At 43.8% G+C, this 72,089-nt stretch overlaps 2 protein-coding genes across 2 annotated transcripts; both read right to left on the minus strand.

Moving 5' to 3' along the window:
• Positions 1 to 23,809: 23,809 nt before the first annotated feature.
• LOC138681386 (thrombomodulin-like) lies at positions 23,810 to 28,207 on the minus strand. Its single transcript, XM_069768852.1, has one exon. The coding sequence runs from the start codon at positions 27,889 to 27,891 to the stop codon at positions 26,191 to 26,193; it is 1,701 nt and encodes a 566-aa protein (XP_069624953.1). The 5' UTR covers positions 27,892 to 28,207; the 3' UTR covers positions 23,810 to 26,190.
• Positions 28,208 to 58,028: 29,821 nt separating this feature from the next.
• Positions 58,029 to 60,262, minus strand: LOC138681387 (thrombomodulin-like). Its single transcript, XM_069768853.1, has one exon. The coding sequence runs from the start codon at positions 60,122 to 60,124 to the stop codon at positions 58,484 to 58,486; it is 1,641 nt and encodes a 546-aa protein (XP_069624954.1). The 5' UTR covers positions 60,125 to 60,262; the 3' UTR covers positions 58,029 to 58,483.
• Between the last annotated feature and the right edge of the window lie 11,827 nt (positions 60,263 to 72,089).

Raw genomic sequence — 72,089 nt, forward strand, 5'->3', positions numbered from 1 at the left:
CATCCTTGATATTGACAATTATAGAGAGAAGCACAATGTGATCATTAGGGACATCTAGGCACTGACTATACAATATATACAGAAATATTTGGCACATGAGACTAATTTTTCACTCTTCATCTAATGAGACAGCCCCCGGAGAGCAATGTAGTGATTTTTTGGTTCCTAGACAGGCTATAATATTGCCTGCAAAACATAACGCATGACAGTTATTCTTCTCATTCTTTACATAGAGTTGTGCTCAGTACAGGGGAAGCTAAATACTTCTATACTCTATGAACAAGGAATAACAAGTTGTGGGGAAAATGCACTAATTGGCCCCACTAAGTAAAATGTAAACAGTCAACCATATAAGAACATACAGTAAAACATGACAAGTTTACCTAGCTTAAAATTTACAAATCTTTTTAAACTTATTTTCATTTGATTTAGAGATTATTTTTTTTGCACCAGGTCTGTTTATTCAAAACTAAAAAGCCAGTATCAGACTTCATATTTTATGGGTTTCTAAATGTCTTATAAGTGAGAGTTATTACATTAGAAGGTTTGACATAAACACATTTGAAAACTCCCTATTAGAGATGAGGGAATTTGCTCGGGTTCCCACTTATTCGGCAAGCTTGAGCGCTTGCCGAGTAAGCCGCAGAGGGATCCCAGCTTCCTAGATCGCACCGGCCGATCAGTTGATCGGCGCCGCAGCTGCATGTGTTGCAGCTGTGTGACAGGCACGACACATACATGCAGAGCCCAACAAACAGGCTATCCATACATGTGTCATGCCTGTCACACAGCCGCAACACATGCAGCTGCGGCGCCGATCAACTGATCGGCCGGTGCGATCCAGGAAGCCGGGTTCCCTCTGTATCTTACTCGGCAAGCGCTATAGCTTGCTAAATAAGAGCGAATCCAAGCAAATTCACTCATCTCTACTCCCTATGCCACCTAACGTAGAGGTACTTGATTCATTGGGTCAACTGTGCAGCTGCCTTAAAACAATGTTTCTGCCACAAAAACACATCCTTCCAATTCTGGTCTTTCATGTACAGTAATACTTTTACCATTTTAATCCTGTTGTAAGTACTCAGGAGGAACTGTGGTTCAATGCTGGGCAGCATCTCAGGCTGAATCGTTGTGCGAAGAGCTCTTTCTAATGTTACTGTTGTATATTGCAAAATTGGTCCCTTTTTATTGCAGATAGGCAGGCGGCATGGCTCCTGTGAGACTAAGCTCTTACACCATGTTTCTAGAGGGCATTGCCAAAGGCGCATGTTTTGGGAAAGACCTGATGGACAATATACTGGGTACTGTACAGTCACGGTTAGTCATGTACATTTACCAGGCTAGTTTCATGTTCTTTTGTAGATAAATAAAGCTCACATTGCTCTGCACGCTCATGATATGGAGAAATTATATGAGTACCAGCAGCTTCATGAACATGCGCAGCAGAGTTAAAATGAAGTTTGGGATGTACAACCAGCCTCAGACACATTAGGGACGCACATTACATGAGCTCTATGGAATAGTACTAAATGATTTTGACAGGTTCCCTTTAAATCAATTCCATAAGTAGCCACATGTCCAAGCTATACTAAATCACTGTACCTGACAATAGATTCATAACCAACATATAACTACAAGTTTTTTTGTTTTGTAAAAAAAAAAAAAGGATAATTTGTACAATTGTTCTTAAAACAACTTCCCCACCCAAATGTAAAATAATACCATTGCAACCTTTGTAACCCTGTATCTTGTGGTTAGGTGGGGTCATTTCCTGAGGTGAATGCAGCGAGCATCCTTCCCACCCAGAGGCATGCTGTAATATAACAATATACTGTATACACACAGCAGTTGCACCACCCATACATTGGATGAGGACCAAATGTAAACTTCCAAGCTTCTGTCTTGTACTGGCGGCAGCTTCCCTGTGTGAACAATTCCTGCTGTTGAGGTTGTAAATGAAGTCTTACTGTGAGTAGTTGGTCCCAATACTTTCTCTGTAGAAGTGCAATTTTCAATATTTCAAGGAAAAAGGGAGAAGAAACAAGTGCACAAAAGGTGACACATTAAAATAAAATGGTAGCGGAGGGTGAGATGTTGCTCACCTGGTTGTAACTTGGCAAGGGGTTGTAGCCGTGGGTGAGGAAATCATCTCTCATGCCGCGACACACTACAGAAAGACAGGGTCCCGACTCGGTGGGTGTGTGCAGCTGTGTTCCTGTTGTGGGCACCTCCCAGTTCAGCTCTGCCAAGCTTTGCCCGGATTTTATCCCTTTTGACTCAGCGATAAGGAAACCACACCAGCACGTGAAAGGAAAGTCCTTTTTACTGACAGCCTAACTTATATGCAGAGAGTAGCAGGTGTAGGGGTTTTACTCACTTGGGTGCGACGGGAGGAAAATAGTAGGCTTGTTCCTTTAAAGTTCATGTGGGTTTATTCCTTCCTAAACCCCAGAAGCAAAAACAGAAAACAGACAGCCTTTAGATCAGGCAAAGAAAATACAAATGTCCATAGCAGGGCCTGTGGGCACACAGGCTGGGTAGTGTTCAGTACTCTGGCTCAGACTGGAGCCAAACACAAAGGACGCCTTCTCCCTCCCAACACACAGACCATATGTCAAACAGCAGCATCCATTATATAGGCTGTTAGCCACACCCAGAGGTGAGGTATGTGGGTAGCCAGACCCACCCATCTCTCATAGCTACCCACAACCCAGTTCCAGGTGCCCCAAATGAACCTCCTAGTGCTTAAGTGCACTAGAGAAAATACTCCGGGTTACATCACAGAGAGCAGCCATCTCTGTGACACATACCTCCCATCAACTATGCGGCCATTAGCCTCCTTACACAGGGAATGAGCTTGCCATATTATTCTGTATAATACAGAGGTACATTCCCCTTAGTTATGGACAGCATCACAGTTGGCTAAATAAAGATTACTTTAGAATTGCAGGTGAAGTTGAGGACCTCCATTCTGTCCCAATGTGCACCTCTTAAAACAGTGCTTTTCGCTGTGACCACTTCACTTTAGCTACCCTTCTTGAGAACCACATAAGGATGCACCTCCAGTTATCACCTTACTAAATGTGCCCCAGCCTTGCTGTCTCTGTCTTTCTGACCACTGCTTCAAAAGTCTGGCCAACACTAAGACGTTCCCAAAATGCTCTTGCTGTAGGTAACCGACTTGCCTGCGCAAAGAAGAACACTGCCATCACTGGAATGCTCTTGCTCCCGCATCTCTTTACACACACACACACACACGCACGGTGATGATCACCTTTCCTTCATGGTGTCCTTTTTTGTCGCTCTCCTACTCACAACTCTTCCTCCAAAAACATGAAATGCTAAACTCGTCCTTAGTACGTATTAAAACTTAATACATATTAATATTTAATATAAAAATACATATATATACACGAGTTATACAGTGGGTATGAAAAGTATTCAGACCCCTTTAATTTTTTGCCTCTTTGTTTCATTGCAGAAATTTGGTAAATTGAAAAAAGTTTATTTTTTTCACATTAATGTACACTCTGCACCCCATCTTGAGTGAAAAAAAAACAGAAATAGAAATTTTTGCAAATTTATTAAAAAGAAAAACTGAAATATCACATGATCATAAGTATTCAGACCTTTTTCTCAGACACTCATATTTAAGTCACATGCTGTCCATTTCCTTGTGATCCTCCTTGAGATGCTTCTACTCCTTCACTGGAGTCCAGCTGTGTTTAATTAAACTGATAGGACTTGATTTGTAAAGGCAGACACCTGTCTATATAAGACCTCACAGCTCACAGTGCATGTCAGACCAAATGAGAATCATGAGGCCAAAGGAACTGGCCAAGGACTTCAGAGACAGAATTGTGGTAAGGCACAGAACTGGCCAAGGTTACAAAAGAATTTCTGCAGTATCCATGGTTCCTAAGAGCACAGTGACCTCCATAATCCTTAAATGAGAAAAGTTTGGGACCACCAGAAGTCTTCCTATACCTGGCCATCCAGCCAAACTGAGCAATCATGGGAGAGGAGCCTTGGTGAGAGGTAAAGAAGAACCCCAAGATCACTGTGGCTTAGCTCCAGAGATGCCATAGGGAGATGGGAGAAAGTTCCATAAAGTCAACTATCACTGCAGCCCTCCACCAGTTGGGCCTTTATGGCAGAGTGACCTGAAGTGTTGTGAATTCTGCTCTTGGGTTCCCTCCAGTGGTTGTAGGTGGGAATGCAGTTGTCTCTGAGTCGCAGTCCTGGCCAGGTGTATCTGCTGATTGCAGTTCTGACTGGGATATTTAGGTGTGCAGGATTCATTAGTCCTTGCCAGTTGTCAATGTTTCTTGTGAAGTGTTGGATCACTTTCTGGCTTCTCCTGCTTAGCTGCCAATTCAGCAAAGATAAGTGTCTGTTTCTTTTTCTGTGGCACACATGCAGTGTGCTTATATTCTGTGCTATTCATTTGTTTTTCTCTTGTCCAGCTTAGACTGTGTCAGTGTTTTCTCAGTCTTGTTGGATTCTCTGGAGTTGCAGATATACGCTCCACATCTTTAGTTAGATGGTGGAGTTTTTGTATTTTCTGCTGTAGATATTTTTGGAAGGATTTTTAATCCTGACCGCTTAGTATCCTGTCCTATCCTTTCCTATTTAGCTAGTGTGTGCCTCATTTGCTAAATCCTGTTTCCTGCCTGCGTGTGTCTTTTCCTCTACTACTCACAGTCAATATTTGTGGGGGGCTGCCTATCCTTTGGGGTTCTGCTCTGAGGCAAGGTAGAAATTCCTATTTCCATCTATAGGGGTATTTAGTCCTCCGGCTGTGTCAAGGTGTCTAGGTTTTGTTAGGCACACCCCACGGCTACTTCTAGTTGCGGTGTTAAGATCAGGGTTTGCGGTCAGTATAGTTACCACCTACTCCAGTGAAAGTTTTCATGCTGCTCCAAGGTCACCTGATCATAACAGTACAACTGGCCCATAATGAATTAAATGCATCTCAGAAGAAGGGAAGAAAGGTCTTGAGCCATTTTTTTTTCTTCAGTCTACTTTGCCTTCTCCTCCCTCTTTATCTCTGGGTGGCTGAAGAGCCTTGTGCTAGCATGAATGTTCAGGAATTAGCTTCTCATGTAGACCAGCTTGCTGCCAGGGTACAGGGTATTTCTGATTATATTGTTCAGACTCCTGTTTTAGAACCGAAGATTCCTACTCCTGATTTGTTTTTTGGTGACAGGTCCAAATTTTTGAGTTTTAAAAAAACTGTAAACTGTTTTTTGCTTTGAGACCTCGATCCTCCGGTGATTCCATTCAGCAGGTTAAAATTGTCATCTCCCTGCTGCATGGCGGCCCGCAGGATTGGGCATTTTCCCTGGAATCTGGGAATCCGGCTTTGCTTGATGTAGACTCCTTTTTTCAGGCTTTGGGATTGTTATATGATGAACATAACATACATAGTAACATAGTTAGCAAGGCCGAAAAAAGACATTTGTCCATCCAGTTCAGCCTATATTCCATCATAATAAATACCCAGATCTACGTCCTTCTACAGAACCTAATAATTGTATGATACAATATTGTTCTGCTCCAGGAAGACATCCAGGCCTCTCTTGAACCCCTCGACTGAGTTCGCCATCACCACCTCCTCAGGCAAGCAATTCCAGATTCTCACTGCCCTAACAGTAAAGAATCCTCTTCTATGTTGGTGGAAAAACCTTCTCTTCTCCAGACGCAAAGAATGCCCCCTTGTGCCCGTCACCTTCCTTGGTATAAACAGATCCTCAGCGAGATATTTGTATTGTCCCCTTATATACTTATACATGGTTATTAGATCGCCCCTCAGTCGTCTTTTTTCTAGACTAAATAATCCTAATTTCGCTAATCTATCTGGGTATTGTAGTTCTCCCATCCCCTTTATTAATTTTGTTGCCCTCCTTTGTACTCTCTCTAGTTCCATTATATCCTTCCTGAGCACCGGTGCCCAAAACTGGACACAGTACTCCATGTGCGGTCTAACTAGGGATTTGTACAGAGGCAGTATAATGCTCTCATCATGTGTATCCAGACCTCTTTTAATGCACCCCATGATCCTGTTTGCCTTGGCAGCTGCTGCCTGGCACTGGCTGCTCCAGGTAAGTTTATCATTAACTAGGATCCCCAAGTCCTTCTCCCTGTCAGATTTACCCAGTGGTTTCCCGCTCAGTGTGTAATGGTGATATTGATTCCCTCTTCCCATGTGTATAACCTTACATTTATCATTGTTAAACCTCATCTGCCACCTTTCAGCCCAAGTTTCCAACTTATCCAGATCCATCTGTAGCAGAATACTATCTTCTCTTGTATTAACTGCTTTACATAGTTTTGTATCATCTGCAAATATCGATATTTTACTGTGTAAACCTTCTACCAGATCATTAATGAATATGTTGAAGAGAACAGGTCCCAATACTGACCCCTGTGGTACCCCACTGGTCACAGCGACCCAGTTAGAGACTATACCATTTATAACCACCCTCTGCTTTCTATCACTAAGCCAGTTACTAACCCATTTACACACATTTTCCCCCAGACCAAGCATTCTCATTTTGTGTACCAACCTCTTGTGCGGCACGGTATCAAACGCTTTGGAAAAATCGAGATATACCACGTCCAATGACTCACCGTGGTCCAGCCTATAGCTTACCTCTTCATAAAAACTGATTAGATTGGTTTGACAGGAGCGATTTCTCATAAACCCATGCTGATATGGAGTTAAACAGTTATTCTCATTGAGATAATCCAGAATAACATCCCTCAGAAACCCTTCAAATATTTTACCAACAATAGAGGTTAGACTTACTGGCCTATAATTTCCAGGTTCACTTTTAGAGCCCTTTTTGAATATTGGCACCACATTTGCTATGCGCCAGTCCTGCGGAACAGACCCTGTCGCTATAGAGTCAATAAAAATAAGAAATAATGGTTTATCTATTACATTACTTAGTTCTCTTAGTACTCGTGGGTGTATGCCATCCGGACCCGGAGATTTATCTATTTTAATCTTATTTAGCCGGTTTCGCACCTCTTCTTGGGTTAGATTGGTGACCCTTAGTATAGGGTTTTCATTGTTTCTTGGGATTTCACCTAGCATTTCATTTTCCACCGTGAATACCGTGGAGAAGAAGGTGTTTAATATGTTAGCTTTTTCCTCGTCATCTACAACCATTCTTTCCTCACTATTTTTTAAGGGGCCTACATTTTCAGTTTTTATTCTTTTACTATTGATATAGTTGAAGAACAGTTTGGGATTAGTTTTACTCTCCTTAGCAATGTGCTTCTCTGTTTCCTTTTTGGCAGCTTTAATTAGTTTTTTAGATAAAGTATTTTTCTCCCTATAGTTTTTTAGAGCTTCAATGGTGCCATCCTGCTTTAGTAGTGCAAATGCTTTCTTTTTACTGTTAATTGCCTGTCTTACTTCTTTGTTTAGCCACATTGGGTTTTTCCTATTTCTAGTCCTTTTATTCCCACAAGGTATAAACCGCTTACACTGCCTATTTAGGATGTTCTTAAACATTTCCCATTTATTATCTGTATTCTCATTTCTGAGGATATTGTCCCAGTCTACCAGATTAAGGGCATCTCTAAGCTGTTCAAACTTTGCCTTCCTAAAGTTCAATGTTTTTGTGACTCCCTGACAAGTCCCCCTAGTGAAAGACAGGTGAAACTGCACAATATTGTGGTCGCTATTTCCTAAATGCCCAACCACCTGCAGATTTGTTATTCTGTCAGGTCTATTAGATAGTATTAGGTCTAAAAGTGCTGCTCCTCTGGTTGGATTCTGCACCAATTGTGAAAGATAATTTTTCTTGGTTATTAGCAGAAACCTGTTGCCTTTATGGGTTTCACAGGTTTCTGTTTCCCAGTTAATATCCGGGTAGTTAAAGTCCCCCATAACCAGGACCTCATTATGGGTTGCAGCTTCATCTATCTGCTTTAGAAGTAGACTTTCCATGCTTTCTGTTATATTTGGGGGTTTGTAACAGACCCCAATGAGAATTTTGTTACCATTTTTCCCTCCATGAATTTCAACCCATATGGACTCGACATCCTCATTCCCTTCGCTAATATCCTCCCTTAAAGTGGACTTTAGACAAGACTTTACATAGAGACAAACCCCTCCTCCTCTCCGATTTTTACGATCCTTTCTAAACAGACTGTAACCCTGTAAGTTAACTGCCCAGTCATAGCTTTCATCTAACCATGTCTCGGTTATTCCCACTATGTCAAAGTTACCTGTAGATATTTCTGCTTCTAGTTCTTCCATCTTGTTTGTCAGGCTTCTGGCGTTTGCGAGCATGCAGTTTAGAGGATTTTGTTTTGTTCCAATCTCCTCACTGTGGATTGTTTTAGAAATGTTCTTACCTCCCTTCTGAGTATGTTTTCCTGGGTCGTCTTTGTTCGAGTCTAATGTTTTTCTTCCCGTCCCCTCTTCTTCTAGTTTAACGCCCTCCTGATGAGTGTAGCGAGTCTTCTGGCGAATGTGTGTTTCCCAGGTTTGTTGTGGATCAAGCTGAGAAGACCTTGTTGGCCCTGTCTCAGGGTCAAGAGGCGGCAGAATTGTATTGTCAGAAATTCAGAAAATGGTAGGTGTTGACTAAATGGAATAATGATGCTTTGGCGGCAATTTTCAGAAAGGGTCTTTCTGAATCCGTTAAAGATGTTATGGTGGGGTTTCCCATGCCTTCCGGTCTGAGTGATTCTATGTCTCTGGCCATTCAGAACTGTGCACGCTGTGGCGTTATCCTCAGAGCAAATTCCTGAGCCTATGCAGTGTGATAGGATTCTGTCTAGAACGGAACGACAAGGTTTCAGAGGTCAGAATAGGTTGTGTTATTATTGTGGCGACGCTTCTCATGTCATTTCTGTCTGCCCTAAGCGGACAAAGAGGATCGCCAGTTCAATTACCATCAGTACTGTACAACCAAAATTTTTGTTATCTGTGTCCTTGATCTGCTCATTGTCATCATTTTCTGTCATGGCGTTTGTGGATTCAGGCGCCGCCTTGAACTTAATGGACTTTGAGTTTGCCAAGCGTTGTGGTTTTCCCTTGCAGCCTTTGCAGAACCCTATTCCTTTAAGAGGCATTGATGCTACACCCTTGGTTAAAAATAAGCCCCAGTTTTGGACACAGATGACCATGCGCATGGCACCAGTCCATCAGGAAGAGTGTCGATTTCTGGTGTTGCATAATTTGCATGATGCTATCGTGCTGGGTTTTCCGTGGTTACAGGTACATAATCCTGTGTTGGATTGGAAGTCCATGTCTGTGACTAGTTGGGGTTGTCAGGGGGTTCATAATGATGTTCCTTTGATGTCAATCTCCTCTTCTTCCTCTTCTGAAATTCCAGAGTTTTTGTCTGATTTTCAGGATGTATTCGATGAGCCCAAGTCCAGTTTCCTTCCACCGCACAGGAACTGCGATTGTGCTATTGACTTAATTCCAGGCGGTAAGTTTCCTAAGGATCAACTTTTCAAACTGTCTGTGCCTGAACATACCGCCATGCGGAGCTATATTAAGGAGTCTTTGGAGAAAGGGCATATTCGACCATCTTCTTCACCGTTGGGAGCGGGGGTTCTTTTTTGTTGCTAAAAAAGATGGTTCCTTGAGACCCTGTATTGATTATCGCCTCTTGAATAAGAACACGGTCAAGTTTCAATACCCTTTACCTTTGCTTTCCGATTTGTTTGCTAGGATTAAGGGAGCTAGTTGGTTTACGAAGATTGACCTTCGGGGGGCATATAATCTTGTTCGTATTAAGCAGGGTGATGAATAGAAAACTGCGTTTAACACGCCCGAAGGCCATTTTGAATACCTTGTGATGCCATTCGGACTCTCTAATGCGCCATCTGTTTTTCAATCCTTCATGTATGATATCTTCCGAACTTATCTTGATAAATTCTTGATTGTATATTTGGACGATATTTTGTTTTTTTCCGATGATTGGGAGTCTCATGTGCAACAGGTCAGGATGGTATTTCAGATCCTTCGTGACAATGCTTTGTTTGTGAAAGGGTCTAAGTGTCTCTTTGGGGTGCAGAAGGTTTCTTTTTTGGGCTTCATTTTTTTCTCCCTCGTCTATAGAGATGGATCCGGTTAAGGATCAGGCCATTCATGATTGGATTCAGCCCACATCCTTGAAGAGCCTTCAGAAATTTTTGGGTTTTGCAAATTTTTATTGCCGTTTCATTGCTAATTTTTCCAGCGTGGTTAAACCCTTGACCGATTTGACGAAGAAAGGTGCTGATGTGGCGAATTGGTCCTCTGCGGCTGTCTCTGCCTTTCAGGAGCTTAAACGTTGATTTACTTCTGCTCCGGTGTTGCGCCAACCGGATGTTTCTCTTCCGTTTCAGGTTGAGGTTGACGCTTCTGAGATTGGGGCAGGGGCCGTTTTGTCTGAGAGGGATCCTGTTGGTTCCTTGATGAAACCGTGTGCCTTCTTTTCCCGTTAGTTTTCGCCTGCTGAACGCAATTATGATGTCGGCAATCGGGAGTTGTTGGCTATGAAGTGGGCGTTTGAGGAGTGGCGACATTGGCTTGAGGGAGCTAAGCACCGTATTGTGGTCTTGACCGAACATAAGAATCTGATTTACCTCGAGTCTGCCAAACGGCTGAATCCTACACAGGCTCGATGGTCCTTGTTTTTTTCCCGTTTTGATTTCGTGGTCTCGTACCTTCCGGGTTCTAAGAATATTAAGGCTGATGCCCTCTCTAGGAGTTTTTTGCCTGATTCTCCTGAGGTCTTAGAACCGGTCGGTATTCTGAAAGAAGGGGTGGTCCTTTCTGCCATTTCCCCTGATTTACGACGGGTTCTTCAGGAATTTCAGGCTGACAAACCTGACCGCTGTCCTGTGGGGAAACTGTTTGTTCCTGACAGTTGGACTAGTAGAGTGATTTCTGAGGTTCACTGTTCCGTGTTGGCTGGTCATCCTGGCATTTTTGGTACCAGAGACTTGGTTGGTAGGTCCTTTTGGTGGCCTTCTTTGTCGCGTGATGTGCGTTTTTTTGTGCAGTCCTGTGGGACTTGTGCGCGGGCCAAGCCTTGTTGTTCCCGTGCTAGTGGGTTGCTTTTGCCATTGCCAGTCCCTGAGAGGCCCTGGACGCATATTTCGATGGATTTTATTTCTGTTCTTCCGGTCTCCCAGAAGATGTCTGTTATCTGGGTTGTTTGTGATTGTGACCGGTTCTCTAAGATGGTTCATTTGGTGCCTTTGCCTGAATTGCCTTCCTCTTCAGATTTGGTTCCGTTGTTTTTTCAGCATGTGGTTCGTTTGCATGGTATTCCGGAGAATATTGTGTCCAAAAGAGGTTCCCAGTTTGTTTCTAGGTTTTGGCGGGCCTTTTGTGCTAGACTGGGCATTGATTTATCTTTTTCTTCTGCATTTCATCCTCAGACAAATGGCCAGATCGAGCGAACTAATCAGACTTTGGAGACTTATTTGAGATGCTTTGTGTCTGCTGATCAAGATGATTGGGTGGCCTTCTTGCCATTTGCCGAGTTTGCCCTTAATAATCGGGCTAGTTCGGCTACTATGGTTTCGCCTTTCTTTTGTAATTTTGGTTTTCATCCTCGATTTTCTTCTGGGCAGGTTGAGCCTTCTGACTGTCCTGGTGTGGATTCTGTGGTTGACAGGTTGCAGCAGATTTGGGCTCATGTGGTGGACAATTTGGTGTTGTCTCAGGAGGAGGCTCAACGTTTTGCTAACCGTCGTTGGTGTGTTGGTTCCCGGCTTCGGGTTGGGGATCTGGTCTGGTTGTCTTCCCGTCATGTTCCTATGAAGGTTTCTTTCCCTAAGTTTAAGCCTCGGTTTATTGGTCCTTATAAGATTTCTGAGATTATTAATCCGGTGTCTTTTCGTTTGGCGCTTCCGGCCTCTTTTGCTATCCATAATGTCTTCCATAGATCTTTATTGCGGAAATATGTGGTGCCCGTTGTTCTCTCTGTTGATCCTCCGGCCCCTGTGTTGGTAGATGGAGAGTTGGAGTATGTGGTTGAGAAGATTTTGGATTCTCGTTTTTCGAGGCGGAGGCTTCAGTACCTTGTCAAATGGAAGGGTTATGGCCAGGAGGATAATTCTTAGGTTTTTTCCTCTGATGTCCATGCTGCTGATTTGGTCCGTGCCTTTCATCTGGCTCATCCTGATCGTCCTGGGGGCCCTGGTGAGGGTTCGGTGACTCCTCCTCAAGGGGGGTGTACTGTTGTGAATTCTGCTCTTGGGTTCCCTCCAGTGGTTGTAGGTGGGAATGCAGTTGTCTCTGAGTCGCAGTCCTGGCCAGGTGTATCTGCTGATTGCAGTTCTGACTGGGATATTTAGGTGTGCAGGATTCATTAGTCCTTTCCAGTTGTCAATGTTTCTTGTGAAGTGTTGGATCACTTTCTGGCTTCTCCTGCTTAGCTGCCAATTCAGCAAAGATACGTGTCTGTTTCTTTTTTAGTGGCACACATGCAGTGTGCTTATATTCTGTGCTATTCATTTGTTTTTCTCTTGTCCAGCTTAGACTGTGTCAGTGTTTTCTCAGTCTTGTTGGATTCTCTGGAGTTGCAGATATACACTCCACATCTTTAGTTAGATGGTGGAGTTTTTGTATTTTCTGCTGTGGATATTTTTGGAAGGATTTTTAATACTGACCGCTTAGTATCCTGTCCTATCCTTTCCTATTTAGCTAGTGTGTGCCTCATTTTCTAAATCCTGTTTCCTGCCTGCTTGTGTCTTTTCCTCTACTACTCACAGTCAATATTTGTGGGGGGCTGCCTATCCTTTGGGGTTCTGCTCTGAGGCAAGGTAGAAATTTCTATTTCCATCTATAGGGGTATTTAGTCCTCCGGCTGTGTCGAGGTGTCTAGGTTTTGTTAGGCACACCCCACGGCTACTTCTAGTTGCGATGTTAAGATCAGGGTTTGCGGTCAGTATAGTTACCACCTACTCCAGTGAAAGTTTTCATGCTGCTCCAAGGTCACCTGATCATAACACTGAAGTAAGCCTTTCCTCAGTGCAAGACATTGAAAGCACCCATAGAGTTTGTTAAAAAAAATGAAGGACTCCCAGACAATGAGAAATAAGATTCCCTGGTCTGATGAGACAAAGATAGACCTTTTTGGTGATAATTTTAAGTGGTATGTGTGGAGAAAACCAGGCACTGCTCATCACCTACCCAATACAATCCCAACAGTGAAACATGGTGGTGGCAGCATCATGCTATTGGGGTGTTTTTAAGCTGCAGGGACAGGACAACTGGTTGTCATTGAAGAAAACATGAATGTGGCCAAGTACAGAGATATCCTGGATGAAAACCTATTCCAGAGTGCTCTGGACCTCAGACTTGGCCGAAGGTTCACTTTCCAACAAGACAATGACCCTAAGCACACAGCTAAAATAACAAAGGAGTGGCTGCAGAACAACTCTGTGACCATTCTTGACTGTCCCAGCCAGAGCCCTGACCTAAACCCAATTGAGCATCTCTGAAGAGACCTGAAAATGGCTGTCCACCAACGTTCACCATCCAACTTGACGGAACTGGAGAGGATCTGCAAGGAAGAATGGCAGAGGATCCCCAAATCCAGGTGTGAAAAACTTGTTGCATGATTCCCAAGAAGACTCATGGCTGTACTAGCTCAAAAGGGTGCTTCTACTCAATACTGAGCAAAGAGTCTAAATACTTATGACCATGTGATATTTCAGTTTTTCTTTTTTAATAAATTTGCAAAAATTTCTACATTTCTGGTTTTTTTTCCAGTCAAGATGGGGTGCAGAGTGTACATTAATGAAAAAAATGAACTTTTTTGAATTTACCAAATGGCTGCAGTGAAACAAACCGTAAAAAATTTAAATGGGTCTGAATACTTTCCGTACCCACTGTATTTAAAAAAAAAAAAAAAAAAAAAAAAATGCAAACCTTTTTTTTACTTTTTGCATGCTTCAATGGTCTCCATGGGAAACTAGAAGCTGCAGTACTTCTACCATCTTTACTACATGTAGGTGATGATCAGATCGCTTGTGTGTAGCAGAAATTCTCACTTGCTATGAGCACCGACCACGAAGTGGCGCTCATAGCAATCTGGCAATGACAACCATAGAGATCTGCTGGAGACCTCTGGTTGTGATACCAACCCATCGATGACCTGTCATCATGTGACGGGGTCATCAATGGGCGGGATAAAGGACGCGCTTCTGGTAAGCACGAGCTAAATGCCGCTGTCAGATATTGACAGCGGCATTTAACTAGTTAAAAGCAACGGGTGGATCGCGATTCCACCCATGGCTGTTGGAGGCACACGTCAGCTGCGGAGCCCGCATCAAACAGGGGGAGTTCGACGTGGGCGTATTATTATGCCCAATGTCGGAAAGGGGTTATATATGACAAAAATTTTGAGGATAAAATGCAACTGTCCCTTATCCTAGGCCCCATGGTGGTATGTATGTCCCCCATTCTGCTGTTTTTTAATGCATAGAAAAAAACAATTATACTCACTATCCCTCTGCTTCCCTGCCTCACCGCATCCTATTCTGAAGCGTGCAGACTTCAGCATGCAAGCGACAGAAGCCAATGACATCACTGCCATGCACCCTCAGTCACGTGCACGCCGGCGTCAGCTGCTGGCCTCTGGCCAACAGCGTGTACTGTATCATTAAGACACATCCACCATTCATGAAGAAACTATATTTCTTGGTTTTGAGCTCCTGGGCTTAACATCTATTAATCTCAGTTAATGACATACCCCTGGGATGGTTAAACTACATATTTTTTTATATTATACCAATTATTAATGATATTAATGCATATTGTGATGATAATTGCAGGTGTAATTAATGTTGTGGATATCAGATTTTTGGGGGGGTATGATTAAGTGTATTTAAGAGTTGGTCGTCTGTGATTTGTATGGAAACAATGTAAAATAAATATTAAATGGAAAAAAGTACATTATTTTATTGTACCCATTGCTAATAGTATGGATGCATGTTATGCTGTCAGTCACAGATGCATTTAATGCTGTCAGATTTCGCTGTTTCTTCTGCATATTTTAGCACATTGTAAAGAAGGATATTTATTTTTGGTAACATATTTAAATATTTTATATCAAAGTGCCCCTGCATGGAATATCACTTTACCACAATCTCCATTTATTGATAAAGTTTGGCACTATGACAATTTTTGTATGACCTACAATACTGGGGAAAGTATTGGTGTCACCAAAGAGGTAGAAAATAAAATAATTTAAATGAATGTTCACAGGGTTAAAATAACTGTGTAACTTAAATGTACAGTAAATTTTCGTGAAAATTATTTGAATACCCTGCAGCTGCTATGTGCACCAGAGAAAATAGGAGTGTGAAGATTGCTAATAACCGATAAAAAATTATATTCATTAAATGGAAACTGTCATCTCCAAAAACTCTATTTACCTGCAAATATAGTTTTAAACTGTAGGTAGATATTGCTTAAATCATCTTTTGTGAGTTACTGGAAGCCAAGCTACAAGGAAAAAAAGAGGTTATATTCTCCATGTAGCTGCTCCCTTCCAGTCATTGGGCCAGTACACTCCCTTGTCATCAAATAAAGAGAATCTTACGGTAGGCCCCTGTGAAGTAGTGCTACCGAGTAATACTATTATATTTGATTAACGATTTGCAGAAAAAGGTATCATCTAAGCATTCATTAAACAAGCTAGTCAAATTAATATTAAATAGAAGCAAAAGTAAGGGGAAAAAAATCAGTCATGTGCACAGCCCCATATAATACCGTGGGGAGAAGTGCTATCCGTCAAAACGACTGATTATTATTATTTTTAATTATACATTTTTTATAGCGCCATTTATTCCATATTGCTTTACATTTCAAATAAGGGCAAATATAGACAAATACAATAAAAATTAGCAAAAACAAGGAACAAGGCACTAACAGGTACAGAAGGAGAGAGGACCCTGCTCACGAGGGCTCACAGTCTACAGGGGATGGGTGAGGATACACTAGGAGAGGGTAGAGCTGGTTTTGCGATGGTTCAGCAGGTTGAGGATCACTACAGGCTGTAGGCTTGTTGGAAGAGGTGGGTCTTCAGGTTCTTTTTGAAGGTTTCCACGGTAGGCTAGAGTCTGATGTGTTGGGGTAGAGAGTTCCAGAGTGTGGGGGAAGCATGGGAGAAGTCTTGGCTGCGGTTGTGGGAAGAAGAGATAAGACGGGAGTAGAGAAGAAGATCTTGTGAGGATCGAAGGTTGCATGTAGGTAAGTACTGGGGGACCATGTCACAGATGTATGGAGGAGACAGGTTGTGGATGGCTTTGTATGTCATAGTAAGGGTTTTGAACTAGAGTCTCTGGATGATAGGAAGCCAGTGAAGGGCTTGGCATAGGGGACAGGCTGGGGAATAGCGGGGAGACAGGTAGATTAGTCGGGCAGCAGAGTATAGGATGGATTGGAGTGGTGCCAGAGTGCTAGAGGGGAGGCCGATGTTGCAGTAGTAAAGGCGGGAGATGATAAGGGAGTGCACTAGTGTTTTTGAGGTTTCATAGTCAAGGAATGCGCGGATCCGGGAAATATTTTTGAGTTTGAGACGGCAGGAGGAGGCAAAGGCTTGGATATGTGGCTTGAAAGAGGGGGCAGAGTAGAGTATCACCCCGAGGCATCTGGTGTGTGGGACTGCGGAAAGTGATCAGTCATTGACATTGATGGATAGCTCTGGTGGAGGGGTAGAGTGAGATGGAGGAAATTCTGTGTTGTCCATGTTCAGTTTTAGAAAGCGAGCAGAAAAGAAGGCTGAGTTAGCAGACGTTGTGGAATTTGGGTGAGTAAGGAGGTGAGGTGAGGTCCGGAGAGGTAGAACTGCGTGTCATTGGTGTAGAGATGATACTGCAAACTGTGGGATTCTCTGAGCTGTCCCAGTTCGAAGGTGTATATGGAGAAGAGTAGGGGTCCTAGAACTGAGCCTTGAGAATCACCGACAGACAAATTCTTGAAAACATCACACCTCAGTGATGGTATTAAGGTGAAAAATAGATAATATTTTCCAGTACATCTTCATATAGCAGAGTTTTCCATGGATATGCAAATGTAAGAAATCGGGGCCAGGACTGTAATCCTGGCCGACAGTAATCCCTGTATGATCCCCTGGCCCCCTCCCAGCACAATATCATGTTTCCTTCCCTGAGTACCTCGGTGCTGCTTCTCGGTGTAAACTGGGATCTCCCGGTATGAGAGCATGTTCCCCACAGATGGTTAATAATAATAATAATAATAATCTTTATTTTTATATAGCGCTAACATATTCCGCAGCGCTTTACATACATTATCATCACTGCCCCCATTGGGGCTCACAATCTAAATTCCCTATCAGTATGTCTTTGGGATGTGGGAGGAAACCAGAGAACCCAGAGGAAACCCACGCAAACACGGAGAGAACATACAAACTCTTTGCAGATGTTGTCCTTGGTGGGGTTTGAACCCAGGACTTCAGCGCTGCAAGGCTGCTGTGCTAACCACTGCACCACCGTGCTGATGGTTCCGCAATTAAGGAGTCACAGTCTGGCTTCACTTTATCTTCAACTTCTTTAACACAGCATTATCCAGAGCACAGTCAATCATAACAATTGGCAACGCTTTCCCTTGCCTCTCGCTAAGCCTGTCTTTGGGACGGTCCGTACTATACGGTCCCTCAGTGTCCAGTATTTCTGCCTTTCATGGGGGTATTCTCTGCCGTTTTGCCCTGGTCTTTAGAATAGCGGCCCATGCAAAAATCTGCCACATTTTGTCTACCTTATTCCCGTGTTGCTTAGCACTGCAGTCCCACTTATACTGCACCGCTACCTTCTGATGTCGCTGTGCTTCATTCTGTACTATGGCCCCCTGGATACTGACTGCTGGGCCCACTTTCTTAGAAGAACACGGTGATGCCCTGGGCTAGCCAGCCCTGTGAGCTACACGGGCGCCCTGGCCCCAACTAAACTAAACCAGGAAGACCTCACTACTTATCCCACAGTGCCCCTCCTGCAGTTAACTATTTACTTTCCTAACTACCACTGTGCTACGTGACCAAACTTGAAATGCCCCCATCTAGTTGCCAACTTGGGGTACTACTCCCCTAACACTATACTGGCCCGGGGTGCTTGCTTTCCCTAACAAACAGTGTGCAAATATATATATAGTGAGAGCAATACACAAGATGTTGCAATACTCTAATACACAGTGGTAATATGTGTAACAGTACCACCGTGTATAAACACATTAAGGAAATACAATATATACAAAGAGGGGTTGGGGAAAAAGAGGAATAATATAAATACCACATCCCCTACACAAAAATCTATAAACAAAAATAGCAAATTCAGTTTTCCCTGGAATCTGTACTATTTCTTTTTAAATCCCATACTGGAAGGTAACTGATAGCTGACATAGTCAGCCAAGGTTAGCTTATTTCTCCAAGTCCACAGAGGATCTTACTCCTTGTTTTCTCATTCCCTACTGGCAGCCAATTGTAGATTTAAACCCTCCACCTTCCCATGTCCCTCTTCTGTGCAGACAAGCTTAGCTAAATCTGTCTATGGAGTATGTAATAGGATCTGGTATCAGAGACCAAATGTTTATTTGTCCATCAGGGAAGTCCTGGACAGGCAAAAGCCTTTATCCTAATTCATAAAACCTTATGCTGGTTTTGATGTGCGGGAGGATGTGGTTTGTACTTCAAAATGGCTTTAAATAGAAATCAGCATTCTAGCTGACAGTCGGAGATATACCAGTCTGAAAAAAAAATCAACAGTTTGGATGTATACTGAGACATATCTCCAGAAAAAGTATCAGAGACCCACCTAAATATGTAAAATATGAATTAAAGTCACATTCTCTTACACTAAATCAACTACCTTTACTAGTACTGAAAGTGGCACCTAAAGTTAATGAACTATTTCACATTGGTCAGAATAAAAGGGACCCTGTCTGCTGATTCATGCTGCCCGAACCATGGGTAGCATGAATGAGTCACTGGATGCGTGATTGCCGCTGTTCATGTTTTACTCTGAAATATTCTTGCGTTTCAGAGAAAACATACGTTTAAAAGCATCTCAGGGACTATGCATACTGAATGACTGGCCCAAAGCAGGTCTGTATGTATAGGGCTGGTGTCTGAATCAAGCTGCCTGTGGCACGGGAAACAAATCTCCAGTCAGGTTCCCTTTATGTTAAAGGCATTGTTCACTACTCAGACAATCCCTTCTCAATCCTGATGTTTTCACCCAGTAAAATAATAACAGGTATGCGCTCTTCCAGTGCTGGCGTCATTCCAGTGGTGTCAGCATTGGCTTTCCTCGGGTTTGTGTGGCATAGTTATGTCACGCAATCCCTGTGGTCAATCAGGGAAGACTTCACTCTCCCATCCTTAGGACACTTGGAGGAAGTCAGAGGTGCGGCTGTTTTCTCACTTCCTCCAGATGTCAGATTTGTCCAAAGGTGTTATTATTTTACTGAAGCATAATGATTGAAAAGGCGGTGTCCGAATAGTGGATAACCCCTTCAACCGTAAGTCGTGTCTCTCCCTTTATTGTGAGCTCTGGCACTGAGCCCACATCTATTCCAGCACAAGTCAGCTGTTTCACATAGCTGACATGTGCCCCTAACAGCCGCAGGTGGAATCACGATCCACCTGCTGCTGTTAACCCGTTAAATGCCACTGTCAATTTCTGACAGCGGCATTTAATGTGATTGCGCCAGAAACGCATCACTAATCCCACCCATTGGTGCCAGTGTCACATGACCGTGGGTTGGCACAACAACCCGGGGTCTGCTGCAGACCACTGTTGTTGCCATTGCTGGATTGCAATGAGCGCCACCCAGCGGTTGGTGCTTATAGCAGGTGAGCATTTCTGCCACACACAGGCTATCTGATCATTGCCTGTGTGTAGCAGAGGCGATCAGACAATCGCAGATTCTAGTCTCCCATAGAGACTGTTGAAGCAAATGAAAAGTAAACAAAAAAAGTTTTCAAAAATATTAAAAAAATATAAAAGTTCAAATCACCCCCATTCGCCCCATTCAAAATAAAACATTTTTTTTTTTAAATACACATATTTGATATCGCAGCATTCAGAATTGCCTGATCAATATAAAAAAAAGAATCCGATTGGTAAACGTTGTAGCAAAAAAAAAAAAGTCAAAATGCCAGAATTACGTTTTTTAGGTCGCCGCAGCATTCCATTAAAATGCAATATCAGACGATCAAAAGATTATATCCACATCAAAATGATATCAATAAAAATGTCAGCCCTCAACCAGCCAAAAGTCGCCAAAAATGGAGACGCTACAGGTCTCGGAAAACAAGGCAATTTTTTTTTAACAAACTTTGGATTTTTTTTCACCACCTAAATAAAAAAGGAACTATACATATTTGGTGTCTATGAACTCATAATGACCTGGAGAATCATAATAGCAAGTCAGTTTTAGCATTTGGGCAACATAGTCAAAGAAAATAAAAAAAACTGTTGTGGATTTGCTCTTTTTTTTGCAATTTCATTGCACTTGGATTTTTTTCCCGTTTTCCAGTACATGATATGGTAAAACCAAATGGTGTTGTTCAAAAATACAACTCGTCCCGCAAAAAAACAAGCCCTCACATGGCCATATTTATGGAAAAATAAAAAAAAAAGTTATGGCTCTGGGAAGAAGTGGAGCGAAAAACAGAAATGCAAAAATGAGAACGGACTGCGGGGTGAAGGAGTTAACAATAATGAGGTTTTTTTTTACCACTAGGGTGCAATATAGATTCTACTATGGCCGATATTAATTATTTGGGGTCAGGATTCTTAAATACTTGTTTATATATTGTTGCATTAAAGTATAATTTGTTTATATATTGTGGATGCATACGTTACCTGTCTAAAATATCAAGCTGGGCAAAGAGGTTGCCTTGCCGCAACAACGCTAAACAAATTTCCTATAAGTAAATATAGACATCATGAGTGGCATCTCGTGCTCTGGATCCCCCCTAGTACCCAGAGTGGAGAGCTGTTGATGACAAAGAGTGAATCCATAGATCACATAATCAGCCATTAAATTGAGAAAATATACAGTATGCCAGGGTGCAGCACATTTGTCATGATCTACCAATTCACCAGTCTTTTGGCTACATGGGCTCTAATGGGAGACAGTGAGCAGAGTGAGACTTTAGTCAAAACCAGGAGAGGGTGAAACACAGACGTGGCGACGCGTTTCTATTATACTTATCCTCTCATTGTTAGCTTCAGAGCTGTGTTTTCAACTTGAATAGCAAATAGCTTGTAAGTGCTGCTCTTTTTTGACTAGGAGACCTAGGCAATGAGCACTAATCAATAGAATTTAAAATCACTCAGTTCTTGAGAACAGAGGGGATTTTCACAATTTTAACCATTTATGGTTACTAAAACGTGTACCAGTCTACATAGGAAAAAATGATGCTCCAGCTCTGGGGTGTCTTTTTTCACATTATATACACAGCTTACTGAAAAAGTAACATACAGGTGGTAAAATAAGTATTTTATACTAGATGGTGGCCCGATTCTAACGCATCGGGTATTCTAGAATATGTATGTATATATGTACGTCGCGCTTAGCACAGCCACGTAGTATATAGCACAGCCACGTAGTATATAACACAGCCACATAGTATATAACACAGCCACATAGTATATAACACAGCCACATAGTGTATAGCAGCCACATAGTATATAGCAGCCTTTCTGAGAAAGAACAAGCTATTGTTCAAAACGCGTAACCTGTTACTCATTATCATGTGAATTCATCCTACTGGACTTCATGTATTATTCACAATAAATTTGGAACTTTTTTGGAAGCTGGATCTTCCTTTTCGTGCTACATTTGTTCCACGTGATGACTACACAACATCTGTGCTTCCCCACAACACATGCCTAACAGGTGAGCTGTTTTTTTTATTTCTAAAGGAATGGACATTAGACCAGTGGAAATCGGTGCTTTGGTCTGATGAGTCCAAATTTGAGATCTTTGGTTCCAACCGCCGTGTCTTTGTGTGACACAGAAAAGGTGAACGGATGGACTCTACATGCCTGGTTCCCACCATGAAGCATGGAGGAGGAGGTGTGATGGTGTGGGGGTGCTTTGCTAGTGACACTGTTGGGGATTTATTCAAAACTGAAGGCATACTGAACCAGCATGGCTACCACAGCATCTTGCAGCGGCATGCTATTCCATCCGGTTTGCGTTTAGTTGGACCATCATTTTCAAGAGGACAATGACCCCAAACACACCTCCAGGCTGTGTAAGGGCTATTTGACCAAGAAGGAGAGTGATGGGGTGCTACACCAGATGACCTGGCCTCCACAGTCACCAGACCTGAACCCAATCGAGATGGTTTGGGGTGAGCTAGACGGGCAGCACAGCAGCCTTGCAGCGCTGGAGTCCTGGGTTCAAACCCTACCAAGGACAACATCTGCAAAGAGTTTGTATGTTCTGTCCGTGTTTGCGTGGGTTTCCTCCCACATTCCAAAGACATACTGATAGGGAATTTAGATTGTGAGCCCCAACGGGGACAGCGATGATAATGTGTGCAAACTGTAAAGTGCTGCAGAATATGTTAGCGCTATCTAAAAATAAAGATTATTATTATTATACTGCAGAGTGAAGGCAAAAGGGCCAACAAGTGTTAAGCATCTCTGGGAACTCCTTCAAAATTGTTGGAAGACCATTCCCGGTGACTACCTCTTGAAGCTCATCAAGAGAATGCCAAGAGAGTGCAAAGCAGTCATCAAAGTAAAAGGTGGCTACTTTGAATAACCTAGAATATAAGACATATTTTTAGTTGTTTCACACTTTTTTGTAAAGTATATAATTCCACATGTGTTAATTCATAGTTTTGATGCCTTCAGTGTGAATGTACAATTTTCATAGTCATGAAAATACAGAAAAATCTTTAAATGAGAAGGTGTGTCCAAACTTTTGGTCTGTACGGTATATATATATATATATATGTATATATATATATATATATATATATATATATATATATTTATTTATTGAGATATACTGTAAATACACATATCCACTGTTGAAAAATGATAGATAGATAGATAGATAGATAGATAGATAGATAGATAGATAGATAGATAGATAGATAGATAGATTAGATAGATAGATAGATAAAAGAAAGTAGAGTAGCACCAGCAGGGCCGGACTGGCCATTTGGCAATTCTGACAAATGCCTGAAGGGCCTGTCTGGTCATGGGCTGCCTTGTCTGCTACCTTGTTAAAAGAATAGATGTTCTCAAGACAGCCATACTGTTAAGAGTTGTAACGGAGCACAAAGTCACTGACTCCATCACTTACCCCAGCAGCCTCGGGTATCATTAGAAATATTGGTCTTGTAGAAAATCTTGCTTTCCTCCATCCAGGGCAATATTAGTAATATATCCCCATCTGGTGCTCGGGGGCAGGGACAGCATGGGGCTTGTGTGATTTCAAATGCCCGGGCTGAATTTCACCCCGAGTCCGTACCTGAGCACCAGTGTTGCTAAATGTGGGTGCAATCCTCCAAATCCACTGGTAAAAGGGTAAATAGATAATAATAATAATAACATATAGGAGAAAAGGAGGTAGAAGTCGCACTCCATACATAGTAAAAGAGGAAAACAATCTATTCCATGCCAAAGCTACTCACTTGACAAAGGCTCACATCTTGAGTCGAAACGTTGTGTACCTTTGGCATTGAATACATTAAAAAAAAAATGTTTTGCTATGTTTGGAGAGTAACTTCTTTTTCTCCTATAGGTATAAAGACAGACAGATAGATGAGACATAACACTACAACACTGGTTATGTAACAATAATTCATAAACTATTTATTGAGTTGAATATTCACAATGTTTCAGAGCACACATACCTTTACACACCCACACATACTGTACAATGCTGTACAAGGTTTTCATAATAAATACTTATATACATGACCGTTGAAGTACATCGTAGTCCTTCATTCTGGTTTGCAGCACAGAGAGCTTCCTAAGAAGTAATCACTAAAATGTTCATGTTACTGTATCCAAATAACACGCTGGTTATTCGCTCTTGTACACATTAGTGGTCCGTGCTTTGTAAAGAGGGTGTATGATTAAATATTTCATTGAAATGCTAATATTAAACCATGCTGAACTGCAATCCAGCTCTTAGTGTCCCGGCATCTATAAGATGTAGGTAATTATTACCTACTGTTGCTTTATAATTATATATTGATTTAAATATGCTAATATTCAGCTAAAATACTCTAAGGTGCAAGTGTGTGATTAAGGGGGGTTCTCCAAGTTTAATAAAAGAAATGCTTTTACTTTGTAATATAAAATCTCCTTACATCCCTCATTCCCCAACAACATAACATGAGGACAAAGAAGTCTATGTACACATTCGTCACTGTGCCAGCAGTGTCCCAGCTGTCAGCTCAGCCCAGATCTACTCTTGGCGACCCAATAACTGTGAGTAATATCTATTACTAACATGTGTGACCACATCATTTGGCCGGCTGGATATTCTTTCTTTTTGTAAATCAGAATATGACAATAAGTGGAACAGTCCTGTTGAGAAAATCACAGAATATTATCACTCTACGTGAACAAGGTCTTATTTCTTAAACTTCATTTACCAATAGACTCAGAGAACCCCTTTAAATAAAAATACGTAAAACTGACTGTGACATTGAGTCTCTTGCACCAGGCAAGTGAATGTCATAACTTGGTTTCAATGGCTTGTAATTGTGTGCAATATTATTAAATAACTGGGATAACTCAGATATTAGTTGCTACAATTCTTACAGCATTTGGGATATGCTTATCAAATAATTGACTATGATCCCAACAGACCTGTAAAGTAGAGAAGCGACTGCTGACATGGTTTGTTAATTACATACTTTTCTATAAAAAAGAATGAGAGAAAAAAAGAGAGTGTGAGAAAGGAGAGAGGGAAAGAGTAAGGCTGCCGTCACACTAGCAGTATTTTGGTCAGTAGTTTACATCAGTATCTGTAAGCCAAAACCAGGAGTGGAACAAATAGAGGAAAAGTATAATAGAAACATATGCACCACTTCTGCATTTATCACCCACTCATGGTTTTGGCTTACAAATACTGATGTAAAATACTGACCAAATACTGATAGTATTGAAAGATAGGAGACAAAAAGAGCGCAAATAGGGTCTTATCCCCAGGATTGTTCTTAATCAATTGTGAGAGAACTGCTCACCTGGTAGTACACAGTACAAGCGTGTAGTTGTCAGCTGCTGCAGATCCACAGGTCGGCGTTGCGACCTCTCAGAACCGTTATAATAAATGAAATGTGGATTACATCTGCGCTGATATTTGTGTGGAAACTTCCTGAAGAAGAAGCCTTTGAGCTTCGAAACGCGTTGAATAAACCACCCGAACACCCTAACAGTATATCTGGATCTATTATTTGTCGCAGCAGCGCAGATGTAATCCACATTTCATTTATTATAACAAATACTGATAGTGTGACAGCGGCCTAAGCAGGAATGTTTGTCCGTATGTGTGTGAATGTGTGTGTGTGTGTCTGTGTGTGTGTCCATGAGTGTGTGCTCACACATATGCAAGAGAGAGAACATATGAAGAAAAAGAAGGAAAAAAGACCATGAGATAGAGTAATTAGCAGTAAAAGAGATGCAAGCAAAATAGCTGACAAAAAAAAAGAGACAGAAAAAAGGAGTGGTAAAGAGAATACATGAGAAACAAGATCGATAGGGAAAAAGAGAGAACAAAAGAGACAGATAAAGAATGGTAAAGAGAAAATAAAAAATAAAAAGAAAGTGAATGTAAAAAAAGAGAGACGAGCAGCTAAACAAAAAATGACGTAAAATATATTTGCACAAAACATAGAGGTTAGCTAACAACAGAGTAAAAGAAAACAAAAAGAACACCTTGCGATTGGATTGCAGTAGGGAAACACGTGTACCATACGCCTCATCTCCTCCGTATTTACTTCTTATATTTACACTACTACATATATTACATAGTCATAGTTTTCTTTTATGGTATCTACAGCTTTGTGGTGTGCACAGCTTTGAGAAGAAGCCAAAATTTGTCCAAAAGCCCTTGTCCAATCCTCGGCCTGTCACTCCACAGTGACTACATGTCCAAGCCCCTAACTAGTCACTTGGATCTTTGAGACTTACACATTGTGCACATTGTCATGGCCACTAGAGCTTGTGCTGAGGCTCGGTCAATACTTGCTGGAGAACAATATCCTTCTCTGTGTTCTTACACTTATAGTCCAAGGCATGTTCTTCTATGTAATGCTTCCTCAACATATGACAGAGGATTGCTAATAACACTGTTAGCATAGATATTATTCCTATGCAGATGCCCAATAACATGGCTGGCTGTAGACTGTGGATGTCTGGAGGTCTGGTGGTAGGTGTTGAGGTCTGTGAAGGACTTTCTGAAGGTGACACTGTTTCACCTGATCCCTCCATTGGTGGAATACATAATGAATTGTAGATAGTGTAGCCTTCTGGGCAAGTACACAGGTATGACCCAAAAGTATTAATACACGACCATTCACAAGGGGATGCATCACACTCGTCCACATCAGTGCAGATATTGTCCCCATGCTCATCTTGATCCACTATGTATCCTTCTGGGCACTGACAGCTGTCATTATTATTTATATCACACTCAGCCTCGCAGAAAGATGAGTTACAGAACCGTTTACATTTATTGGTATTTTTATCATCAATGATGTATCCTGGATCACAAAAGCATTCGAAGCCCCCATCGAAGTTCTCACATCCGTGTTCACATAGAGTTGCTGGGTTGTCACACTCATTAATGTCCTCACACTTTGATACACAGTTGTCTCCAGGGTCACAAGTTGCCTCAACCATCTCAAAGCCAGGTTTGCAACCGCAGATAAAGCCTCCAATCGTATTAGTGCAGTGGTGTTCACAGATATTGGGGTTGGTGGCACAGTCATCAATATCTTCACATGTTTTGCCATCAGCTGCTAGTGTATAGCCCTCAGAACACATACAAAGGAACCCTGGTGGATCTAAAACTGGGACACAAAGTTGGCTGCAGGGACTGGGGTCACAAGGTTTGGTGCAGCCCCTCTGGTCAGATTTAAGCTCTGACCCTGCAGGACACTTGCATTCTGCAATGCCAGATTCTTCTTTACATTCATGTTCACAGCCCCCATTCTCAATCAGACAGCTCCAGGCACCGGGGGTCTCACTGCTCCAAGCCACAGTCCCATCACCTTTCTCTTCACAGGACAGCCTGGTAATGTCTGTGAAAGTGAATATTTCTGCCATGGTGCCAGGAGGGAATACAGAATCCCCAATGTGGCCTTTTCCAAGGGCTAGGTGGTAATAGGTGACATTGTGGAGGGAAGGTAAGACAGGAGAAGAACAGAGTGAGGGGTAACTTATCTCACACAAGAAGCCATCAGCCTTGGAGTCACAGTTGGTCTCTTCCCAGGTGCCATCTTTGCCCACAGTGACACAGAAGGCTCCACACTTCTGCTCAGCATTCCTCCAGTTGTTATAATCAGTGTGACTGTCCCCTGTCACCCAGATAAAGCCCCTCAGATCCTGGGTCAGGTCTGTACATTTGGTCCTGTCTTGGTGCTCCAGACCTATCCACACCTTGGAGTCTTCTTGCTGCACCCTGGCCATGAACATGTAGATGGCATCAGCTTGCACCGAGTTCTTCACGGTCAGTAACTGTCCATTCTTGACTTTGCAGGACTTTTTGGCCTTGGAGTAGCGTTGACTGTCCCAGGAGATAGAATAACACGTCCGATCTAAGCAGACAAATTCTGTAGTCACTTCATCCAGTAAAGTCATGTGCACCAGCTGGGCTGAGAGCAGAGCACTGCAGACAATGTGGAGCAGCAGCATCACGTCCAGCACTTGGCAGAGGAGCAGAGGGTGGATGGCAGCTGTGAAAGTGCTCGGAAGTCCTGGAAGGTCCACAGCACTCTGAGCTATGTGTCATGTCTCTAAGTGTGTGCCCAAGTTTATATTCTCCAGCCCTCCCTACAGCCCAGGAGAAGAGAGGAAGGAAGGAAGTGCCTGGAAGGAAGGGCTGGAGCCGCCTGGGATGATGAGGATCTGCTCCTGATTGCTGCCCAGCTCGTATGCAATGACCTGGACACGGTCCATTTACATTGCAGGGAGCTGCTTGTAAATCATAATCAGTGAAAGTGTATAATAGGATCGGACTGGGAGAGGGAGGCTGGGGATGGGGGGAGTCCTTACTAATCATCATCTGGGGGGAGTTCTGCTGAAACCTACAGCTGTGGACAAAAAAAGCTTTTTGGAGAAGTTCAGTGACTTTTCCATGAGTGCGTATGACTTATTAGGAACTTTGTGTATCATCATCATCTGTAGCAATGAAGTATTGCAGAACTTTCCCTTTTGGGTGTGAATTAGAAGCAGGAGGGAGTTGATCTGAATTGTGATGCAAAGCTTGTGCCTGGGAAAGCTGCTGCCCAGAATCTCACCCAGATCACTGGGGACAATGGTGGAGGAGGTGACTGCCCTAATAAACTGGGTGACAGGGAGACTGGGTTAGAGCAGAACTTAATATCATAGTTTTATGGATTGTATGGGCTTTATTTTATCAGCTATACACAGGATAGTTGAAAACTTAATCTTCAGTAGGGGTCCAACCGATGGGACCTGCATTGATCAGGAGAAAGGGGCACTTGTATACATTTTATTATAACCACAGTGCATATGCTCTGCCGCCAATCTTTTTTTTTCATCCTATGGGACTACCAAGAACAGTGATCTACATTTTCTGGCAGTTCCATAGAGAATGACTGGAGTGGGGGTTGGGCATGTACAATGATGCATCTATGGTGCAATGATGGTACAATGGTCATCTATGGTGCACATGACCATAGATTCTCTCATCTGAGAGAATCTGGTCGGTTATGCAAAAAAATTATCCATCTTCTCCATTCTGTTAGGCCCTAGAAATCAGACTGCACTCATCGCAAGTGGACGACAACAACATGCGGTCATCCTTAAGCAAGCATATTCTTAAACACTTCCCCTTTGGGGTATACAAATAAGTTAATAACCATTTAGATCTTGGTGCAGATGCTAGTGGATACCAGCACACATTGACCCTTCATCCCTCAGATTCATACTTGAAAATGGCTTAAGCCGAAATGTCGCGCTGAGATAATCTGTATTCAAAAGGGTTGTATTTTTCTATATTTTTCTTGCTTTTTTCTGTAGTAACAAGTTGCTTCTACAAGGGTTGTGTCTTCTTTCTATTTTTTTTTGCCTCTAATTCTGTATATGACAATAAACTTTCAGTTTGAGTGCCGAAGTTTTTGATTATTTTTCAACACTGCACTCAAATGTCATCTGAGTGTAATCTGATGGTTTCCACAAACTCATTGACTTGCATGGCTAAAGGTGTGATCCGAATATCGAATGAAGCTCGTGTATTACATTGGCCCGAGTGTGATCCAATGTTTTGTTGGATTGCACTCCTACCAATAATACGCCCATCTGTACCCCTGCCCTAACAATGATCAAAAATTCCTGTTCAAGATTTGTGAAAAATTCCTTTATTTGAGTGTCCCCACGTGTTGTTACTTTGGGCAATTTTAGGGTTTGTTCCAGGGTACATCTGTGCTGTTTATGGTACTTTATATGTGTCATTGCTATGAATGGAGTTATATGGGATTAGATTTAAAGATTTGTACAAGGAGATTCAAAAAGTATCATTTCTCCTTGCGGAGATTGACATGCTGAGCATGCCGAGATGAGATTTAACACAGCAATGCTCCTCTGGGAAATATGCTAACTATGCAAATTGTCTCTTCAGAGAGGAAGAGGACTAGAACTCTAGTGCCACCTATTGGAAGGTCGGAATCCTACAAGTCAATGTCGACCCTTTAACGAGCCTTGTCACATGACTTAGGATAAGAGCCAAACCAGAATCTCAATTTGCAGACACTGTGTTTCGGGGTACTGCCCCTCATCAGTGCAAAGCGGAAATCTGGTTTGGCTGATTGAGAGGCGTCTGACCGATATCCAAGAAGAATCATTTCTCCTTGCGGAGAATGACATGCTGAGCATGCCAAGATGAGGAGACTTAAAGCCGCAATATAGGGAGATTAAAATTCAACAGCTGCTGGTGTTATATGGGCCTTATCTAGTGTGGGCTTAACTGTGATTAAACCCATATCTTTTGTTAGTTACAAAAATCTATGAAGACATATATTTTATAGGGAAACTGCATTCATTTTACTGTCTATATGTGCACAATAAAATTAATGCTTTGATATCTGTCATCCAATATCTTGTTCCAGAGAAAATCAAGTTTTTTCTTAATATGTAAAGGAGCTAAGATCTATTAGCCAGACATAGATCTGAGAATCTGCCTCCAGAGATTATTTTAAATCAAAGGGGGCGTTATCGGTGTGAGACACGTAATGACTGACAGTCTGCTCTCCTGATCTACATGTTCCTCCATGATCTGACAGATTCCCTTTAATCTTGTAGGTGAGGAATTGATGTAAGGAGGGCTCAGTTTGTAGATGAATGATTATTGGAGGGCCCAGTTTGACCTTTGCTGTTGGCTTCCTCTTTTCCATGTATGGCCGGTGCTTAAATTTTACTAAAGATATCTGGATAAGAAATGGGTGTTTATGACTTCAGATTATATATAGGCATTATGGATTGGGATAGAGAACTGTTGGTTGGTGATAGAAGGGATTTAATTACTAAAGCCACAGTCATAAACTAGCATATATGCTGTTTGAGGGGTTTTCTCCCCCCCCCCAAATCATGACTAAATCAAGCAGGGAGGAGGGTACAAAGATTTATTTATATGCCACCATACTTGATCATATCTTGGTTTTTGCAAAAGCAAAAAAAAAAAATAGTGCAAGCTTTCTGCATGCAAAATCTAATGTGACTGTGGCCAAAGTATCACCCCGTTATATAATTGTTCCTACAGGGATGTCAAAAGTTTCCTCTGAGTCACAGATTTCAATGTTGACGTCTCAGAATGCGAAACCTGGAAGTCATTATTATATGAAGTCCTGGGTTCTCACAGTGCTGGGAGTGGAAGACAGAAAGTCTCCAGCATTATAAAGACTTCTCCTTTATTTTAGATACATGATTTCAACCATGTGTCTATTAAGATCAAACTGTCCTGAAATGGAAGGGATTCTTCTTTGCGTATATGAAATCAGCTTTTAGCCTTTAACTTGATAAGCCGTGCTCATTTGCTGTCATCACATCAAGGATATTTTCACGATTTTGCCAAACACAGAAAATAAAACTCAATATAATGTTGGAACACTGGCTTAACCCCTTTACCCCCAAGGGTGGTTTGCACGTTATGGACCGGGCCAATTTTTACAATTCTGACCACTGTCTCTTTATGAGGTTATAACTCTGGAACGCTTCAACGGATCCCGGTGATTCTGACATTGTTTTCTCGTGACATATGGTACTTCATGATAGTGGTAAAATTTCTTTGATATTACCTGCGTTTATTTGTGAAAAAAATGGAAATTTGGTGAAAATTTTGAAAATTTTGCAATTTTCCAAATTTGAATTTTTATGCAATTAAATCACAGAGATATGTCACACAAAATACTTAAGTAACATTTCCCACATGTCTACTTTACATCAGCACAATTTTGGAACCAAAATTTTTTTTTATTAGGGAGTTATAAGGGTTAAAAGTTGACCAGCAATTTCTCATTTTTCCAACACCATTTTATTTTAAGGACCACATCTCATTTCAAGTCATTTTGAGGGGTCTATATGATAGAAAATACCCAAGTGTGACACATTCTAAAAACTGCACCCCTCAAGGTGCTGAAAAACACATTCAAGAAGTTTATTAACCCTTCAGGTGTTTCACAGGAATTTTTGGAATGTTTAAATAAAAATTAACATTTAACTTTTTTCACAAAAAATTATCTTTTCGCCCCCAATTTTTTATTTTACCAAGGGTAACAGGAGAAAATGGACCCCAAACGTTGTTGTACAATTTGTCCTGAGTACGCCGATACCCCATATGTGGAGGTAAACCACTGTTTGGGCGCATGACAGAGCTCGGAAGCGAAGGAGCGCCGTTTGACTTTTCAATGCAAAATTGACAGGAATTGAGATGGGACGCCATGTTGCGTTTGGAGAGCCACTGATGTGCCTGAACATTGAAACCCCCCACAAGTGACACCATTTTGGAAAGTAGACCCCCTAAGGAACTTATCTAGAGGTGTGGTGAGCACTTTGACCCACCAAGTGCTTTACAGAAGTTTATAATGCAGAACCGTAAAAATAAAACAAAAATTTTTTCCTACAAAAATTATTTTTTAGCCCCCAGTTTTGTATTTTTCCGAGGGTAACAGGAGAAATTGGACCCCAAAAGTTGTTGTCCAATTTGTCCTGAGTGTGCTGATACCCCATATGTGGGGGGAACCACCGTTTGGGCGCATGGGAGGGCTCGGAAGGGAAGGAGCGCCATTTGGAATGCAGACTTAGATGGAATGGTCTGCAGGCGTCACATTGCATTTGCAGAGCCCCTAATGTACCTAAACAGTAGAAACCCCCCACAAGTGACCCCATATTGGAAACTAGACCTTTCAAGGAACTTATCTAGATGTGTTGTGAGAACTTTGAGCCCCCAAGTGTTTCACTACAGTTTATAACGCAGAGTCGTGAAAAAAAAATTTTTCCCCCAAAAATTATTTTTTAGCCCCCAGTTTTGTATTTTCCCGAGGGTAACAGGAGAAATTGGACCCCAAAAGTTGTTGTCCAATTTGTCCTGAGTGTGCTGATACCCCATATGTGGGGGGGAACCACCGTTTGGGTGCATGGGAGGCAGAGGCGTAGCTAGAGCTTTTGCCGCCCGGGGCTGCTCCCGAGTTTGGCGCCCCCCCCCCCCCCCCGCTCAATACACACAAAGTTTACCAAAAATAGTTTTCCTGTTTTGTAGAACTTAAACTGGGCCTAATGGTGTCACCCCCACATGCCAAACCTGTGACTTTTAATTAATTAATATCAGAGAGAACAAATGACCGCCATACACAACAGAATCCACTATACCAAGACCAATAATATCACATACAGGAAGAAACACCACCACACCATGACCAGACCACATAGTGACCGAATAATACTATAAACAAGGGACAAATACCGCCTCACCATGACCAGATCACATATTACCACCACTTGGTGACCAAATAGCACATACAAGGGACAAATACCACAACACCATTTCCAGACCACATATTACCACCACATAGTGACTGAATACTACAATACTGATCAGTAATAAAGAAAAAAAAACACAATACTATCACCATAAGTGCCAGTATTCACAGGAGATCTGTACTTAGTATGCAGTGTCTGTGTAGAGGTAATACAAAGATCACTGGTGGTATTATACACAGGAGCTCTGTATATAATGTATAGGTAATACAGTGATCACTGGTGGCATTGTACACAGGACCGCTGTATATAGTATACAGTGTATAGTGTCAGTGTATAGGTAACACTGACTCACCAGTGACGTCTCTAGATGAAGTCCTTCATTCATCTTTCATCCAGCACAGACCACCATCATTTCTCCCAGCCAGCACTCGTTTCTGCAGGAAATAACACAGTTATCTCGAGCTCCGCTTGCAGAACACATTACTTAATTTTTAACAAATTCTACATTACACCACATGAAGAAAAAAAGGTGATATAGTGTCACTCTGCACAGTAACAGGACCGCCCCCCCATTTAAAACAGTATACTCAAAAAATAAATTAAATACACCACTGCAGTAATAATATCCCTTAATTAGCCCCTATGGTAATACTATTCCCCACCCTGGCCCTGTTTATCTCATTCCTGGCTCCAGCCATATGTTCTCCCATCCTGCACTCATGAGTATCCATTCTACACCATATGATCTCCCCATCCTGCCCCATCAGTCTCCATCGCATCCATCCTGCCCCATGATCCAATCCTGCCCCATGTCTTTCATTCTGCCCCGTGTCTCCAATCATGCCCCGTATCTACATTCTGCCCATGCCTCAAGTCCTGCCCCCAGTCCCAGTGTGTCCAGCAATCTGCCCCAGTGTGTCCAGCAATCTGCCCCAGTGTGTCCAGCAATCTGCCCCAGTGTGTCCAGCAATCTGCCCCAGTGTGTCCAGCATATTACCCCCAGTGTGTCCAGCATATTACCCCTAGGTTGTCCAGCAATCTGCCCCAGGGTGTCCAGCATATTACCCCCAGGTTGTCCAGCAATCTGCCCCAGTGTGTCCAGCATATTACCCCCAGTGTGTCCAGCAATCTGCCCCAGTATGTCCAGCAATCTGCCCTAGTGTGTCCAGCATTGCCCCAGTGTGTCCGGCATTGCCCCCAGTGTGTCCAGCATTGCCCCCAGTGTGTCCAGAAATCTGCCCCAGGGTCTCCAGCATTGCCCCAGTGTGTCCAGCATATTGCCCCCAGTGTGTCCAGCAATCTGCCCCAGTGTGTCCAGCATATTACCCCCAGGTTGTCCAGCAATCTGCCCCAGTGTGTCCAGCATATTACCCCAAGTGTGTCCAGCAATCTGCCCCAGTATGTCCAGCAATATGCCCCAGTGTCCAGCATTGCCCCAGTCTGTCCAGAAATCTGCCCCAGTCTGTCCAGAAATCTGCCCCAGTCTGTCCAGAAATCTGCCCCAGTCTGTCCAGAAATCTGCCCCAGGGTCTCCAGCATTGCCCCCAGACAGACAGTCAGACAAAGAAAAAAAAAAAAGTAAAATCCTCACCTCTCCCGTTCCCAGCGCAGGTCCGGTGCACTCAACGTCTCTCCGGCTCTGCAACGCTCAGGACAGAGAGGCTGAGCGCGCAGTGATGACGTCATCGCGCCCTCTGCCCTGAGACGTCGCAGTCAGAGAGCGCTGAAGATGCTGCAGCTACCGCGCAGCCGCAGGAACCAGGAGAGGTGAGTATTAGCGCTGGCACGGGGGGGGGGGGGCGCCCGAAGATTTAAAGGGCACACATCTTTTTTTTTTTCCCTCCTCCTGCAGCGCCGGCCGCGGCCCGGTGACCCGCCCCCCGCAGTGTGCCGCCCGGGGCGGCCCGCCCCCCCCCCCGCACCCCCCTTCCTACGCCACTGATGGGAGGGCTTGGGAGGGAAGGAGCGCCATTTGGAATCCAGACTTAGATGGAATGGTCTGCAGGCGTCACATTGCATTTGCAGAGCCCCTAATGTACCTAAACAGTAGAAACCCCCCACAAGTGACTCCATATTGGAAACTAGACCCCCCAAGGAACTTATCTAGATGTGTTGTGAGAACTTTGAGCCCCCAAGTGTTTCAATACAGTTTATAACGCAGAGCTGTGAAAATAAAAAATCTTTTTTTCCCACAAAAATTATTTTTTAGCCCCCAGTTTTGTATTTTCCCAAGAGTAACAGGAGAAATTGGACCCCAAAAGTTGTCCAATTTATCCTGAGTACGCTGATACCCCATATGTTGGGGTAAACTCCTGTTTGGGCACACGGGAGAGCTCGGAAGGGAAGGAGCACTGTTTTACTTTTTCAACGCAGAATTGGCTGGAATTGAGATCGGATGCCATGTCGCGTTTGGAGAGCCCCTGATGTGCCTAAAAAGTGGAAACCCCCAATTATAACTGAAACCCTAATCCAAACACACCCCTAAACCTAATCCCAACGGTAACCCTAACCACACCTCTAACCCAGACACACCCCTAACCCTAATCCCAACCCTATTCCCAACCGTAAATGTAATCCAAACCCTAACTTTAGACCCAACCCTAACTGTAGCCTTAACCCTAACCCCTACCCTAACCCTAGCCCTAACCCTAGCCCTAACCCTAACCATAACCCTAGCCCTAACCCTAGCCCTAACCCTAACCCTAGCCCTAGCCCTAACCCTAGCCCTAACCCTAATGGGAAAATGGAAATAAATAAATTTTTTAAATTTTTCCCTAACTAAGGAGGTGATGAAGGGGGGTTTGATTTACTTTTATAGTGGGTTTTTTAGCGGATTTTTATGATTGGCAGCCGTCACACACTGAAAGACGCTTTTTATTGCAAAAAATATTTTTTGCGTTACCACATTTTGAGAGCTATAATTTTTCCATATTTGAGTCCACAGAGTCATGTGAGGTCTTGTTTTTTGCTGGACGAGTTGACGTTTTTATTAGTAACATTTTCTGGCACGTGACATTTTTTGATCGCTTTTTATTCTGATTTTTGTGAGGCAGAATGACCAAAAACCAGCTATTCATGAATTTCTTTTTGGGGAGGCGTTTATACCGTTCCGCATTTGGTAAAATGGATAAAGCAGTTTTATTCTTTGGGTCAGTACGATTACAGCAATACCTCATTTATATCATTTTTTTATGTTTTGGCGCTTTTATACGATAAAAACTATTTTATAGAAAAAAGACTTATTTTTGCATCGCTTTATTCTGAGGACTATAACTTTTTTATTGTTTTGAGAGAAAAAACAGAAAAGTTGGCACTCACCCAGCGATGTAAATAAAAAAGTCCTTTATTTATCCATACAATAGGATGCGGACATGCCTGTAGGGCTGCAGTTCAAACGAGAGGGTGCGAGGAGGAGACCGGAAGACGGCCGTTTCGCGCGGACTGTGCTTCAACGGGTCCAGGGATACCTATTGTATGGATAAATAAAGGACTTTTTTATTTACATCGCTGGGTGAGTGCCAACTTTTCTGTTTTTTCTCTCTGGACGCTCTTATATGAATTGCTGCTTGGTTGTGCACCACTATGCGATTATGGTCCACGGTTGGTCTGTCTGCCACATGAAACTCTGATTAGTTGCAGCTTGCTTGCCTATTTTAACTACCATAAAAAAACCGCTTATCCTGGTGCCGTCATCCGTTCTTTTTTTTTTTTTATTGTTTTGCTGATGATGCTGTATCGTGGCTCGTTTTTTGCGGGACAAGATGATGCTTTCAGCGGTACCATGGTTATTTATATCTATCTTTTTGATCGCGTGTTATTCCACTTTTTGTTCGGCGGTATGATAAAGCGTTGTTTTTTGCCTCGTTTTTTTTATATCTTACGGTGTTTACTGAAGGGGTTAACTAGTGGGACAGTTTTATAGGTTGGGTCGTTACGGACGCGGCGATACTAAATATGTGTACGTTTGTTGTTTGTTTTTTTATTTAGATAAAGAAATGTATTTATGGGAATAATATATTTTTTTTTCTTTATTTAGGAATTTTTTAAAAAAATTTTTTTACACATGTGGAAATTTTTTTTTTAACTTGTTTACTTTGTCCCAGGGGGGACATCACAGATCGCTGATCTGACAGTTTGCACAGCACTCTGTCAGATCACCGATCTGTCTGAGAGCACTGCAGGCTTACCAAGCGCCTGCTCTGAGCAGGCACTTGGTAAGCCACCTCCCCCCCTGCAGGACCCGGATGCCGTGGCCATCTTGGATCCGGGCCTGCTACAGGGAGGGAGGTAAGGAGACCCTCGAAGGAACTCGATCACATCGCGTTGCTGCGTGGGTCTCAGGGAAGCCTGCAGGGAGCCCCCTCCCTGCGCGATGCTTCCCTGCACCGCCGGCACACTGCGATCACGTTTGATCGCGGCGTGCCGGGGGTTAATGTGCCGGGGGCGGTCCGTGACCGCACCTGGCACATAGCGCCGGATGTCAGCTGCAATAGGCAGCTGACACCCGGCCGCGATCGGCCGCGCTCCCCTCGTGAGCGCAACCAATCGCCCTGGACGTACTATTCCATCCTTGGGAATTTAGGCCCACCTTACATGGAAGGAATAGTACGTCCAATGACAGAAAGGGGTTAAATTGGTTGTCCAGGTCTGGAGCCTACAACAGCTAGTTGATGGGGGTACTGGGTGTTAAACCCTCACCAAACTGATAATGATGACCCCCCCCAGGTAATCAATATTACATTCCAGCATGCTTGGGTGACCTCCAGGTATTTATGAGTGCTCGGAGATTTAGTTTTCATCGTGGCAGCTGAATGATTTACAGCTACTACCCAGGCTGAGTACATGTGGGGGTTGCCTAGTTGTTTGGGAATGCCCACATGTAATCAAGCTAACTAGTAGCTGTAAATCATTCATCTGCCACGATGAAAACTCACTCTCCGAGCAGTCATAAATATTCGGAGGTCACCCGAGCGTGCTCAGGAAAACCCGAGCAACGAGTACACTCACTCATCACTAGTCATTAACATGGGAGCGCATGGAAGGTCTATGAGATAATAAATCATTTTGAGGCATGTAAATTGCTATGGCCATGGCAGCCTTGGCTTCTTCTGTTGGGTCGTGTGCTCCATCTAGTGGAGACTGCTGCAGCCAAAATTGTGCGGCCCCTGTAACAATGTCATATTATTGTGATGCTAGTCACTTCTGAATGTCAAGCCGTGAGTCAGAGTGGACAAGGAGTCCAAGGTCAGAAGCCAGGAGGGTATGTTATAAACAGAAGAGACAAATTCTTAGTCTGGTAAGGTTCCAAGGTCAGAGTACCGGGAGGGTAACGGATCAGAGCTGAAGGGGTTAAACAGGCGGGTAGTCAGAACAAAGTCCAAGGTCAGGCAACATATCAAACATATAGAACTCAAGGCGCAGAGAGCAGAGCACAAACCTCACAAGATGAATGTACATCTGGCGGTGTTCCGGAAACTCAGCTCACTTAAGAAGCATGGCCATTAAGTGGAATAATGAACACATGAAGACAGCCGACGCCTCACAGTCTCAGATTGGATAGTTGAGCTGTCAATCAACACACTGACAGCTCAGCACGCCCCTGTACCAGATTGGATGGCCAAGCTGTCAATCAATGTACTGACAGCTTCAGCACACCCCTATACCAGATTAGACGGCCGAGCTGTAAGTAACTGCATCCCAGACACCCTGAGGGGTGGAACCATGACAATTATCAAATGAATTATTGTGCAAACTCCTCAACATAATTTGAAAATAATATAATTAGGAATATGACCTCTAGACCATAAACTACCATATGTAGAAACTTTGCCAACATTTTTTGCAATCTCATTTATGAGCACTAAGAAATTTAGAATTTTTTTCTTGCATTTCCCTAAATGGTGGTAAAATAAAACGTGGGGGTCTTATCTTGTCCGCCTCTTTTATAAAGGCATTTTTACAATATTCCCAAAATGTGACACTACTACCACTATTGCTATGTCTTGATGGTGTTCAAATAATTGTCACTATTTAGATCAAGATATACAGTCAAGAAAGTAGGAGGTTATTTTAATATTATTATATCCTTTCTCTAACATTGAGCTTACAGAAAGGCTGACATGTACCGTAGTAACACACAACTGCACAGTTCTGACAATCTGACATTTGATAGTTTGGATGTCATCTGGTCTGGCATATTTTTAGGCTATATGCGCAGTATTTGCTTGCAGAAATTTCTGCAAAGTTTCTGCATCTCTTGGCAGTAAAAATGCTGCGGAAAAATCTGTCACATTTTTGGTGCATTTTTTAAGGTGTTTTTTTCCTGTGCATTCAATAGGTCAAAAACACAGGCAAAAATGCGCAAAGAATTGGCATGCTGTGGATTTAAATGCACAGCAAGTCCTGAAAGGAAAAATACTGATGGATCGCCCCCAGACACAGGGCCACGCGTTCTCGGTACCGGGCCTCTCTGGTTCGGTTCTGAGGCTGTCACAGTGGCTAGACCCGGTCCGCGACCCTGCTAAGGGGGGTCCAATAAAGGTGATGCAGTCTGTCAGGGGTTCGTGACGCCACCTGTGGTGTTCGGTCAGGGTGACCGACGCTGCTGTGGGGTCCGCTGGGGTGATGGAATGGCAGCTGGATGGTATACCTTCCCACAGGTGAAGTATGTCCCCAGGGCTTCCCAGTAAGGTGGATGGTGATGGTGTGAGGTGCAGGCAATAACGAGGACACAAGGTTGCAGTCTCTTTACCTCTTTACTGAAGACTTCAGGATCCTCAATCCAGAGCACGTTTAACAGGGCTATCAGAGACCGGCCGGTCCGATGGGCACTTCCAGAGTTTCCTTCACAGATGGAAATCGTTGCCCACCACTAGCACCTGTGTGTTGTAGTCCTACCCTGCTGAGCATTCGGAATAGTCCTCACAACTGCTGTTCTCGTTTGTTCTCTACAGCTCTCTCTCTCTTTAGTTCCAGATGTTACTAGTTTCTCGTCCCCCAGATATGCTATGGCTAGGACGCACCTGTATGACGGGAAGGCCTGGAGGTCTTCCGGGACCCTAGAGACGCCCCTCTCCCACTATTGCCCCCTATGTCTTCGTAGGAAATTTAAGGTAGACAGCCAACCTATAATTAACTGTCCTGCGGAGTTCGAAGTAAGGCCTAGAGTCAGTTACTCCCGCGGTGTTCTGGCCACCGGGTACCCGCCTCAGTAGGATGTTGCCTCGGTCTCCCGGCACGACTCCTACTGGTACTCCTTTGTTCTTGATCTCGTTTACACTGTTCCACAATATCCTTCCCTTCGTGTCTCTTTCTTAGGATACCGCCGCAAGGAAGTGCAGGCGCGGTTCCGTTACGTTCTGTTCGCTAGGCACCTGCCAGGTTCCCACGCCTGACAGGGACCCCCCTGTGTCTTCTCCATGCAACACCCCCTGCCACGGGATGTTGCCTGAGTCCAACCCAGTCAGCTTCTGACTAACTTCCTCCCCAACCCCTAGTTTTACCAGTGTGAGGAGTGGCCCAATAAATAAAGCTTTTTCTCCCCCTAGTGGCCGGAGTGTGAAGTGTAATGTGTTCTGGTGATACCTGGTCAGGAGAACTCCTTTAGTGCCATCAGACGTACCATCACTCCCCTTAGTGGCAGAGCGTCATACTGCAACGACCAGGTCTCTGGGGCGCTGCACTGATCATGTGCACAACACTTCAGGATTCTCATTGACTTTGCTGGCATAAGGATTCCCTAGCATTTTTGTCCAATTCCGCACAGAAAAAAACCCATAAAAAAGTGTGCACACAGCCTTAAAGGGAACCTGTCACCCCAAAATCAAAGATGAGCTAAGCCCACTAGCATCAGGGGCTTACCTACAGCATTCTGTAATGCTGTAGATAAGCCCCCGATGTATCCTGAAAGATGAGAAAAAGTGGTTAGATTATACTCACCTGGAGGGGCGATCCGATCCGATGGGTGTCGCGGTCCAGTCTGGGGCCTCCTATCTTCATAGGATGACATCCTCTTCTTGTCTTCATGCTGCGGCTCCGGCGCAGGCGCACTTTGTCTGCCCTGTTGAGGGCAGAGCAAAGTACTGCAGTGCGCAGGCGCTGGGCCTCTCTGACCTTTCCTGATGCCTGCGCACTGCAGTACTTTGCTCTGCCCGCAACAGGGCAGACAAAGTATGCCTGCGCCGGAGCATGAATACAAGAAGAGGACAACATCGTAAGAAGATGGGAGGCCCCGGATCGGACCGCGACGCTCATTGGACCGGGCCGCCCCCCCAGGTGAGTATAATCTAACCTCTTTTTCTCATCTTTCAGGATACATCTGGGGCTTATCTACAGAATTACAGAATGCTTTAGATAAGCCCCTGATGCTGGTGGGCTTAGCACATCTTCGAATTTGGGGGTGACATGTTCCCTTTAAACATAACATTTAAAGTAACAGACCATTAACACAGTACCATAAGCTGACAGACTTACAGAATCTTCAATTTTTCTGATTGAGACAGATTTTTTATTTTTTACTTAAAAATCTGTACAAAATGTACCATACACCTTGTTCTGACAGTCAGAAGTCGGTCTACTAAAATATAAAAAGCAGTAAAAGAAATCTAGCAGAAGTCCCTTTAACATTGTTAAAGCACTCCCATCTATATATCTATTTTTTTGTAAACGTGAGTATATATGCACGTAAAGTAGTGTTTTTGTGTTAAAATACCCACCTACTGCCTCCCTGTCTGGAATTCAGAGCCGTCCTTCTCCGCTTCTCAGTGACGTCACCATTAGGGTTGAGCGACTTTTACTTTTCTAGGGTCGAGTCAGGTTTCGCGAAACCCGACTATCTCTAACGTCGAGTCGAGTGAAATCGGCCGATTATGGCGAAAAGTCGGGGATCGACCGAAACCCAATGCAAAGTCAATGGGAATTTTTTATTATTTTTTATTTTATTTTAATTCATTCTCTCTCTCTCTCTCTGTCTCTCTCTCTCTCTGTCTCTCTCTCAAAAAATCAATGGGTCCGTGTAAAACACGTACCGCACACGGACGTTGTCCGTGTGCAGTCCGTGTGCCGTGCAGGAGACAGCGCTACAGTAAAATAAAGATCTATGCGCCGCTGTTCTGAAAATACTCACCCGGCTCGCTCCCTCGCCGGCGCTGCTTCCTGTTCTGGCCGCATCTTCTACTGTATCAGCGGTCACGTGGTGCTGCCGATTACAGTCATGAATATGCGGCTCCACCTCCCATAGGGGAGCACATAGATCTTTATTTTAAACACAATTATTCATATCTTCTCTACAGCAAACGCTGCTGCAGGGAAGATATGAATGGGGCTTCAGCACCAGATGCTGGTACGTGTGGTACCCAGCACGGTGCGTGTGGTACCCAGTGGGCACACGTGTGCCACACTGATGTGCCACAGAAACGTAGGGGCACACGGACACGGATAATTCCGGTACCGATTTTTTCCGGTACCGGAATTATCTGGACGTGTGAGACTGCCCGTATAGAGAGCAGCGGCTGTAACCGCGCATCTGCACTGACTGACAGTCGGCGCCCTAATGCTGAGCGGTCATATAGAGTAAATCTGCAAATGAATAGTATTACTTTGTTATCAGGCTGCCTTATGGAAAGCACAGCTACTGGGAGAAAAATAACTTATATCCTCGAAGGAGTCACCAGCTTCCAGTCATAGGCGCATGTATGGAGCAGCTACAGCCACTGCTCACCATTTATACAGATGAGCTATAGACTGAGCTGTCAAAGTGCTGGGGAGTGATTACAGCAGCTACTCAGAGTATAGTGAGTGACTGTCATCACAACAGGAACAGCAGGCGATTGAATTGGTAAGTAATGCTTTTTAAAAAAACATTTCTTGCTCGTGTTCAATTAGATAAAAAGAAATCCTGAACAATCTCTTTTTATAGGAAACATTTTTCGTAAGGAATAATGCTAGGGTTCTGGCTGTGAAGTTGAGCAGCTCTTATACACACACAGGAGTAGTGAGGAATTTTGCTGTCAGCGGAAAAGCATAAAGACTTAGGCCGCCGTCACACTTGCGAGTTTTACGGACGTAAGAGCGCAGAAACTACGTCCGTAAAACTCGCAAAAAATACGGCACAATTATTCTCTATGCCCCTGCTCCTATCTGCCGTATTAAACTGATCCGTATTATACGGCTTTCTACGGCCGTAGAAAATCGCAGCATGCTGCGTTTGTCACCGTACTGCGCAAGAAATACGCCAATGAAAGTCTATGGAAGCATGAAAAATACGGATTACACACGGACAAGCAGTGTGACTTGCGAGAAATACGCAGCGCTGTTAGAGAGAAAAGCCGGCAATTCAGTGCGGTGTACAGTAAAATCACACTGACAGCTTCCAGTCCAATAGGTAGAATAAATGTGTACACATAGAATAGATTATTTATATATATATATATATATATATATATATATATATATATATATATATATATATATATATATGTCAGTAGACACATATATGTATATATATTAATATTTATTCCAGCGCTAGACAGCTTGAAAGCCGGTAATTCAATTACCGGCTTTTTCTTTCTCCTTCCTAAACCCGACATGATTTGAGACATGGTTTACATACGCGCAATTTTCTCCGCCAGAGTAGTAAAGCCAGTGACTGAGGGCAGATATTAATAGCCTGGAGAGGGTCCATGGTTATTGCCCCCCCCCCCCCCCCTTGGCTAAAAACATCTGCCCCCAGCCACCCCAGAAAAGGCACATCTGGAAGATGCGCCTATTCTGGGACTTGGCCACTCTCTTCCCATTCCCGTGTAGCGGTGGGATATGGGGTAATGAAGGGTTAATGCCACCTTGCTATTGTAAGGTGACATTAAGCCAAATTAATAATGGAGAGGCGTCAATTATGACACCTATCCATTATTAATTCAATTGTAGTAAAGGGTTAAATAAAACACAAACACATTATTTAAAATTATTTTAAGGAAATAAAAACAATGGTTGTTGGAGTATTTTATTCTACGCCCAATCCAGTCACTGAAGACCCTCGTTCTGTTACAAAAAAAACATAATAAACCAACAATATCCTTACCCTCCGCAGATCTGTAACGTCCAATGATGTAAATCCATCTGAAGGGGTTAAAATATTTTGCATCCACGAGCTTTGCTAATGTAATGATGCTCATGGCTGCAAAAACCCCGGAAAATGAAGGTAAAGTAGGTCATTGACCTATATTTACCTTCATTTGCGGTGAGGCGCCCTCTGCTGGCTGTTCCTAGATCGTGGGAACTTTCCTAGAAAGCTCCCTGGCTCGAGTTCATATGAGGACAACCAGTAGAGGGCGCCTCTTATGAACTCGAGCCTGGGAGCTTTCTAGGAAAGTTCCCACGATCTAGGAACAGCCAGCAGAGGGCGCCTCACCGCAAATGCAGGTAAATATAGGTCATTGACCTACTTTACCTTCATTTTCCGGGGTTTTTGCAGCCATGAGCATCATTGCATTAGCAAAGCTCGTGGATGCAAAATATTTTAACCCCTTCAGATGGATTTACATCGTTGGACGTTACAGATCTGCGGAGGGTAAGGATATTGTTGGTTTATTATGTTTTTTTTCTTACAGAACGAGGGTCTTCAGTGACTGGATTGGGCGTAGAATAAAATACTCCAACAACCATTGTTTTTATTTCATTAAAATAATTTTAAATAATGTGTTTGTGTTTTATTTAACCCTTTACTACAATTGGATTAATAATGGATAGGTGTCATAATTGACGCCTCTCCATTATTAATTAGGCTTAATGTCACCTTACAATAGCAAGGTGGCATTAACCCTTCATTACCCCATATCCCACTGCTACACGGGAGTGGGAAGAGAGTGGCCAAGTGCCAGAATAGGCGCATCTTCCAGATGTGCCTTTTCTGGGGTGGCTGGGGGCAGATGTTTTTAGCCAGGGGGGGGCCAATAACCATGGACCCTCTCCAGGCTATTAATACCTGCCCTCAGTCACTGGCTTTACTACTCTGGCGGAGAAAATTGCGCGGGAGCCCACGCCAATTTTTTCCGCCATTTAACCCTTTAATGTAGTAGATAGAACGGCCAAATTTTGCAGATACACACTACTGACATTAGTAGTGTGGAATCTGCGAAAAAAATGGAGAGAAGACATGGTTTACTGTATGTAAACCATGTCTCAAATCATGTCGGGTTTAGGAAGGAGAAAGAAAAAGCCGGTAATTGAATTACCGGCTTTCAAGCTGTATAGCGCTGCAAAAAATATTAATATAAATACATATATGTGTCTACTGACATATATATATATATATATATATATATATATATATATATATATATATAGACAGTATTTATATATATATATATATTTTTTTTTTTGGGACACATGGATCACTTCTATAGCGGTATGTTGGTTTTGCAAGCCTGCGAGAAAACCACGCAGTACGGATGCCATACGGATTACATACGGAGGATGCCATGCGCAAAAAACGGTGACACACCCTGCCTACGGAGGAGCTACGGACCACTATTTTCGGGACTTTTCAGCGTATTACGGCCGTAATATACGGACCGTATTGTTTTACGCTGTGTGTGACGCCGGCCTTACAGAAAACTCAGGAACGCAGCTACAGTAATATTACAGATACTTAATAAGAGATGACAAGAGAGCGAGAAAATGCATTAAGAATGTTATTTGGTATTTAGCCAAACTCATTTATCAAAAGTGGACTAAATGAGGGACTACGGTAAATGGCAACCAATTCAATTTCACCTGGAAGTTGTTTAATACAGTTTATAAAAGAAAAGCAGGTTTCTGATTGGGCAACCAGTCATTATACGGCATACTGTTTCCTGTCTGTATTCTGTATAATACCTTGTTAAATATTAATTATTAATTGAATCATTCATAGTCTCAATCCTGTACTGAGCACATTGCTACTTGCTGACATTACAAAAAGCTATTTCTGTGTATGTATAAGTCAATGCCCTATACAGAGAATACGTGGTCTGTTGGACATATAAATAACGTCTCTAAGGAGGGTGGGGGGCCTTTTGTCACGTGGGGGCTGCCACCTCCTGCCTTCACATCATTCTCCATGGACATGAGACAAGTCACAAGGAACAACAGCTCGTAGCCATGCCATGATGACTTCAACATTCACACAGACAGACGGTTTTACCATTCAGGACCTTGGGAAAGATGAGTAACAAGACAAGCTCTGATATTTACACATGGACAATCTGTTCGTAACTATTTCATCTACTTTTATGTTTTGCTGCAATGTGGCTTTTCTGTGGACAATTCAATAAACCACTATACTTTTCTATGAGGATACCATGACATTTTTTCTTTAAGAATAACGCACCTGGAATAGTCTTGATTAGATAAATGTGCGAAATAAGCATTTTTAACATACCTATATGACTTGTCTGATTAGAAAGGTCTCCTCTTCTGTTCATGTGTCTATACTACATGAGAGGAAGGTATAGCTTTTAAAAGGGTTCTCTAAAAATAGAAAAAAAATGAAGAAAATTTTAATTATGAATAAATTATGGTTCTACATACAGGGAAAGACAATGGTGACAGCAGTGTGGGCAGCTTCTCTTTACCCTAGCCCACCTTGGTATGTCCAGTATGGAGAACAGAAAGACATTGTACAGCAGTGTGAGCAGTCTCTTCATGCTTCAGGTCACCTGATATCTCATATAAATTAGAAAGACAATTAAACAGCAGTGTGAGTGTCCTCTTCTTACCTCAGCCCTCCTGCTCCTGGTACCTCCAAAATTAGATGAGAAAGACATGGTGGTCTGCAGCATGATCAGCCCCTTCTTACCACAGTACTACCAGTGTATCCAGCATTAGATCAGAACAACAGGATGGACAGTAATATGAGCAGCCTCTTTGAACCCCATCACTCCTCGTATTTACAGTATTAGGTCAGAGAGATAGGGTGGACAGCAGTGTGAGCAGTATCTTCTTACCACAGCACTCCTGGTATCGCTATTATTAAATCAGAAAGACAGGACGGACAGCAGTGTGAGCAGCTTCTTCTTACCTCACCGCACTTGGTATCACCAGTATGAGGGTATGTGTCCATGTTCAGGATTGCATCAGGATTTGGTCAGGATTTTATGCAGGTAAAATCCTGACCAAATCTGCACCTGAGGTCACTGGCAGGTCACCTGCGTTGTCCTTGCGTTGTTTCAGCAATGTAAGGACATGCTGCTTTCTTAAAAGACGCGCCGCATGTCCGTTTCCGCGGGTCTGCCGCATGCGTCTTTTTATGCATTTTGGAGATGGGATTTCATTAAATCCCCTCCACTATGCTGTAACATCTGGACGCTGCGTTTGTGACACCGGCTCAATGCAGCGTCAAAAACGCAGCGTTTCCTGAACGTGGAAACATACCCTTAGATCAGATACACAGGGTGGACTACAGTGTGAGCAGCCTCTTCTTACCTCATCATCCCTGCTATCTCCAGTATTAAATCAGATAGACAGGGTCATCTCTGGTTGCGCATTGTCCTACTTAAGAAGGGGGCAGAGCTTCCTACTCACATACTCACATACACCTGACCTAAAATTCTAGGACAAGATTCTATCAGTGTAACAATATTCTGATGTACTGCAGTGGCTAGCTCCATTGACAAACACATACAATTTGCTAATTAAAGCTATTTTGGAATTCTTTTAAACATTTTAGTTTTTCATCTGTTCCAGAAATAAAACATTTAAACATCCAGTTGTCGGTAAAATGTATCATTGGATTGTGTTCTGGATACAAGTTCGTGCTCACAACTATTGCAAATATATGGTGCGATTCAATGGAATCTGTAAGGTCCCCCGTGCCTCCAGAACCATCAGCAGTTGTCTGCATATGTAAATTCCCTGTCTCACAGTGCCGTTATTACATTACATACAGAAATAGATCTTTCAAGCACCTGCGTCATCGCATGTGTGCGACTTGATCCATTTGCATCATTGATCATCTTGGTATACGCGTCCTGGCTTCAGAGAAGAAGACTTCTGATTGTCAGGCACACCGCACGGTCCTTACAAGCTAGCCCAGTGCGAGTGTCCTGAATAGGGATGGCAGCGTCCAGGGGGCAGTCAAGGATTCCGGAGGTGTGGAACAACGGTGGCGGGGAGATGTGCTTCAGGCGTGCAGCATGTGACCATGACACTGATCATGCACGAGGTAAGTATAGGGCTTACGATGACGCTTCTAAGTTATGTTATCACGCACACAGATGTGATAACATGTTTAGTGGCTGACTAGTTGTGGGGACACTAAGGGTATGTGCACATGTATTCTGGAGCACTGCGGATTTTCCCGCAGCGGATTTGGAAAAACCGCAGTGCAAAACCGTTGCGGTTTCTACTGCGGATTCCGCTGCGACTTTACACCTGCAGTTTCTATTGGAGCAGGTGTAAAACCGCAGCGGAATCCGCACAAAGAATTGACATGCTGCGGAATATAAACCGCTGCGTTTCCGCGTGTTTTTTTCCGCAGCATGTGCACTGCGGATTTCGTTTCCCATAGGTTTACATGGTACTGTTAACTCATGGGAAACCGCTGAGGATCCGCTGCGGATCCGCAGCGTGTGCACATACCCTAACGCCTCATCGACTAGTCAAAGCCCTCATTTTACATAAACGGACACTAGAAATACTTTTTATAAAGATCTGTTTGTGTATGTAATGTAATACAGGGACTGTTCGGCAGGGTATTTACATATACAGACACAACTACTGTCTGTAGTTCTGGGGGCACAGAGGACCCAACAGATTCCCTTTAATGGTTAGTGAGGGTCCAAATCTTAACCATTGGCTGCAGTCAGGTAAATTGTAGCTCCGCTCGCTGCCGGCAGTGGTTATTGGTTGATCCCCCACTTACCATAACTCGTTATCACCATACACTTGTTTTCCATTTCAACACAGTAGACAAGAAGGGCCCACACTGTGACTTCAGGTACCGTCACATTAAGCGACGCTGCAGCGATATAGACAACGAGCCGATCGCTGGAGCGTCGCTGTTTAGGTCGCTAGGAGACGTCAAACACAGCAACTCCAGAACAATGCAGGAGCGATACAGTGACGTAACGGCGACTCACTTATCGTTCTCGCTGGTTGTTCGCTCCATGTAAAACGTTGCTGGCATCGTTGCTTTTGATGTCAAACACGACGATACACGCCGACCTGACGACCAAATAAAGTTCTGGACTTCTAGCTCCGACCAGCGATGTCACAGCGGGATCCAGATCGCTGCTGCGGGTCAAACACAACGAGATCGCTATCCAGGACGCTGCAACGTCACAGATTGTTGTCGTTCTCGTTCTAAAGTTGCTGAGTGTGAAGGTACCTTTCAATATGTCTTATTAGGACACTATGTTTACGTTTTATATTGTTACAAGTGGTGAAGACCATGGACTTAATAATTAGTTATCCAATATAGAATAATTATAACCAGATTGGGCACCTTTATCACACAGTTCACAGTTACTATGCTGGGGTTAAGCAATGGAGATATGCATATTACCGAGTAACAATATGGCACAATGTCACGATTATATCTTCTGTATTAAAAAAAATTGCATGATGCTTCATACAATGCCATGTAATAGACCAAGTTTTCCTCTACAAACAATGTTTCTAGTTTCCTGGGGAAATTCAGTCTGTTATATACAGACCCACCCTTGCAAGTACAATGGTTCCACATTAAGAATCCTTTTATGCCATTTAGGGCTCCTTCTCACTTGCGAGCAACTCGGATGGGTCTCGCATGTTTAAAACCCGGCACTCAGATCGGAGCGTTCGGCCGCATAGCAATACATGCAGCCGCACGCTCCGCTCCTCTGTACCAGGTGCAGTGCCGGGGTATTGCCGTGCGAGAATCATCCGAGTCTCGCGCAAGTGAGAAGGAGCCCTTATTCTAAAACTTCTATTTCAGCAAGAACACCTTCATATTATCCTCACAAATAATTGTAATTTAATGTAATGCTTCAAGACAATATAGCACGGCATCCACTAACAGTTTTTTTAATTCTATTTTAGTTCTTCTCCATTTATTTATGTTCAAAATAATTTTTGAGTAAGCCTAACCTTATTAACTCCTTCACAGCCTTTCGACTTTCCGTTTCTGCATTTTCGTACATCTTCCCAGAGCCATAACTTTTTATTTTTTTGTCAATCGGGTCATGTGACGGCTTTTTTATGCAGGACGAGTAGTACTTTTGAACGACACCATTAATTTTACCATATATTGTACCGGAAAATGGGAAAAAAAAAACTGTGGTGAAATTGCAAAAAAAAAAAAAAAAAAAAACACGCAATTCCCCAATGTTTTTTTTTTTTTTTTCTTTTAACCATGTTCACTAAATGCTAAAACTGACCAGTCCTTATGATCCTCCAGGTCATTATGACTCTGCAGATACCAAACATGTATAGGCTCTAAAAAACTAAATTGAAAATATTAAAAAAATGAAAAATATAAGAGTTCAAATCACCCCCCTTTTGCCTCATTCACAAATTTAAAAAAAAAAAAAAAATACATATTTGGTATCACCACGTTCAGAATCGCCCGATCTATCAATATAAAAAAAAAATTAACCCGATTGGTAAACGGCGTAACAAGAAAAAAGTCAAAACGGTATCAATAAAAACGACAGCTTGGTGCGCAAAAAAATAGGCCTCACCCAACCCAAGGTCTCGAAAATTGGAGACGCTATGGGTATTGGAAAATGGCGCAATTTGTTTTTTTAACAAATTTTGGATTTTTTTTCACCACTTAAATAAAAAAGAGCCTAGACAGGTTTGATGTCTTTAAACTCGTAATGACCTGGACAATCATAATGGCAGGTCAGTGTTAGCATTTAGTGAACATAGACTTCTGAATTGCACTTTTTTTGCAATTTCACTACACTTGGAAATATTTTCCCGTTTTACAGTACACGATATGTTAAAACCAATGATGTCGTTCAAATGTACAACTTTTTCCACAAAAAAAAAGCCCTCACATGGCCATATTGACCAAATGTTATGGCTGTGGGAAGAAGGGGAGAAAAAAAATGAAAAAAACGAAAACGTAAAAACTGAAACACCCCTGGTCATTAAGGGGTTAAAGAACTAGTGACCATACAACAGACTAGACTGATCTGCTGTCACATCCGGCTGGCTTCTCCCTGCATGAATCCAATTGATTGACAGGTGCCTCCTGATATAAACACATGGAAGAGATCTGACAACTGGTGCAGTGTTGAGAGAAGCCAGCCTTTTAGGCTACGTGCACACGTTGCGTATTGGACGTTGCGGATCTGCACCAGTTTTCCATGCGGTGTACAGCACCTTGTAAACCTATGGAAAACAAAATCCGCAGTGCACATGCTGCGGAAAACAGCACGCAGAAACGATGCGGTTTATTTTCCGCAGCATGTCAATTCTTTGCGCGGATTCTGCAACGTTTTACCCCTGCTCCTCAATAGGAATCCGCAGGTGTAAAACCGCAGGTGGATTCCGCACTAAAACCTCGGTAAATCCGTGGGTAATCCGCAGTGTGGTTTACCTGTGGATTTTGCAAAAACAGTGTGGAATAATCCGCAATGTGTGCACATAGCCTTAGGGTATGTTTCCACGGTCTGGAATGGCAGCGCTTTGGACGCAGCGGACACCCGCCCCGTCCAATGCGCTGCCAGCTTTTGTACGTGCGGTGATTCTGTGTTCATTGAACACATGCGGAATCACCGCATCCTATACACAGAACGGTGCTATTTATCTTGTGGAGACTGAGCGTTCCCGCAAGATAAATAGACATGTTGCAGTATATAAAGACGCGCCGCATGTGCGTGTGCGCAGGTCTGCCACCTGCGTCTTTGTACACATAGTGGAGATGGGATTTGATAAAATCCCCTCCACTATGCTGTAACATCTGGACGCTGCGGATGTACGCAGCGTCCAATCCGAAGCCTTTCCTGACTGTGGAAACTTACCCTTAGTATATTACCTTCTCGGGGACCACGGGGAGCCCCTGTGATGTGACTGTCCGTATCTGGGCTCTGATATCACTGAAGCTTCCAGACACAAAGGTTTAAGTTATCCATAGGATTCATCTACAGGACACTATGGTCTGATATAAATCCATCTACTGCACTATTCTAAATCTTTTTTGTGCGTTCTACATATTTTGGTCTGACGGAGGAAAAAAGGACACTATCCTGGCTGGCAATACAAGGCTAGTGACATATTTAGCATGTACGCTGGGTGTTTTCCAAACATACATGCTAAACATGGATTAAAAAAAACTAATTACCCAAAGAAAACCACACATGTACACATACAGCATATACACACACTGTACATACAACTGATCTCACAGCCTCTGGAGCAGCGGACCAGAAGCCAGAACCAAGTATATATATATATATATATATATATATAGGAGAAGGATACTGCAGAGAATGCAGAGGACAATAACCGGAGCGCTATCTTCTTGTCCGCCTCTGCAGACATCAGTCTGTCCCTCTCTCTCCCTCTCTCCTTCTGTTCCGACAGCCTCCAGTGCTATAGAGAGGCCATAATCCAGAGCAGAATGTTGTGCTGCAGTTCTGTAATGCTGCCACCTGCTGGCCAACCTAATTATACCTCTTTAACACAGGAAACATAATAGTGAACTTTCCAATTCTGGGCCCCCCTCTCCCTCTGGGCCCCTGTGCAGCTGCACAGGCAGTATGTCCCCCCTGCTACCCTGTGCATGTGCCCCCCCAGAAAACAATGTCCTTTAGAAAATATTAATGCCCAATGCGCATCTCTGGTGGTCACAATACCCTGATTGTTACTATAAGGCCGGGGTCACACTTGCAACTGCAATGCGAGAAACTCGCGTCAGTCTCTCGCCTCAATACCCGGCACTGCGGCCGGTGGTTCGAACCAGAGCGTTCAGCTGCATAGAAATACATGCAGCGGCACGCTCCGGTCCCGAGTGCCGGGTATTGAGGTGAGAGACTCGCGTGAGTTTCTCGCATTGCAGTTGCAAGTCTGACCCCGGCCTTACAATACTACTTCTTACAAGACACATTTTTTTAACAAAGTTCTTTGTGTGCTCGAGTACAAAATTGGGCACAAATAGAGGTAGGTACAGTCTGGGCCCATAGCTGTCTGTAGGCACCACATTAAAAGTCCATCACTTTGTGTGTGAACTCGAATATAAAAAGCACTTACCGTAAATAAAAGGGAAAATCTGTTTTCTACCTACAATAGTCTATTTATCATATATGTATACACCACACAGATATCTGACAACAAAGATTAAAAAAAATATTTTTTTTTTCTTTTTTTTTTTATTAATAGCATTTTTACACACATTTCCCAAGAGCCTGTCTCATCTACACCCTCCTCACACATATACATAGCTGTACAAATATTACAAATGACTATTCACACAAGGACAGCAATATAAAAACGTTGATCCCAATATGTAATAGAAACAAACCAGCAAATAAACATAAATGCAGCGAGATCACATGAATGTATAAAAAAAAAGAAAAAAATGCTAAAATATTAAAAAGCTATTAAATGGATTTTCTGGTTTTATTGAGAGAGTGAAACAATTGGAAATAATTCTGGGAGCTAAGATTACCCGCAGCACAACTCTCTCTGCTGTTCTACAGTGATTTACTATGCCTGTTGTCTTGGATGATTTTTAGGCATTTGCCATTTAAAGGGAACCTGTCACCCCCAAAATTGCGGGTGAGGTAAGCCCACCGGCATCAGGGGCTTATCTACAGCATTCTGTAATGCTGTAGATAAGCTCCTGATGTATCCTAAAGATGAGAAAAAGACATTAGATTATACTCACCCAGGGGCGGTCCCGCTGCGGTCTGGGGCCTCCCATCTTCATCAGATGACGTCCTCTTCTGGTCTTCACGCTGCGGCTCCTGCGCAGGCGTACTTTGTCTGCGCAGGCGTGGGCCTCTCTGACCTTTCCCGGCACCTGCGCACTGCAGTACTTTGCTCTGCCCTCAACAGGGCAGACAAAGTACACCCGCGCAGGAGCCGCAGCGTGAAGACCAGAAGAGGACGTCATCTGATGAAGATGGGAGGCGCCGGACCGGACCAGCAGCGGGAACGCCCCTGGGTGAGTATAATCTAACGCCTTTTTCTCATCTTTTAGGATACATCGGGGGCTTATCTACAGCATTCCAGAATGCTGTAGATAAGCCCCTGATGCTGGTGGGCTTACCTCACCCGTGATTTTGGGGGTGACAGATTCCCTTTAAAAAGGTCTAAGACGCACACATTTGTGTTTACAAAGGGGGAAAAAAATCAAATGTCCATTCATAACAACAAAAAGCGTCCCACCCAATTTGCACTACTGACACAATGATAAACGAGCCCATTGTGCCGCGTACTGTACCATACATGCAATGCATCACAGGGACGCTAAATTCAATGATTACATCCGGAGCTATAGGGGCTACAGAAATAACAGGACAGTGGGTAGGCGAAAACATGTCCATGACGAACAGCCCTCCTAACCATGTAGAATTCTGAGAAGATGCCACAATGGTGCAGTGATTTATCCTATGTGTGCATTAAAGCGAACCTGTCAGCTGATTCACTCTGTCCGAACCAAAGGCAGCAGGAATCAAGTATGGCTCTGTTATTGCAGCCTTCTCTCCGAAACATTGTGGCATTTCAGAGAAAACTTACCTTGAAATGGCTGCTGGGGACCATGCAACTAGAATGACTGGCGCTAAAGACAGGTCCTCAGTAGCTTCTCCTTACCGCACTCCCCTTGACTTACAGGTGTCGTCATAAGCACACACATAGGGAGAGAGACAAGACCTGTCCGTTTAGGGAAGCAGGGCAAAGAGACGCTGTCGGCTGAAAGTGTTGGCACTAGTGATGAGCGAATATACTCGTTACTCGAGATTTCTCGAGCATGCACGGGTGACCTCCGAGTATTTTTTAGTGCTGGGAGATTTAGTTTTTATTGCCACAGCTGAATGATTTACATCTGTTAGCCAGCATAAGTACATGTGGGGGTTGCCTGGCTGCTAGGGAACCCCCACATGTACTTATGCTGGCTAACAGATGTAAATCAATCAGCTGAGGCGCTAAAAACTAAAACTCCCAGCACTAAAAAATACTCGGAGGACCCCCGAGCATGCTCGATAAATCTCGAATAACGAGTATATTCGCTCATCACTAGTTAGCACCCTTGAAATTGTTCAAGAAAGTGAAAATTACTACATGTTTTGTTATACACAAATTTATTTCATTTGTGTGTATTGGAACAACACAAAAAAATGAGAAACAAAGACAAATTGGACACCATTGTGCACAAAACGTCAAAAATGGGCCAAGCAAAATTGTTGGCACCCTCAACTTAATATTTGGTTGCACACCCTTTGTAATAAATAACTGCAATCAATCACTTCCTATAACCATCACCAGCTTCTTACACCTCTCAACTGGAATTTTGGATCACTCTTCTTTTGCAAACTGCTCCACTTCTCTAATATATGAATGGTGTCTTCTCCCAACAGCAAGTGCAAGTGTCCAATGGGATTTTTATCTGGACTCATTGCTGGCCACTTCAGAACTTTCCAGAGCTTTGCTTCCATCCATTTCTGGGTGCTTCTTGAAGAATGTTTGGATTATTTTCATGCTGGAAGACCAATGACCCTGGACGCAAACCCAGCTTTCTGACACTGGGCATTACATTGCGACCCAAAATTCTTTGGTAATCTTCAGATTTCATGATGTCTTGCAGTCAATTCGCCCAATGCCAATAAGTCCGCAAAGCAACCCCAAAACACATTTGTACCTCCACTATTTTGCCTATAGGTACTGTGTTCTTTTCTTTATAGACCTCATTCCATTTTCGGTAAACAGTATTATGATGTGCTTTACCAAAAAGCTCTATCTTGGTCTCATTTTCAAGATGCTTTCCCAGATGAATTTTGGTTTTCTCAAGTACATTTTGGCAAACTGCAGTATAGCGTTTTTATGTCCGTGTGTCAGAAGTGGCATCTTCCTGGTGGATCTCCTGCCGTAACATTTCATTTAATTCAAATGTCAACGGATAGTTCGCTCTGAAACTGCAGGACATCTTGAATTTTTTGGGAACTTGACTGGGGCTGCTTATCCATCATACAGACTATCCTGCATTCCATCTTTCACCGATTTTTCTCTGCCGTCCAAGTCCAGGTAGATGAGCTACAGTGCCACAGGTTGTAAACTTCTTGATTATGTTATTTTCCGTGGACAAAGAAATATCAATATCTCTGGAGATGGATTTTTGATATTTTTCAACAATGTTGGTTCTCAAGTCCTCAGACAGTTCTCTTCTCCTCTTTCTGTTCTCCATGCTTATGGCTCCTTCTCACTTGAGTGAAATACATCCGAGTCTCGCAGGTTAAAACCCGGCTCTGCCGCTGGCACTCCAGAGCGGAGCGTGCGGCTGCACAGCAATACGTGGAGCTGCACGCTCCGCTCCCAAGTGCTGGCGGCAGAGCCGGGTTTTAACCTGCGAGACTCGGACGTATTTCACCAAGTGAGAAGGAGCCCTTAGTGCGACACACCCCGACATACAATGCAAAGATTGAGTCTCTCCCCTTTTTATATGGTTCCATGTGTGATTTTCATATTGCCCACACCTGTTAATTGCCACAAGCGACTTTGAACGAGTATCACATGCTTGAAACTGCAAAATTTTGCAAAGCTGCTAAGAATTTTCTAAGGCCCTTTTTTTGGGGGGGGGGGGAGGGAAGGGAATTATGTCCCTTTTTAATCTGTTCTCGGTGGGTTTTTTTGGTGTTGTTCCAATACACACAAAGGAAATAAACATGTGTATAACAAAACCTGTAATTTCAATAATTTTCTGGGAGAAATATTAATTTTCTGGAACAATTTCCAGGGTGCCAACACTTAGGGCCATGACTGTAGACATATATTATATAGCTATATTAGGACGATATGGGTCCACTTTCCTTAAAGTGGAAAACCCCTTTAAGGATTGAATTAATCATATGCACTATTTAAATGAATAATTCAGGACACTAAATAAATAAAATGTTTTCTTAACACAGAATAGAACTAATTTTGCTACAAAAAACTGTACATAATAAACAATGAACATAGTAGTCAGCAGTATGCAGTCCTACGAGCAGGCATAAAAGACAGATTGTTGTGCTCCTCATACATTGCTATAGTACTGTATATTATGGCATAAATATCAGTGCCCAAATATATGCAAATTACTAAAGAATTACAATGATATGCACACAGAGCTGCATGGGGAATTCTAACATCCAAAACTGAGAATCTATCATCAGGTTTTTGCCATCTAATCTGAGAGCAATTTAATGTATAGACAGAGACTCAGATTCCAGTGATGTGTCACTTACTGGGCTGATTATTGTAATTTTGATAAAATTACTGTTTTATCATAAGGATATTATCACCAGAGGACTAGGAAACCTGCTGCCATGTAGTCCTATATATTCATAAGCTCTGATAACCGCGCCCTCACCACTGATTGGTAACTTTAAGCCTATGCACAGTGTACACAGAAATCTGCCAATCAGTGATTGGGCAGGGTTATACGGAGCTCAGCATTTAGAGAACTGTAGACCTACATTAGAGCAAATTGTAATTTTATAAAAAAATACAGCATGCTGCCCAGTAAGTGATACATGGCTGGAATCAGGGTGTCTCTTTCCCTACTCTCAGATTGGGAAGCAAAAACTTGGTGACAGATTTACTTTACAGTGCAAAGGTTCTCTCAATGCAAAATTTGCGATCTAAGGCTACGTTCACACTAGTGTTGTGCAACGCACAAAGCACGCAAAAACGCGGCAAAACGCACGCAAAAACGCTGCGTTTTGCGACGCATGCGTCGGTTTTTGCCGAAAATCGGACGCAAGAAAAATGCAACTTGTTGCGTTTTCTTGGTCCGATGCTTGCGGCAAAAAAGACGCATGCGTCGCACAACGCAACACACAAAAACGCCGACGCAAACCCGACGCACATTAGCTTAACGCTAATGTGAACGTAGCCTAACAAAACTTTTTCAAAACTTTGTCCAAGCATTTTACCTCCAAGGAAGAACTTAGGAATTTTTAAAAAGTGCACATTTGAGGCATACAAAATACATTTTTTTCCCCAAATTTACCTAAGACCTTCTACTTCTAGTGTTAGTGATAGTTCTGAAGTTTTGTAAAGGACTGACATTGTGGGTCATAGACATATACAGTAAGTAGCCATCTCTCCATGTCTTTGAATTTAAACACTAAAGTCGCCATTGTGGTTCCATAATTATTTTCTTCAGTACGACATCCTTGTCAGCATTTTTATAGTTATAATCCAAATCATGCTGGTATATGTAGTGCTTTCTCATCCTGTGAGACAGCATTACTATTAAGACAATTAACATAGATAATAATCCGGAGCAGATCCCCCACATTATAACAGGCTGTAGACTATAGATATCGGCGGGTCTACTGGTAGGTGCTGGCGAGTGAAAAACGATTTCCGAAGGTTCTCTAGTTGGTTGCACGCATTCGCCATTGTCCATAGTGTAGCCTTCAGGGCAGGTACTGGTAGGTGGTGGTGTGTCCAAATTTATGGCATTACAAACTTTAACGCCACTGTCCGTTTGCTCCAGTATGTAGCCTTGGGGGCACATGCATCCATTGTTCTTCGAACAGTCAGCCTTGCAGCTAGATGTGCCGCAGAACCATTTGCATTTATTCCGATTATTCTCATCAATGGTGAAACCTTCGTAGCACACGCACCGATGGCCGCCTGGATAACTCTCGCAGGTGTGTTCACACATATGATTGTCGCACTCATCGATGATGTGACAATGCGTCACGCAGTTATCCTCGCTATCACAAATTGCAGTACCCATCTCAAAGCCAGGTTTGCAGTCACAGGAAAAGCCCCCAAATGTATTTTTGCATATTTTATGCTGTATGTGGTCGCAGATATCAGGGTTGTCAGCGCACTCATCAATATCCTCGCATGTTTTGCCATCCGCTGCCGGTATATAGCCCTCAGGGCACAGATGGAGTAACCCTTCTGGATCTGTGACCGAGTGCTGGCTGCAGGGACTGGGGTCACAAGGTTGGGTGCAGCCCCTCTGGTCAGATTTCAGCTCTGACCCTGCAGGACACTTGCATTCTGCAATGCCAGATTCTTCTTTACATTCATGTTCACAGCCCCCATTCTCAATCAGACAGCTCCAGGCACCGGGGGTCTCACTGCTCCAAGCCACAGTCCCATCACCTTTCTCTTCACAGGACAGCCTGGTAATGTCTGGGTCTGTGAAGACGTCCACCTTGGTGCCAGGTGGCCACACTGTGCCCTCACTATGGGTCCTTCCAAGGTCAGCGTGGCTGTAAGTGGCACTGTAGTAGGGAACAGGAGAGGAACAGAGTGAGGGGTAACTTATCTCACACAAGAAGCCATCAGCCTTGGAGTCACAGTTGGTCTCTTCCCAGGTGCCATCTTTGCCCACAGTGACACAGGAGGCTCCACACTTCTGCTCAGCATTCCTCCAGTTGGTGTAGTCAGTGCGATTGTCACCTGTCACCCAGGTAAAGCCTCTCAGATCCTGGGTCAGGTCTGTACATTGGGTTGTGTCCTGGTGCTCCAGCCCTATCCACACCCTGGCGTCTTCTCTGTGCGCCCTGGCCATGAACGTAGCGATGGCCGCAACCTGCACCGAGCTCCTCACGGCCATTAGGTCTCCATTCTTCTCCTTGCAGGCGCCTCTCGCCTTTACAAAGCGCCTACTGATCCAAGAGACCGCATAGCAGGTGCGATCCGCGCAGCCGAACTCCGCGTCGGGTTCCTGATGCGGCTGCGGCGCCGCCAGTGTCAGCTGCGCCATTATCAGCGCACTCCAGGTGAAGCATAGCGGCAGCATCGGGGCGGACGGGACCGGGGTCTGCGGACGGGACCGGGGTCTGCGGACGGGACCGGGGTCTGCGGACGGGACCGGGGTCTGCGGACGGGACCGGGGTCTGCGGACGGGACCGGGGTCTGCGGACGGGACCGGGGTCTGCGGACGGGACCGGGGTCTGCGGACGGGACCGGGGTCTGCGGACGGGACCGGGGTCTGCGGACGGGACCGGGGTCTGCGGGCAGCTCGCGCCTGGGATTCCTGCGAAACACATCGACACCACGTTTTATATGCTCCAGCGGTGAATAAGGAAGGAAGTGCCTGGAAGGAAGGGCTGGAGCCGCTCGGGACATAGTTGTGCTGGTAACACTTTCTCATTACACTGTGACCAAGTGGCCGGGACATGGAGGATGCCTCATACATCGCTACTGGTCACCTCTGCCGATCCCCACACCTCATAACATGGTGCCCATAATGCTTCCCCAGGGGGTGAGCACCTGGAGCTTAGTGACATTGGGGCTCTGCTTCCTAGGTGTGATTAATGATTACTTGTGTAATTACTGCTAGTGTTGAGCGATACCGTCCGATACTTGAAAGTATCGGTATCGGATAGTATCGGCCGATACCCGAAAAATATCGGATATCGCCGATACCGATATCCGATACCAATACAAGTCAATGGGACATCAAGTATCGGAAGGTATTCTCATGGTTCCCAGGGTCTGAAGGAGAGGAAACTCTCCTTCAGGCCCTGGGATCCATAGGGAGGTGTAAAATAAAGAATAAAAATAAAAAATATTGATATATTTACCTCTCCGGCGGCCCCTGAACTCAGCGCGGGTAACCGGCAGGCTTCTTTGTTCAAAATCAGCGCTTTTAGGACCTGAGAAACACGTCCCGGCTTCTGATTGGTCGCGGGCCGCCCATGTGACCGCCATGCGACCAATCACAAGCCGCGACGTCACCGCAAGCTATTAGCGCGCTCATTTTTAAAAATGAGCGCGTTAATGGCTTTCAAAGACGTAGCGGGTTGTGATTGGTCGCGGCCGCGACCAATCACAAGCCGCGACGTCACCGCAAGCTATTGACGCGCTCATTTTTAAAAATGAGCGCGTTAATGGCTTTGAAAGACATAGCGGCTTGTGATTGGTCGCGTGGCCGCGACCAATCACAAGCCGCGACGTCACCGCAAGCTATTAGCGCGCTCATTTTTGAAAAATGAGCGCGTTAATGACTTTCAAAGACGTAGCGGCTTGTGATTGGTCGCGGCCACGCGACCAATCACAAGCCGCTATGTCTTTCAAAGCCATTAACGCGCTCATTTTTAAAAATGAGCGCGTCAATAGCTTGCAGTGACGTCGCGGCTTGTGATTGGTCGCGGCCGCAACCAATCACAACCCGCTACGTCTTTGAAAGCCATTAACGCGCTCATTTTTAAAAATGAGCGCGTTAATAGCTTGCGGTGACGTCGCGGCTTGTGATTGGTCGCGTGGCCGCGACCAATCACAAGCCGCTACGTCTTTGAAAGTCATTAACGCGCTCATTTTTCAAAAATGAGCGCGCTAATAGCTTGCTGTGACGTCGCGGCTTGTGATTGGTCGCGTGGCCGCGACCAATCACAAGCCGCAACGTCTTTGAAAGTCATTAACGCGCTCATTTTTCAAAAATGAGCGCGCTAATAGCTTGCGGTGACGTCGCGGCTTGTGATTGGTCGCGTGGCCGCGACCAATCACAAGCCGCTACGTCTTTGAAAGTCATTAACGCGCTCATTTTTCAAAAATGAGCGCGCTAATAGCTTGCGGTGACGTCGCGGCTTGTGATTGGTCGCGTGGCCGCGACCAATCACAAGCCGCAACGTCTTTGAAAGTCATTAACGCGCTCATTTTTCAAAAATGAGCGCGCTAATAGCTTGCGGTGACGTCGCGGCTTGTGATTGGTCGCGTGGCCGCGACCAATCACAAGCCGCTACGTCTTTGAAAGTCATTAACGCGCTCATTTTTCAAAAATGAGCGCGCTAATAGCTTGCGGTGACGTCGCGGCTTGTGATTGGTCGCGTGGCCGCGACCAATCACAAGCCGCAACGTCTTTGAAAGTCATTAACGCGCTCATTTTTCAAAAATGAGCGCGCTAATAGCTTGCGGTGACGTCGCGGCTTGTGATTGGTCGCGTGGCGGTCACATGGGCGGCCCGCGACCAATCAGAAGCCGGGACGTGTTTCTCAGGTCCTAAAAGCGCTGATTTTGAACAACGAAGCCTGCCGGTTACCCGCGGACTCACCAGGGGCCGCCGGAGAGGTAAATATATCAATATTTTTTATTTTAATTCTTTATTTTACACATCTCTATGTATCCGATACCGATACCCGATACCACAAAAGTATCGGATCTCGGTATCGGAATTCCGATACCGCAAGTATCGGCCGATACCCGATACTTGCGGTATCGGAATGCTCAACACTAATTACTGCTAATTATTAAAGGGGTGGTCGGGTAAAAACAAGTTATCATGCACAGCATAGGTGATGACTTGTTGATGCAGTGGGACTCCGACCGATGGGACCAGTACTGAGGGGCAAAACATGGCACTTTTATCCCTAGAATGGAGCAACTGTGCACAATCTCAAGTGCTGCCCCAATTATCCTCTATGGGGCTGCTGAACGCCGCGCTCCATGTTTGCTAGCAACACAAATGGAGAGGCGGGCACGTAAAAAGTGTCCCTGTTCTGCAAATCGGTGTGGACCAGAGTGGTCCGACCCCTACCGCTCAATAAATTATCAACAGAGAACTCCTTTAAGGCCACGTTGACACGGTCAGTATTTTACATCAATATTTGTAAGCCAAAATCAGGAGTGAGTGATAAATGCAGAAGTGGTGACGGGTAAAGGGACCCAAACAGATTCGCTCATCTCTAGTGATATATTTCTGTTCTACTTTTCCTGTGATTATTCTGATTTTGTCTTACAAATACTGATGTAAAATGCTGACCAAATACTGACCGTGTGAACATGATCTTACTCCCTGCATTTAATTTTTAAGACCATACTCTACATGTGCAGATAAGATGAGGATTATTAATCCTTGCAAAGTGCAGTGTTAGGCTGCCGTCACACTATCAGTATTTGGTCAGTATTTTACCTCAGTATTTGTAAGCCAAAACCAGGAGTGGGTGATAAATACAGAAGTGGTGCATATGTTTCTATCAGGGATGCTGCTTCCATTAGGCGATTTGAGCCCTTTGGCTCAGGCGGCAGAAGAGAGGGGGCGGCAGATTCCGAACTGGATTTGCGCTGCTAGGTTTTTTGTTTTTTTTTAAAACTCCGGGGTCAAGTGACCGCCCCTCCTCCCTCCCTCCCTCCCTGAAGACGTAATACTCACCTTCCTCCAGCAGTGGCTGCAACTGCGTCTCAGCGCCGGCAGCGCGTCCTGTCTTCAGCGGTCACATGGTACCGCTCATTTAAGGTCATGAATATGCGCATATTCATGACCTTAATTAGCGCTATCATGTGACCGCTGAAGATAGGAAGGAAGACGCTGCAGAAGAGATGCCAGGAAGTTCTGTTCTGTGCCGCGCGTTGAGAGGTGAGTATGACAGGGAAAAAGGATGGGGAGCCATGCACACAGGGAAAAAGGATGGGGAGCCATGCACACAGGGTGGGAGGATAGGGGAGGCATGCACACAGGGTGGGAGGATAGGGGAGGCATGCACGCAGGGGAGAAGGATGGGGGAGCCAAGCACGCAGGGAAAAAGGATGGGGAGCCATGCACACAGGGTGGGAGGATAGGGGAGCCATGCACACAGGGGAGAAGGATAGGGGAGGCATGCACGCAGGAAAGAAGGATAGGGGAGCCAAGCACGCAGGGGAGAAGGATGGGGGAGCAATGAACGCAGGGGAGAAGGATGGGGAGCCGTGAACTCAGGGGAGAAGGATGGGGGAGCCGTGAACGCAGGGGAGAAGGATGGGGAGCCGTGAACGCAGGGGAGAAGGATGGGGGAGCCGTGAACGCAGGGGAGAAGGATGGGGGAGCCATGAACGCAGGGGAGAAGGATGGGGAGCCGTGAACGCAGGGGAGAAGGATGGGGAGCCGTGAACGCAGGGGAGAAGGATGGGGGAGCCGTGAACGCAGGGGACAAGGATGGGGGAGCCATGCACACAGGGTGGGAGGATGGAGTATAAATATGGAGTATGAATACTAGGCCCTATAGGGGGGACACAGTGTGAGTGGACAGTGTGAAGAGGGGGCCGGTATAGAAAGGAGAAGTCAGTGTGAAGAGCATGTACCATAAGAGGGACAGTGTGGGGGTCATATTTTGTGCAGACAATATAGTGAGGGGCAATTTTTTATTCCGGAGCATTATAATGACACTTGTATCTTTAAGGGCGTCTTGTGGAGACTTTCTGCAAAAGAGCGGAAAAGATGGAAGTCTGCAGAGACGGCTGTGGCTGAGAAAACTCATCATGGGGTCTGGACAAGATGAAGAAAAGAAGAACGGCTCCAGAGTCAACGCCATCTATAAGGTACCTGGATGTAAATGTTATTTGTGATACTGACTAATTCTCATGTTTTTATTTATGTTAGGAGCGTTAAAGGGGATGTCCAGGTTTGTGATGAGTCTGCTGCAGTCATTCTTTGTGATTGCAGACTTCTGACTTCTCACAGTGCGAACTGCACGCTGTCAGGATTCTCTCGTGCTGGTGATTTACATACACGCGGTCATGTGCTGACTAGACATGTGTAGCCTCCGTCATTGAAAATGAACTCAGCGAGGTCGGGCACGTCTAGTCAGAATGTGGTCAGAAGTATACAAATCACATACTTGTGCTGACATGTCTGTCCACCGGCAAGGGAGAATCCTAGTAGTGTGCAGTGCATGCGTTGTGAGAATTCAGAAGCCTGCAATGTCAGGATTCAGCTCTGCAGGTTCCAGTAGTCGTCACATGGACACTTCACTCATATGCGATTTTCATACTTATGGTCCTGTGACAACGAGCTTCTCTTCTGCTTCTCTCAGTTTTTCACTGAACATTGAGAGCATTAGGGAGAGGAGCTCGTCGTTACATGACTGAGTGTGCAAATCGCATATGTCCTTGGCGGAGGGTGGGCACCAAAATGAATTCTTGTCCCTGGTGCCAGAAACCCTAGATACACCTCTGCTGGTATGCTACTGCGAGCGGCGATTGCCGGGTCCGGTGGAGGGATGTGTGTGCACAGGCAGTGAGGCAGGGACTGAGGGGGGGGGGCGCCATTTTTCCGTTCGCCTCAGGCAGCAGAGAGGCTAGGTTCACCCCTGGTTTCTATTATACTTTTCCTCTATTTGTTCCACTCCTGGTTTTGGCTTGCAAATACTGATGTAAAATACTGACCAAATACTGCTAGTGTGACGGCAGCCTTAGAGCTCATATATGCTAGGGCTAGGCTCACATCTGCAGTATTAAACTTACTTAAATTCAATAGGGTCTGTCTGCTGCCGATATAACAAATGCGTCTCTGCCTTGAGCTCCATTGTTCTGTTTTTAACATGCTATGGGAGAAGAACAACAAGAATTTTGGAATATAATGTTCACCAATATTGTTTAATAAACCCCATTGACTCTATTAGGGTCCATCAGATTGCTTTCATGATGGTTGCTATTGTTTGGCAGAATCACAGTGATGGAGGTTCAGCCTCCAATGCAAGTATGAATAGAGCCTAATTTTACAATAGTAGTCTAAAAATGGAACAAATACACGTGAGCAAACCATAAACATTAATTTTAGGACTCAACCCATTTACTTCTGTGGGCTAAAAACCATCCAATATGGGCCTATAGGAACATGCTGCATATTGAATACATGCCATGTAGGAGAAAGCACACAACAGAAAAAAATGATAAGGATTAGTGATGAGCGAGCATACTCGTTATTTCCTGAGCACGCTCGGGTGTCCTCCGAGTATTTTTTAGTGCTCGGAGATTTCGTTTTCTTTGCCGCAGCTGGATAATTTACATCTGTTAGCCAGCATAAGTACATGTGGGGATTCCCTAGCAACCAGGCAACCCCCACATGTACTCAGCCTGGCTAATAGCTGTAAATCATTCAGCTGCCGCGATGAAAATGAAATCTCCGAGCACTAAAAAATACTCGGAGGACACCCGAGCACTAAAAAATACTCGGAGGACACCCGAGCACTAAAATATACTCGGAGGACCCCCGAGCATGCTCGGGAAATATCGAGTAACGAGTATATTCACTCATCACTAATAAGGATGTGTTATAGAAAATGAGTCTTAATGTAAAATACTTCTTAGAAAAAGAAATTGAAGTGCGAATATTACATTATGGAATTGTCAATTAGCAATTCCCTACTATAATTACTATTAGACTTATCTATTATGGAGATTTCTATCGTACTAAGCCCTAAGCCCTTCTTCACGTTCCCAGAGGATTGCAGCATTTATTGCAGGGTTGACTGTTTTCTACACATTGCCACTTCTCCGGCTCATATCTAGTATTGGGAGTAAAGGGCACCGCTCTGGGCTAGCTTACATGGTGGGAACTGTCTGATGCCCTGGTTGGCAATCAAAGGGCATTATACCTTTCATCAGAGGCATTATTACCTATGTCAGAGTACAAAGGTGCACCACAACTGCATGGGGCACTAAAAGTAATTTATTTTACTTATCAGTGCCATTAAGTTTCACATCACTGTCCCCGATGGGGCTCACAATCTAGATTCCCTATCAGTATGTCTTTGGAATGTGGGAGAAATCCGGAGAACCCAGAGGAAACCCACGCAAACACGGGGAGAACATACAAACTTCAATGCAACAATGGTGCCCATAAATATCAGTATCTATAAAATGTAACTTTTATTTGGCTAATCAGAGCCTTAAAACAAAAAGCTTGACAGGATCCTGTGTGACACTCACCATGGGATCATAGTGGACCGTGCAGACCTGATTGGGGTACAGAAGTGCTCAAATACAATTCAGCCTGAAAACACCAACAAAGTCCCAGAATCACCATGTGGAAGTAAATAATGATTCATAGAGTTCCCCAAACATGTTTGCTATTACTTTGAAAAAGCAACAGAGGCAGCGAAACTTGTCGGGAAGGCAATATGCACATTAACCCTGCTGTTCTGTTGGTCAAAAATGACCGACTTTGAACTTCAATATTCTTTAAAGTATTCAAGATGCGGCTCTGAAACCCGTGGCCGACCGACCCATCCTCATTTAAGTCAATCAACCACAAGTTTCAGAACCGCATCTTGAACACCCCAAAAAATACCAAAGTTCAAAATAGGTCTCCCCAGACCGAACAGAACAGCAGGGTTAAAGGGAGACAGCAACAAGATGGGGAGTCTGTTTAGGCTTGTAAAATGTAAGGGGCTGGCAGTGTTAGGGTCTGTGTGGCAAACTCGGCAGACATGGAGGTGGAGGCATCTTCATGGGGGTCTGGATCAGGTGGTAAAGATGGTAAAATTGAATGACTTCAACATTTAAAACATTTAATTCAAGAAGGTGTCCTAGTATTGGAAAACCCCTTTAAGTGACAATGTCACTTTGTATGACAATATAAGCCAACAGCACTGGACATATAGAATAGTGGAGTAGTAGTTGTAGTAGGAGTATTAGCAGTAGTGGTAGGAGTAGAAGTAGTAATAGCAGTGGTAGGAGTAGAAGTAGTAGTGGTAGGAGTAGTAGTAGTAGTAGTAGAACAGTGTATAGTAACAGAGTGGGACTGTTGTTGATCTACAGCTCTTCCTAATCTGTTTGCCAGTTTTCATGCCAGAAAGGAAAATTAAAAAAATGGAAAAAAGTGCATTTTGCTATTGGAGAACTTTTGCTTTGAGGCCAAATCTTTTCTGTGCTATGGAAAATTCCAAGGCTGATTGTTTATAGACGTTATACTCATTTCTTGTCTACATTAGAAAACATGATAACCTCGCTTGACATGTGACTATTTTGCCCCGTGGAAAGAGTCTGTAGTACTGAGCACCGCTTAATATTTTGAGTCAGTTGCTTAAGAACTTTTCAACATTACGTGAAGGTTAAGCATAAATTAACAACTTTTTTTTGTATAAATGAAAAATGGTAACCAATCAAGTGATAAGTTTCTGAAAAATTAGAGATGAAATCTCATTGGCTGCTCTAGGCAATTAGTCAACTTTTCCTCTACACTAATGAGGGGCAAGTACCCTGAATCAACTGGCAGTACAGGAATGGCTGGCGTTATTAATTTCCCAGGTATGTGGGTTGACTTATTGAGTAGCTAGCTTCACTAGAGAGATGATTTCTTTTGTCCTGTGAAAAAAATGCGCAAACTTTTTCCCAATGAGCATTGTCGGAAACACTCCATACACAGCTTGGTTCCTTTAAGGAGAGCATTCCCCTCCCTAAAGCTATCTTTAGGAAGCCTCGCTTAGCCAAACAAACCCAATGAGCTTCTGTACTGATGAGGGGAAAGAACTCTGAAAATGTCTGTCTAGATTAGTATCTGGCTTAAAGGGGTTGCTCACTATTAGGACAAGTTCTTTTTAATCGGAATGTTTTCCCCAGTTAAAATAAAAATACCTTTACTTACCTAGGTTGTTATATCACTTGAGCCCTGCGCCCAATCAATCTGGTGTCACTATCCCCACCTTCGGATGTAAAAGGAATCAAAAGGAAGTGAGCGGCCAGACACAGCTCTCGCCTCTTCTTGATTACTTAGGTGTTTTTATTTTAATGGGGGCAAACATTCAGATTGAAAATGGGTTGCCCTAGTAGTGGATGACCCCTTTAACTAATCCCTGGTCGTGGGGACTGACTTTTCAGGTGACCGCCTTGACAAGGTGGCACTCATTCACACCTCCATGCACTAACTAGTGGCCGTGCCCGGTTACTGCAGCTGAGCTCCTATTCAGAGGGCCAGGGTGTGTCCACTAAACGGTGCACTGAGGGCGGTGATCCATTCTGTACATTGTTTACGGCCAGCTGCGGTGTAGCTGGTGACAACTGATGGGTGTGGTGCCCGATGTGAGACCCCCACCGATCTGATATTGACTACCTATATTAAGAATAAGTAATCAATATTATAGTTGTTAAATAATTACCCAGGTTGAAAAAAGACCTAGGCACATCAAGTTCAACCTTTCTCCACCAATTGTACATTTTGTCACTAATTTAACGCTATGTGTGTCGAGGAAATCATCCAGCCCTTTTTTTAAAGATGTCATAACCCCTTCAACGCTTTCCTATAGACAATGTGAGTTCTCCAGGCCAAATTGTCTTAATAGACATCTGTGGTCTGCCAACTATACCGTGTACTTATAGCAATGCACCACTGCACTTTACAAATACACAGTGTCCCGGTCCATTAGTGTCGTGCTGTGTTCAGTGCATTGTATTCACTTTCAGGCTGGAGGCCTCCACTGCGTCCACGTCCTTGGGTCCAATATCGGCCGCGCACACACCAAGGGACACCCGCTTCGTAGTAACATGTTCAACGTTACTGGACAATTCAAGAACATCAGTCTTTAACACGTAGTTTCAGGTACAGCACCCACCAGTTCCATTTTAAAACAGCACATCACAAGCCTCTGCTTATGTTCAGACCAGACAATACCAACTCTTCATCCTCTTGTCAGCCACATGGACTTCCGATCCAGTCCCAGAGCATTCTCGAGATCCGCTACGTCTTCCTCACACGTTTCCCAGTGTCCCACTTCCCAGTGTCTAGTTCAGACCATAAGTCTTGGATGTTACAGGAATGACCTCAGGAAATTTGTTACAACCTCATGCTGTCAGAACGCTATGTGCTCCACATGCCTCCAGCCCACTGCAACTTTAACCTGAACTTGACACAAACCTCACATACTAACACTGTCTGACTAAAGACAGGAATTGCTTCACATTTTTGCTTGACCCTGGTTCCCTCCCATGCTGGGCTTGTCCCAAACATTTAACTGTATCTGTTCCTGCTGTTTGTTACTGGAATGATCTAACCTTTCACCTACATTCCAGCACACAGCTTGCATTACTTTCCTGCATTAACACTATACTAACAATATCTATACTAACATAATAATAGGCTCACCACTGCCTATCTTAATCTATCTGTAACTACTGGGTCCTAAAGTTACTATCACTACCTAAATACTAACTTATATCCTATTCTTTCCCTAAACCTGAGCTGAGAGCACAGAGTTACCTCAGGCATTACCAGTACAGTACCCACACAACAGCATCAGTACTTATAACATTCCATGCATTTCACATTTTGCATTACACCATAAACTGCAATGAAACAATGTCACAGTACAAATTTTACGATTGTCTTCAGGGGCAGGTACACGATAGTCCCTCTGCTACCCTCACAATAATACAGGATCCAACAATCACAATAGATGATGATCCTGCCTCCCCTCCCTACACAATGACATTTGCGTCCAAACATTGTGGCTATGTACATGTGTTGTTTCCTGAAGCAACAGTAAATTAGAGTCTAAAAAAGCCACAGTGGCCAGTGTCACAATTGCAAAAATTGTATTTTTTATTTTAAATTACGGATTTGTATGAAAAAAAGAAAAGAAAAATACCAAAAAAATGTAATAACATACAGTTGGTATGGAAAGTATTCATACCCCTTTAAGTTTTTCACTTTTTGTTTCATTGCAGACATTTGGTAAATTAAAAAAGTTCATTTTTTTCACATTAATGTACACTCTGCACCCCATCTTGACTGAAAAAAAACAGAAATGTAGATATTTTTGCAAATTAAAAAAAAAGAAAAACTGAAATATCACATGGTCATAAGTATTCAGACCTTTTGCTCAGACACTCATATTTAAGTCACATGCTGTCCATTTATTTGTGATCCTCCTTGAGATGGTTCTACTCCTTCATTGGAGTCCAGCTGTGTTTAAATAAAAACTGATAGGACTTGATTTGGAAAGACACACACCAGTCTATATAAGACCTCCCAGCTCACAATGCATGTCAGACCAAATGAGAATCATGAGGACAAAGGAACTGGCCAAGGAGCTCAGAGACAGAATTGTGGCAATGCACAGATCTGGCCAAGGTTACAAAAGAATTTCTGCAGTACTCAAGGTTCCTAAGAGCACAGTGGCCTCCATAATCCTTAAATGGAAGATGTTTGGGACCACCAGAAGTCTTCCTAGAACTGGCCGTGCAGCCAAAGTGAGCAATCGTGGGAGAAGAGCCTTGGTGAGAATGGTAAAGAACCCCAAGATCAGTGTGGCTGAGCTCCAGAGATGCCATAGGAAGATGGGAGAAAGTTCCACAAAGTCAACTATCACTGCAGCCCGCCACCAGTCAGGCCTTTATGGCAGAGTGGCCCAACGGAAGCCTCTCCTCAGTGCAAGACATATGAAAGCCCGCATAGACTATGAGAAATAACGTTCTCTGGTGTGATGAGACGAAGATAGACCTTTTTGGTGATAATTCTAAGCGATATGTATGGAGAAAGCTAGGCACTGCTCATCACCTGCCCAATACAATCCCAACAGTGAAACGTGGTGGCAACATCATGCTATGGGGATGTTTTTCAGCTGCAGAGACAGGACGACTGGTTGCCATTGAAGGAAACATGAATGCAGCCAAGTACAGAGATATCCTGGATGAAAACCTATTCCAGAGTGCTCAAGACCTCAGACGTGGCGGAAGGTTCACCTTAAAACAAGACAATGACCCTAAGCACACAGCTAAAATAACAAAGGAGTGACTTCAGAACAACTCGGTGACCATTCTTGACTGGCCCAGCCAGAGCCCTGACCTAAACCCAATTGAGCATCTCTGGAGAGACCTGAAAATGGCTGTCCACCAACATTCACCATCCAACCTAACGGAACTGGAGAGGATCTGCAAGGAAGAATGGCAGAGGATCCCCAAATCCAGGTGTGAAAACTTGTATCATTCCCAATAAGACTCATGGCTGTACTAGCTCAAAAGGTGCTTCTACACAATACTGAGCAAAGGGTCTGAATACTTATGCCCATGTGATA

The sequence above is a fragment of the Ranitomeya imitator genome, chromosome 5, assembly GCF_032444005.1.
Source record: "Ranitomeya imitator isolate aRanImi1 chromosome 5, aRanImi1.pri, whole genome shotgun sequence".
NCBI classification, from domain to species: Eukaryota; Metazoa; Chordata; class Amphibia; order Anura; family Dendrobatidae; genus Ranitomeya; species Ranitomeya imitator.

What these genes read in the sequence shown, in the direction of transcription:
- LOC138681386 (XM_069768852.1), bottom strand. Translation starts at nt 27,891, where the DNA reads ATGCTGCTGCTCCACATTGTCTGCAGTGCTCTGCTCTCAGCCCAGCTG.
- LOC138681387 (XM_069768853.1), bottom strand. Translation starts at nt 60,124, where the DNA reads ATGCTGCCGCTATGCTTCACCTGGAGTGCGCTGATAATGGCGCAGCTG.